We start from the raw sequence: 72,089 nt of genomic DNA, 5'->3' as shown, positions 1-72,089 counted from the left end.
TCATTGACCCATTCATTATTTAGTAGCAACTTATTTAGTCTCCATGGGTTTATTCTTTTCCTATTTTTCTTTTTGTAGTTGATTTCGAGTTTCATACTGCTTGTGGTCAGAAAAAAATCTTTAATGTAATTTCTATCTTGTTAAATTTATTGAGACTTGTTTGGCCTAGTATGTAATCTATACTGGAAAACATTCTATGTACTCTTGTAAAAAGTGTGTTTTCTGCTATTTATGGATTCAGTGTTCTGTAAGTAAGTAAGTAAAGCCCCTCAGTCGTGTCCGACTCTTTGTGACCCCGTGGACTGTAGCCTACCAGGCTTCTCATCCCTGGGATTCTCCAGGCAAGAATACTGGAGTGGGTTACCATTTCCTTCTCCAGGGGATCTTTCTGACCAAGGGATCGAACCTGGGTCTCCTGCACTGGAGGGAGACGCTTTAACCTCTGAGCCACCAGGGAAGATTCTATATATATCTATTATCTCCAACAAGTTTATTCTGTCATTTAATATCTCTGGTATTTTAATTTTCTGTCTAGATGTTCTGTGTATTGACGTAAGTGGGGTTTTAAAGTCTCATACCATTACTGTGCTGTTCTCAATTTCTCCCTTTATGACTGTTACTATTTGCTTCATGTATTTCCATGATTCTGTAGAGGGTACATTTATGTTAATAATACTCTGTTCATTAATATCTTTATTATTGTAATATGCCTTTGTCTTTTGTTATTAGTTTTGTTTCAAAATCTATTTTGTTTGATATGCATATCACTGTTCCCACTTTCTTATCATTTCCATTTTCATAAAATTTCTTTTCTCATCCCATCACTTTCACTCTGTGTATATATTTAGCCCTGAAGTGAATCTCTGGTAGGCAGCAAATTGGAGTGTCTCTCTCTTTCTTAAATATCCAATCAGCCATCCTACATCTTTTGATTAGTGTATTTAGTCCATTCACATATACAGTTATTATTGATATGTTTGTATTTATTACCATTTTATTACCTGTTTTCCAGTCTTTTTCAGCTCTTCCTTGTTTATTTAGTCTTTTTTTTCTATATAAGTACTTTTATTTATTTTTTAATATAAATTTATTTATTTCAATTGGAGGTTAATTACTTTACAATATTGTATTGGTTTTGTCATACTCAAGATGAATCCACCACAGGTATACACATATTCCCCATCCTGAACCCCCCTCCCTCCTCCCTCCCCGTACCATCCATCTGGGTAATCCCAGTGAACCAGCCCCAAGCATCCAGTATCATGCATCAGCCCTGGACTGGCGATTTGTTTCATATATGATATTATACATGTTTCAATGCCATTCTCCCAAATCATCCCACCCTTTCTCTCTCCCACAGAGTCCAAAAGACTGTTCTATACATCTGTGTGTCTTTTGCTGTCTTGTATACTGGGTTATCGTTACCATCTTTCTAAATTCCATATATATGTGTTAGTATACTCTATTGGTGTTTTTCTTTCTGGCTTACTTCACTCTGTAAAATCAGCTCCAGTTTCATCCACCTCATAGAACTGATTCAAATGTATTCTTTTTAATGGCTGAGTAATACTCCATTGTGTATATGTACCACAGCTTTCTTATGCTTTCATCTGCTGGTGGACATCTAGGTTGCTTCCATGTCCTGGCTATTATAAACAGAGCTGCGATGAACATTGGGGTACACGTGTCTCTTTCAATTCTGGTTTCCTTAGTGTATATGCCCAGCAGTAGGATTGCTGGGTCATAAGGCAGTTCTATTTCCAGTTTTTTTAAGGAATCTCCACACTGTTCTCCATAGTGGCTGAACTAGTTTGCATTCCCATCAACAGTGTAGGAGGGTTCCCTTTTCTCCACACCCTCTTCAGCATTTATTGCTTGTGGACTTTTGGATCACAGCCTTTCTGACTGGCATGAAATGGTACCTCATTGTGGTCTTGATTTGCATTTCTCTGATAATGAGTGATGTCGAGCATCTTTTCATGTGTTTGTTAGCCATCTGTATGTCTTCTTTGGAGAAATGTCTATTTAGTTCTTTGGCCCATTTTTTGATTGGGTCATTTATTCTTCTGGAATTGATCTGCATAAGTTGCTTGTATATTTTTGAGATTAGTTGTTTGTCAGTTGCTTCATTTGCTATTATTTTCTCCCATTCAGAAGGCTGTCTTTTCACCTTGCTTATAGTTTCCTTTATTGTGCAGAAGCTTTTAAGTTTAATTAGGTCTTGTTTGTTTATTTTTGCTTTTATTTCCAATTTTCTTGGAGGTGGGTCATAGAGGATACTGCTGTGATTTATGTCAGAAAGTGTTATTTAGTCTTATTTTTTGTTTTTTTTTTTTTTTTCCCTTGTGGTTTTGATGAATTTCTTTAGTATTATGCTTGTGCTCATTTCTTTCTGATTTTAGTGTGTCTATTGTAGATTTTGGATTCTTGGTTACCATTGGTTTGTATATGTTGATGTCTAACTATTTATACTTATTTTAAACTAGAATCATTTAGCTTCAATCACATTCTAAAAAAATCTACATTTTCTTACTAATATTCTTCAATTTTGTGTTTTGGATATCACATTTTACACTTTCATCATTACGTCTTATCTATTTGTTGCAGTTCTTTTGCAATTTTTTTCTTTTAATCTCCCACTGATATCTTTAAGCAATTGATCCTCAGTCCTTACTATATTTATGCAAATGAAATTTAGAAAAAAATATGTAACTTTTAAAAAACAATTTACCAAAACTGAAACTAAAGAAAGAGAAAACCTAAATAGGTCATATATGGTAATAAAAAAATCTTCTGCAATTAAATTCCATCCTATATTTATCCAATGACAATCAAGTCTACTAAGTATTTAAAGAAGAACAGCAGTATTTTACCGATTTTTCCTGGGAATAAAAAAACAGAAACATTTCCAATAAAAGAAAAGAGGCTATATAGTCCAGCAGGACTACCTGTGAAACACAAGCCTGACAAAGACATTATAAGAAACAAATACTAGAGGTTTATCTCGTTTATAAACATAGATGCAAAAGTATTTTAGTTAACAGAACAAGTCCAGTACTATATGAAAAGAATACCATATTAGAAACAAATTCATTTTAGTAAGTAATGCCTTGGTTCTTGCCTGGAGAATCCCAGGGACCGGGGAGCCTGGTGGGCTCTATGGGGTCATCTATGGGGTCGCACAGAATCAGACATGACTGAAGCAACTTAGTAGCAGCAGCAGCAGCAGCAGCCCTGGTGGCTCAGTGGTAAAGAATCTGCATGCATGCATCAGGAGACACGTGAGTTGCAGGTTTGATCCCTCAGTTGGGAAGATCCCTTGGGGGAGGAAATAGCAACCCACTTCAGTATTCTTGCCTGGAAAATTCCATGGACAGAGGAGCCTGTCAGGCTACTATCCATGGGGTTGCAAAAATCAGACGTGACTTAGCAACTAAACAATGGCATTTTAGTAAAGGGAATTTTTGTGTTTGTATTTTACTTTTATTAACATAATTCAAGACATTAAAATAAGATAATGTTAAAGATATCTCAGTGGCTATGGAAATGACACACAAATTAATTTTACCTTCAGACCAAAAGCCCAACATTGTGCTACTAAGATACTTTACAAGATATGGAAACATGGAAGCATTTCTGGGAACCTTAAAAGGTGCCTCTAATCATTCACACTGTATGGCCAAGAAATTTACCCCTAGTCATGAAACTAATAGAATGCATGCATGTACGTGGCTCAGGTGGTAAAGAATCTGCCTGAAATACAGGAGACCCAGGTTCGATGCCTGGGTCAGGAAGATCCCCTGAAGAAGGGAATGGCTATAAATACCAGTATTTTTAAAAAATATTTATTTATTTATTTGGCTGTACCAGATCTTATTTGCACCATGTGGGACCTAGCTTCTTGACCAGGGATCAAGCCCAGGCCCCCTGTATTGGGAGATTGGAGTCCTGGCCACTGGACCACCTGGAATTCCCATTCCAGTATTCTTGCCTAGAGAATTCCACGGACAGAGAAGCTAGGCAGGCTAAAGACCAAGGGGTCACAAAGAGTTGGACACGGCTGAATGAATAACATTTTCACTTTTTTTTCACAGGCACACAATTGTTCAGAAACAACTGAAGCAGCATTATATCTACTAGCTCCAAACTTGAAATGGCCCTAAGTTCCACTGATGTTCAAATGCAGAAATCATTTCTGAGCTAAAATTTAAAAGAGCTGAATAGGAAATAGAGTAATTATCTCCCCTTTAGGTTAACCTAGACCAGTAGAATACAGGGCAGATAATTTTTTTTTTAAATTTTATGTCCTAGAATGTTTTAGAAATTATTCCCTCATGCAAATAATATTTTGGAGCTTATTCCTCCATGCAAACTTTTCAATGCAACTTGCATTAATTATGAAACAATGGCCAGTGAAATAATATATCACATAACATTGCTTTGTGTCTGTTCTTTCCTTGTTTCCTATGTGCCATGAACTTTCATCTTTCTTATAAAAGGGTGGCCTCTTAATCCTTAGTTAAGATTCTGCAACTATAAGACCTAGGCCAAGACAGTGTATTTTTTAATTTTGCAAGATTCTGCCAAGTAGTTTTTTATGTGGTTGAATAGTTTTCCCTTTCATAGTAGTGAAGTTGAGCTCTGATTACTACACATCCTTGCTATTGTCAGCCTTTTTTACTTTATCGATCTTATAATCCTATTATGGTGGTTAATTATAGTTTTTATTTGTATTTCCATGGCAACTAATGATGTTGAACCTCTGGTCATAAAAGTTGAATACAATTATTGGTCACTTAAAGAACCTCATTTCGAATAGCTTATTCAAGAGTTTTGTCCATTTTTAAAATTCTTGGCCTATCTTTCTGTTATTGAGTTTTGTTAATCCTTGAGGTATTTAAGGTATGAGCCCTTGATCAGATACGTATGCTATAGCCAACTTTTCCTATTTTATGGTTTGCCTTTTTACTGTCTAAATGGTGTCAGTTGATAGAAGTTCCAAACATTATTAAAATTTAGCCTAACTTTATTTTGACTAGTGCTTGCTAAGTTTTATTTAAGAAAATTTTTGTCCAACTCAAAGTCATGAAGATATCCTTCTGTTTCTTCTAAATGTCTCAAAATTTTACCATTCTCAATCCAGAATATACTGAGAATTTCTTTTGTGTGTGATGAGATGATACAGATTCATTTTTTTTTTACCAGCATATATTTCCAATGGAGCCACAGTTTATTAAAAAGACCATTTTTCACCATTGCCCTGTAAGTACCATCTTTATCAGAATTTCGAGAATACCAACTGGGCTAAATCAAAGTAAGACATGTCTAGGTATTTCATAATAAAACTACTGAAAGTCAAACATGAATAGAAAATCTTTAAATCATCCAGTGGATAAACACCACCACAAACATATGTGGGGGAAGTAATGCATTTTTGGAATTCCCTACCTTTCTCTATGATACAACAGATGCTGGCAATTTGATCTCTGGTTCTGCTGCCCTTTCTAAATCCAGATTGAATATCTGGAATTTCTTGATTCACATACTGTTGAAGCCTACCTTTTAGAATTTTGACCCTGATGGTCAGAAGATAGAAGACGGGAGGAGATGGGGACAACAGACTCAATGGACAAGAGTTTGAGCAAACTCTGGGAAATGTTGAAGAATAGGGAAACCTGGTGTGCTACAGTCCATAGGATCACAAAGAGTCAGACACGACAGAGCGACTGAACAACAACAACAGTACAAATCAGCAGTGAATTGTCCTCCTAAATAATGAAGACCAGAAGACATGAAACCATCTTAAAATGATGACAAACAGAATTGCCAATCTGGAACTCTGTAGCCAGTGAAAATATCCTTTAACAATGAAGGTTAAATAGAAACATTTTCCAACAGCTGCATAATTATCAATTGACCTGAACTACAAGACATTTTGAAGGTGATTGGGGTTGAAATGAAATGATAACAATAATCACTCATATCATCAGAAAGGAAGGGAGAATATCATAAATTGTAAATATGTTCAGTGCAGTTCAGGGCATTTCAGTTGCTCAGTATAGTCCGACTCTCTGTGACGCCATGCACTGCAGCACTCAAAGCCTCCCTGTCCTTCATCATTTCCTGGAGCTTGCTCAAACTCGTGTCCATTAAACTGGTGATGCCATCCAACCATCTCATCCTCTGCTGTCCCTTTCTCCTCCTGCCTTCAATCTTTCCTAGCTTCAGGGGCTTTCCCAATGAGTGAGCTCTTTGCATCAGGTGGCCAAAGTATTGGAGCTTCAGCTTCAGCATCAGTCCTTCCAGTGAATATTCAGGGTTGATTTCCTTCAGGATTGTCTGGTTTCATCTCCTTGTAGTCCAAGGGACTCTCAAGAGTCTTCTCTAACACCACAGTTCAAAAGCATCAATTCTTCGGTGCTCAACTTTCTTTATGGTCCACCTCTCACACCCACAAAAGACTACTGGAAAAACCATACCTTTGACTAAACGGACATTTGTTTCTGCTTTTTAATATGCTGTGAATTTTTGCCATAGCTTTCCTTCCAAGAAACAAGCATCCTTTAATACTGTGGCTGCAGTCACTGTTCACAGTGATCTTGGAGCCCAAGAATATAGTCTGTTGCTGTTTCCACTGTTTCCCCATCCATTTGCCATGAAGCGAGGGGATTGGATGCCATGATCTTCATTTTTCGAATACTGACGTTTAAGCCAGCTTTTTTCACTCTCTTCTTTCATTTTCATCAAGAGGCTCTTTAGTTCCTCTTCACTTTCTGCCATAAGGGTGGTGCCAGCTGCATATCTAAGTTTAATGATATTTCTCCAAGTAATCTTGATTCCAGCTTGTGCTTCATCTAACCTGGCATTTCAAATGATGTAATCTGTATAGAATTTAAAAAAGTAGGGAGACAATATATAGCCTTGATGTACTCCTTTCCCAATTTAGAACCAGTCCCTTGTTCCATGTCCAGTTTTAACTGTTGCATCTTGACATACATACAGGTTTCTCAGGAGGCAGCTAAGGTTGTCTGGTATTCCTATTTCTTGCTGAATTTTCCACAGTTCATTGTGTCCACACAGTCAAAGGCTTTTGCATAGTCAGTGAAGCAGACGTAGATGTTTTCTGGAATTCTCTTGCTTTTTCTATGATCCAATGGATGTTGGCAATTTGATCTCTGGTTCCTCTATCTATTCTAAATCCAGCTTTTACATCTGGGAGTTCTTGATTCATGTTATACTGAGGCCTAACTTGGAGGATTTTGAACATTACCTTGATGGCATGTGAAATGAGTGCAGTTTTGCAGTATTTTGAACATTTTTTGGCATTTTCCTTCTTTGGGATTAGAATGAAGACTGATTTTCCAGTCATGTAGCCACTGCTGAGTTGTGCAAATTTGCTGGTATATAGAATGCAGCACATTAACAGCATAATCTTTTAGGATTTGAAGGAGTTCAGCTGGAATTCCATCACCTCAACTAACTTTTTTCATAGTAATGCTTCCTAAGGCCCATTTAGCTTCACACTCCAGGATGTGTGGCTCTAGGTGAGTGATCATCATCATAATAGGATTACATCATCTATAATAAGATTACATCATCATAGCTATCCAGGTCATTTTGATCCTTTTTGTATAGTTCTTCTGTGTAGTCTTACCACCTCTTCTTAATATCTTCTGCTTTTGGTAGGTTCATATCATTTATGTCCCCTATCATGCCCATCTTTGCATGAAATATTCCCTTGCTGTCTCTAACTTTTTGAAGAGATCTCTAGTCTTTCCTGTTTTATTGCTTTCCACTATTTCTTTTCATTGTTCACTTAGGAAGGCTTTCTTGTCTCTCCCTGCTATTCTTTGGAAATCAGCATTCAGATGGGTATAGTTTTTGTTTTCTCATTTGCCTTTCCCTTCTCTTTTTTTCTCAGCTGCTTGTAAGGCCTCCTTAGATAACCAATTGCCTTTTTGCATTTCTTTTTCTTGTTATGGTTTTGATCACTGTGTCCTGTACAATAGTATGAACCTCCATCCACAGTTCTCAGGCGCTCTATTATACCTAATACCTTAAATCTATTTGTCACTTCCACTGTGTAATTATAAAGGATTTTATTTAAGTCCTACCTGAATGGTCTAGTGGTTTCCCCTGCTTTCTTCAATTTAAGCCTGATTTTTTTAATAAGGAGATCATGATCTGAGCCACAGTCAGCTCCCGGCCTTGTGGTGCCAACTGTGTGGATCTTCTCCATCTTCGGCTGCAAAAATATAATCAAACTCATTTTGGTATTGGCCATCTGGTGATATCCATGTGTAGAGTTGTTTCTTGTGTTGTTGGAAGAGAGTGTTTGCTATGACCAGTGTATTCTCTTCGCAAAACTGTATTAGACTTTGCCCTGCTTCATTCTGTACTCCAAGGCCTAATTTGCTTGTTATTCCAGATATCTCTTGACTTCTTACTTTTGCATTCCAGTCCCCTATGATGGAAAGGACATCTTTTGGCGTGTTAGTTCTAGAAGGTCTTGTATATCTTCATAGACATGTTCAACTTCAGTTTCTTTGGCATTAGTGGTTGGGGCATAAACTTGGATTACTGTGATATTGAATGGTGTCTTGGAAATGAATTGAGATCATTCTGTCATTTTTGAGATTGCACCCAAGTTCTGTGTTTCATACTCTCTTGTTGACTTTGGAGGTTACTCCATTTCTTCCAAGGGATTATTGCCCACAGTAGTAGATATTAATGGTCATCTGAATTAAATTTGCCCATTCCAGTCCATTTTATTTCATAGATTAGTAAATTGTCAATGTTCACTCTTGCCATCTCCTATTTGACCAGTTCCAATTTACTTTGATTCATCAACCTAACATTCCAGGTTCCTGTGCAATATTGTTCCTTTTAACGTCAGACTTTACTTTCATCACCAGAAACATCCATAACTTTGTGTTGTTTCCGCTTTGACTCAGCCTTTTATTCCTTCTGGAGTTATTTCCCCACTCTTTTCCAGTAGCATATTGGGGACCTATTGACCTGGGGAGTTCATCTTTCAGTGCCATATCTTTTTGCCTTCTCAGTGAGGAAGCGTAAAAGACTCCCTATCTTAAATTCTTCAGAATATATACAACTAGTATATATGATTACCATTGAATAATAAATGAAAGTCATAACAAATGGGCCCATACAATTACACGGTTTTTACATTTAATGGGAAATGGTACAACATTAACTCTAAGTAAATATAAAGAAACGTATACTCTAATATCTGAAATGACCATTACAAAGAAATATATAGGATGGTAGTTTAAAGGCCAGAGATAAATTAAATGAAATTTGTGATTACCTAAAACTGTATGTTATAAAATCTTTGTAAAACTTTATAGGAGAATTATGTTGGAAAAATTAAAGATGTTTATATAATGAGAAATGTGATTGGTTTCACAGATTGTGAAGTTAAATGTATCAAACACAAATTGTTTGAAAAATTGAATTGATTTATCTGAATTACAATCAAATTCCTCAAAAGTATTTCATGAAAATTAACAAGCTTATTCCAAAAATTATATGGTGAGGAAATCAAGAGCCCCTTAGACACACTTGATGAAAGAGAATAAAGCTAAGGTCTTGCTCAATCAGCTACTACAACTAAACATAGAGATGACATAAATAACACAGCATTACTTAAATGCAGAGAGACAGAGAAACTAATGAGACAACACAAAGTCTATAATATGCCCCCCCTCCCGCCCTGACCTGGTGTATGCCCGATGTGCCCCAACGGAGCAGTAGAAGAAGAATCAGTTCAGTGAGTGTTGGTTGGGAATGAGGCTTACCAGGTGCAAAAAGAGAGAGAAAGAAGGAAAGAGATAAAGGAATGTTGCAACTTCAGCTTCAGCTTCAGGTAGATTGCAAACAACTATTTAGACCAACATTACAATTATTGTAGAAGATAATGTATTCCAGAATCATTAAGATCTCAGAATATGTAAAGTTTCCTGTATAAGAAATACTTTTGAATCAAGAAAATTACCATTTAAAACCACACGATGTATAATTAGAAATGATCTGATAGCCCAAACTTTCAGTGTCAGGATATAACAATTAATCAGACTGGAACAACAGGAACTTCCATATGCTAAAAAAGAATATTAATTGGCATCTGTCATTTGGTATATAGTTTGACAATACCTATGAAAGTTGAATAAAAGACTTTGTGATCCAGAAATTTCACTCTTGAATAGATGTCTTAAGAGCATCCAATTTTGTGTACTTCAGATTTGTATATGGAATGGCATGACAGCTAAAGAAAAGGAAACAAATGAAACAAACATCCATCAAAAGTAGAATTGTTGAATACACTGCCAATTCATATAATAGAGTACTATGCAGAAATGACAATGAACAAACTACAGCTATCAAATATGGACTGATCCATAATTTTGTGTGAATAAAGGAAAGGAATAAAACTCAGTTTACTATAGAAGGCAGGAACAGAAAAAAATGCACATATACTTTGTAAAGAAAAGCAAGTTAAGGAGTATCAGAAAGTTGAGGACAGTGGTTATTTATGAGCAGTAACCTGTGATTGGGAAGTGACAGTAGTGTGTTTCTAGGGTGTTGGGGTGATGTGATAGGCACTCGCTTATTCCTAAGTCAGTGTAATGGTATTTTACTCATGCATCATGTGTTACCTTAGAGTATATCAGAAAACACGACAATGACAATCAGTCACCTGATTTTCCAATAGGTATCACCCACCTTCCACTCTGCACAGGAACGTCATCTCCTGTCATCATGACATAGCTCACTCCAGCTCTGGCCATGGATCCAGAAAAGCCTGGTTATCAATACTTCAGCACTAAACCAGACCAATCTCCCTCATGTGCACAGGAGTCCTTTAGGGCATGTAAACCAAATGAAGACTAAAAACATCATATGATTTTTAATTGGAAAAATATTACAAAAATAAACTTTTCACACGGTTTGCAATTCTTAAACTATATTCTTTCCACTTTGATCTAAAGACCATAAATATGTTTCCTACTATGATTGTGGAAATGGCAGGGGAGAGAAGAGAAAACTGTGCATCTCTGTCCTCCAGGGGTCATTTCTGGGGTGATAAATGTGGCAGAAAGTGTTTTTCAGACTGTCTTGTATGAAAGTGTATTTCCTTATTAATTATAATGATGATAATAACCACCCAACAATATAATGATAATAACGATGATGAGATCTGGCATTTACTGAAATCTTATGACTTACCTCTTGACCTATCCAAACCAAATCCTTCATGATGAGTCTATTATTTCTTATCTGCCTGTGAAGAGGAGGATAAGATTGCCAATTTTGTTTCTCCCCAATTGTATATTACACAGAAGCCCAGTGAATGCGATACATAAAAAGTAAATGTGCTGCTCTGTTGAACCAGTTGAAAGCCTCAGTCCTCTCACTGTTCTCCACAGATGAACTACATGCCAAGGTCCTCTCAGCTCAGCCATAGAAGCAAGTGATTGTATGTATGTGTGTGTGTGTGTGTGTGTGTGTGTGCGCACATGCATGCATGCGCACATGCATGCATGCGCACGTGCCAGTGCATAAATTACCAAAGGATTCAAAGATGCATAGAAAGTATATGGCACATCGTTTTAAAGTTCTAAAGAAATATATCTTCAATTTAGCTAAGTATTAATATAAAGAATAATTTATTTACTTCAAGTTTTGTAACAACTATGCTTTGGTCATTGATGGATTTGATAATTTGAGAAAATTATGTTTTTTTTTTTTTCACTTTATGAATGGCTCTATTCCAATATAGTCATTTGTATTTTTTATTTACTAAATTTATTTCTAGTATTTTTTGAGATAATTTATCTCATGGACACACAGCTAAACAATTTCTAGTGTAGAGATTTTAGCAACCTAAGAGCAATTTAGTAAGTACTTTCCTCTTTTCCCTATTTCTCTCCTCATGAACCAAAGTGATGGTTGTGTGAGTAAATAAATAAAATGTGCAATTAATTCTTATGCATTTTTACTGGAGCATAGATTTCAGGCTGACTCGAGGGCAATTAAGGAAGAGAGCATGACCAACAGTCTCTTTGTCAGTGCAGTAACCGCATTTGACTGCCCACATTTAGAGCAATATAGTCTCCTGTAGTGACTAAATGCTTCTAAATATCACACTATTTACACAAAATATTAATATAATTTTAATTATAAAAAGTTTATGTTATTACTGAGTATATTTCTTCATACTTTATCAGCTATTTATCTCATAAGTAGTTTATTTTAAAATCTTTTGTTGTTGTTCAGTCTCTAGGCCAAGTCTGATTCTTTGCAACCCCATGAACTATGCACACCAGGCTTCCCTGTCCTTCACTATCTCCCAGAGTTTGCTCAAACTCAAGTACACTGAGTCAGTGATGCTATCTAACCATCTCATATTCTGTTGTTCCCTTTTCCTCTTGCTCTCAGTCTTTCCCCACATTACATAGAGTCCTTTATATAAAATATATAAATATAAAGTATATTTTTCTAGTATATCAAATCTAATTTTATATTGCTATACTGTGTGCTAGTTAAATGCTTAAATGAACATTTTCTAAGATATTAAGATTATTTGCTATTTAGTTCATATTTCGTTTTGGCTTCTATAGTTTTATTTGTCTTCATATGAAAACAAAATATCTTGAAAACATATTTAAACATTGTTTGTCACAATTTTGGGGGCAATTTCACTATACTTTAATACTGGAACACACACACACATTCAGGCCTCTTTATATCCCACAGGGGAAGATCCATGACATGATAACCACTGGAAAACTGTGGGATTGCAACTTGATAATAGCAGGAAGATGCCCATACAAACGACACGTGGGATCATATTCACATTCTGATGCACATTATCTTCAGAAATGATACACACAGGTATACTTCATTGCCTCTAAGTCTCACCTATTTAAAGCTTAATCACACTGGCAAATACAATCCAAATAACTTTCTTGCATAGGATTGTTATTCCTCTCAGGAAAAAAAAAAAAAAAATTATTGTTACGAATAAAAGGCTGAAAGGTGCTGTCATCAGTAAGAAGAAGAACCCTCCCTTCCTCCCCCCTTCCTTTCTCCCATCCCTCCTTCCTATCTTTGTTCATTTAATTATCTGTGCCCTGAAAACACAGTGTTTTTTTACAGATAGCTCACTGAGTATTTCCTTAAACTGTGACTATATATTAGAAATTTAAAGGAAAAAAATTCCTTAATGGCACATTTGCTATTTGCTCATGGTTATTTCAAAGGAAATATAATATTTTAAAATATAGAAATTTCAGCTAGACAATTTTACTGGATTAGTGGAGTTAGGCCATTAAGCTTTAGATTAGAGTATAAAGGTGAATCCAACAGATTTGAATTTGACTACTGGTTATGTCACTTCATAGGTGAGTGAAACTATAATGAGATAATACTACAAACACCCCAGAATAATGGAAATTATAAGGCTACAGATACTCATGTTAGTGAAGATATGTAACCATTGTCATTCCCATGTATTTAATGGGATGACATATTGATATAGTCATTTTGGAAAATAGTCTATCTTTACTTATTACTTATGAAAATGAAACGTATGTATACCCTGTAACTTTTATATCCAAAATAAATCAATATACATGTGTATATATATATATATATATGTATATATATATATATGTATATATCCACCAAGATATGTGCAAAATATTTCATAATAGCTTTACCTGTAATAATGCAAAGCAAGAAGCAGTCTAACTACTCACCAAAGGTATTTACAACAGTAAATATTGTGCTTGCCAAGCACCTGGTCCCCTGAGCTGTTCAGACCTGGGAAGTGCACAAAACGCATGCTCAACCCACAGAAATTGAGCCAGAACTGTGTCTGAGTGTCTCCTGTGAAGGTATGGGTCAGAAATGGCCTGCTGCTGGGGTTCTGGGTGTAGCAGACCTGGGTATGGTTTAAGCCCTCTGGGAGGAGATTGCCATTAACCTCACCACAGAACCACCAGAACTTACACAGGACTGGGGAAACAGACTTTTGGAGGGCACAAAGAAAACCTTGTGTGCACAAGGACCCAGGGGAAAGGAGCAGTGAAACCATAAGAAATTGACCCAGACATGCCCATGAGTGTCCTGGAGTCTCCAGCAGAGGCGTGGGTAGGCGGTGGGCTGCTTCAGGGTCCGAGGCACTGAGTGCAGCAGTGCATGCATGGGACCTTTTGAAAGAGGTCCCCATTATCTTCATTACCTCCGTGGTAGCTTGGCCTCATGTCAAGCAACAAGGAAGGAACACAGCCCCACATCAACAGAAAATTCGATTAAGGATTTACTGAACATGACCCTGCCCATCAGAACAAGACCCAGTTTCCCCCTCAGTCAGTCTCTCCCATCAGGAAGCGCCCATAAGCCTCTTATCCTTATCCATCAGAAAGCAGTCAGAATGAAAACCACAATCACAGAAAACTAACCAAACTCATCATATGGACCACAGCATTGTCTAAATCAATGAAACTATGAGCCATGCCCTGTAGGGCCACCCAAGACAGATGGGTCATGGCAGAGAGGTCTGACTAAATGTGGTCCACTGCAGAAGGGGATGTTAAACCAGTTCCATATTCTTGCCTTGAAAATCCCATGGACAGCATGAAAAGGCAAAAAAGAATGACACTAAAAGATGAAATTGCCAGGTTGGTAGGTGTCGAATATGCTACTGGAGAAGAGTGGAGAAATAACTCCAAAAAGAATGATGGGATGGAGCCAAAGCAAAAACAACACCCAGTTGTGGATGTGATTGGTATTGGACGTAAAGAACAGTGCTGTAAGAGCAATATTGTATAGGAACGTGGAATGTTAGGTCCATGAATCAAGGCAAATTGGAAGTGGTCAAACAAGATGGCAAGAGTGAACGTCGACATTCTAGGAATCAGCAGACTAAGATGGACTGGAATGGGTGAATTTAGGCCAGCCAATCATTATATCTACTACTGTGGTCAGAAATCCCTTAGAAGAAATGGAGTAGTCATCATGGTCAACGAAAGAGTCCAAAATGCAGTACTTGAATGCAATCTCAAACGACAGAATGATCTCTGTTCATTTCCAAGGCAAACCATTCAATATCACGGTAATCCAAGCCTATGCCCCAACCAGTAATGCTGAAGAAGCTGAAGTTGAACAGTTCTATGAAGACCTACAAGACCTTCTAGAACTAACATCCCCAAAAGATGTCTTCTTCACTATAAGGGACTGGAATGCAAAAGTAGGAAGTCAAGAGATACCTGGAGTAACAGGCAAATTTGGCCTTGGAGTACAAAATGAAGCAGGTCAAAGGCTAATAGGCTTTTGCAAAGGGAAAACACTAGTTATAGCAAATACCCTCTTCCAACAACACAAGAGAAGACTCTATGCAAGGGCATCACCAGATGGTCAATACTGAAATCAGGTTGATTATATTTGCAGCCAAAGATGGAGAAGCTCTATATAGTCAGCAAAAACAAGACTGGGAGCTGACTGTGGCTCAGATCATAAACTCCTTATTGCCACGTTCAGACTTAAATTGAAGAAAGTACGGAAGATCACTAGACCATTCAGGCATGATCTAAATCAAATCCCTTATGATTATGGAGAAGGAAATGGCAACCCACTCCAGTATTCTTGCCTGGAGAATCCCATGGATTGAGGAGCCTGGTGGGCTGCAGTCCATGGGGTCACAAAGAGTCGGACACGACTGAGTGACTTTACTTACTTACTTACTTATGATTATACAGTAGAAGTGAAAAACAGATTCAAGGGATTAGATCTGATAGACAGAGTGCCTGAAGAACTATGGACGGAGGTTCATGACATTGTAGAGGAGACAGGGATTAAGACCATCGCCAAAAAAATAAATGCAAAAATGCAAAATGGTTGTCTGATAAAGCCTTACAAATAGCTGAGAAAAGAAGAGAAGTGAAAGGCAAAGGAGAAAAGGAAACATATACCCATTTGAATGTACAGTTCCAAAATATAGCAAGGAGTGATGAGAAAACCTTCCTCAGTGATCAGTGTTAAGAAATAGAGGAAAACAATAGAATGGGAAAGACTAGAGATCCCTCTAAGAAAATTAGTGATACCAAAGGAACATTTCATTCAAAGAGGAGCACAATAAAGGACAAATGGTATGGACCTAACAGAAGCAGAAGATATTAAGAAGAGGTGGCAAGGATTCAAAGAAGATCTTCATGACTCAGATAACCACCATGGTGTGATCACTCACCTAGAGCCAGACATCCTAGAATGTGAAGTCAAGTGGGCCTTAGGAAGCATCACTACGAAAAAAGCTAGTGGAGGTGATGTAATTCCAGTTGAACTATTTCAAAATTCTAAAAGATGATGCTCTGAAAGTGCTGAACTCCATATATCAGCAAATCTGGAAAACTCAGCAGTGGCCACAGGACTGGAAAAGGTCAGTTTTCATTCCAATCCCAAAGGAAGGCAATGCCAAAGAATATTCAAAGTACTACACAATTGCACTCATCTCACAAATTAGCGAAGTAATGCTCAAAATTCTCTAAGTCAGGCTTCAACAGTATGTGAATTGTGAACTTCCAAATGTTCAAGATGAATTTAGAAAAGGCAGAGGAATGAGATCAAATTGCCAACATCTGCTAGATCATCAAAACAGCAAGAGAGTTCCAGAAAAAATTTCTTTCTGCTTTATTGATTATACCAAATCCTTTGACTGTGTGGATCACAACAAACTGTGGAATATTATTAGAGATGGGAATACCAGACCACCTGACCTGCCTCCTGAGAAATTTACACGCAGGTCAAGAAGCAACAGTTAGAACTGGACATGGAACACAGACTGGTTCCAAAAAGGGAAAGGGGTACTTCAAGGCTGCATATTGTCACCATGCTTATTTAACTTATATGTAGAGTATATCGTGAGAAATGCTGGGCTGGATGAAGTACACACAAGAATCAAGATTGCTGGGAGAAATATCAATAACCTCAGATATGCAGATGACACCACCCTTATGGCAGAAAGTGAAAAACTATAGAGCCTCTTGAGAAAGTGAAAGAGGAGAATGACAAAAATTGGTCTAAAACTCAACATTCAGAAAACTAAGATCATGGCATCTGGTCCCATCCCTTCATGGAAAATAGATGGTAAACAATGGAAACAGTGAGAGACTATCTTTTGGGGCTTCAAAATCACTGCAGGTGGTGACTGTAGCTATGAAATTAAAATACACCTGCTCCTTGCAAGAAAAGCTGTAACCAAACTATACAGCACATTAAAAAGCAGAGACATTACTTTACCAACAAAGGTCCATGTAGTCAAAGGTACAGTTTTTCCAGTAGTCATCTACGGATGTGAGAGTTGAATTTCAAAGAAAACTGAGCGCTGAAGAATGGGTGCTTTTGAACTGTGGTGTTGGAGAAGACTCTTGAGAATCCCTTGGACTACAAGGAGACCCAAGCAGTCCATCCTAAATGAAATCAGTCCTGAATATTCATTGGAAGGACAGACCCTGAAGCTGAAACTTTAATACTTCGGCCACCTGATGTGAATAACTGACTCATTGGAAAAGACCCTGATGCTGGGAATGTTTAAAGGTGGGAGGAGAATGGGATGCCAGAGGATCACCAACTCGATGGACATGAGTTTGAGTAAGCTCCAGGTGTTGGTGATGGACCAACATTTTTATTCTCTTTCATTTTCATCATGAGGCTCTTTAGTTCTTCTTCACTCTCTTCCATAAGGTTAGTGCCATCAGCATATCTGAGGTTATTGATATTTCTCCAAGAAATCATGCTTCCATCTTGTACTGCATCCAGCTTGGCATTTCACATGATGTACTCTGCATAGAAGTTAAATAAGCAGGGTGACATTATACAGCCTTGACATACTCCTTTCCCTATTTGGAACCAGTCTGTTCCATATCCAGTTCTAACTGTTGTTTCTTGACCTGCATACATATTTCTTAGGAGGTAGGTTAGGTGGTCTTGTATGCCCATCTCTTTCAGAATTTTGCACAGTTTTTTGTGATCCACACAGTCAAAGGCTTTGGCATAGTAAATAAAGCAAAAGTTGATGTTTTTCTGGAACTCTCATCCTTTTTCAATGATCCAATGGATGTTGGCAATTTGATCTCTGGTTCCTCTGTCTTTTTAAAATCCAGCTTGAACATCCGGAAGTTCACAGTTCATGTGCTGTTAAAGTCTGGCTTGCACAATTTTGAGCATTACTTTGCTAGTGTGTGAGATAAGTGCAATTGTGTGGTAGTTTGAACATTCTTTGGCATTGCCTTTCTTTAGTATTGGAATGAAAACTGACCTTTTTGAATCTTGTGGGCACTGCTGAGTTGTCCAAATTTGCTGGCATATTGGGTGCAGCACTTTCACAGCATCATATTTTAGGATTGGAAATAGTTCAACTGGAATTCCATCTCCTCCACTAGCTTTGTTCATAGTGATGCTTCCTAAGGCCCACTTGACTTCACATTCCAGGATGTCTGGCTCTAGGAATGTGATCCCACCATCGTGGTTATCTGGGTCATGAAGATCTTTTTTGTATAGTTCTGTGAATTCTGGCCACCTCTTCTTAATATCTTCTGCTTCTGTTACGTCCATACCGTTTCTTGTCCTTTATTTTGCTTATTGTTGCATAAAATGTTCCTTGGTATCTCTAATTTTCTTGAATAAATCTTTAGTCTTTCCCATTCTATTATTTTCCTCTATTTCTTTGCAATGATGACTCAGGAAGACTTTCTTATCTCTTTTGCTATTCTTTGGAATTCTACATTCAAATGGGTATATCTTTCTTTTTCTCCTTTGTCTTTTGCTTCTCTTCTTTTCTCAGCTATTTGTAAGGTCTTCCCAGATAACCATTTTTCCTTCTTACATTTCTTTTTCTTGGGGAAAGTCTTGATCACTGCCTCTTGTAGAATGTCATGAACCTCCACCCACTGTTCTTAAGGCACTCTATCAGATCTAATCCCTTGAATCTATTTTTCACTTCTACTGTATAATCATAAGGGATTTGATTTAGGTCATACCTGAATGGTCTAGTGGTTTTCCCTACTTTCTTCAATTTAAGTCAGAATTTGGCAATAAGGAGGTCATGATCTGAGCCACAGTCTACTCCCAGTCTTATTTTTGCTCACTGTATAGAGCTTCTCCCTCTTTGGCTGCAAAGAGTATAATCAATATGATTTCAGTATTGACAATTTGGTGATAATCATGTGCAGAGTCTTCTGTTGTGTTGTTGGAAGAGGGTATTTGCAATGACCAGTGTGTTCCATGAAATATTCTGTTAGCCTTTGACTTGCTTTGTTTTGTACTCCAAGGACAAATTTTCCCGGTTTTCCCAATATCTCTTGACTTCCTACTTTTGCATTCCAGTCCTGTTTAATGAAAATGACAACTTATCTTCAATTATCTTGGTTCAAATGGTAAACAATCTTCCTGCCACTCAGGAGACCTGGGTTCAGTCCCTGGGTTAGGAAGGGTGCCTGGAGAAGGGAATGCCTATCCACTCCCATATTCTTACTTGTGAAATTCCATGGGCAGAGGAGCTTGGTGGACTACAGTTCATGAGGTAGCAAGGAGTCAGATACCACTGAGTGACTTGTTTATACCCATGATTTTTAGAAATATTGTAACAACCCACTAGCATGTTGTTTGTCTCTTTTTTGGGAACTGGGATTTCCATACATCTGTGCAGGTCACACCACCCTCACTGCCAGATCATGTTACTTCCACAGAGACTGAGGACCTAGTTCTGCTGCAAAATTTCCACCACTCTTTTCCCTCCCAGAACCTCAAAGGACAGGAAAATGTCAAGGACACTGCACAGCCTTCATCAAATTATTTTGCCTCAGTGAAGAAAACGTCTTTGGAGCTCTCCTGGGGAGTATGATTGGAGGCTGAGTGACTTGCTTACACACAGTCCCTTCAAACCACACCACCCCCTTGAGACTTTGTCTCCCTCTGATAGTGTAACGAAGATGTCTCAAATTGTGAAGCTTACTTAACTCATGAAAGCATCGCATCAGGCTCCAATTACACTAATAGCAGAAAGTAAGTGCCAGAATCAGGTTCATGAGTCAACCCATTAAATCCTAGGTGAGAAAGCTCATTTTAATTAACCCAGTCCCATCTGGACCTACAGTGACCTTGAACTGTCATATGTACTTTACAGATTGCTGCCTACAAAAAATTATGAATGCATGTTTTTCAGTGTGAGGGTGAGTTCTTCACAAGTGGCTCTTGTAATTGTATCTCTCTCCCTTATCCTGGGACTTAAATCTCACAGTGGCCTCACCATGATGGAAGATGGCAAGTCTGTGTCTTCAGGAGCTTTCTATTAGCAAGTACTTCGGAAGGTATAATTGGAAATCATTTAAGAAGAATGTTGTCTCCCTTAAGAGTCTGGGGCTTAGGACTCTCTGACTTTTCTGTGTCTATTTAAGTGTTCCCATTCCTGATCTCGTGGATTATTCAGTGCCCATTATTCTAGTGTGAAAGATGCTCAGTCATGTCTCTTTGTGACCCCACAGACTAAACAGTCCATGGAATTCTCTAGGCCAGAATACTGGAGTGGGTGGCCTTTCTCTTCTCCAGGGGATCTTCCCAACTCAGGGGGATCAAACCCAGGTCTCCCTCATTGCAGGTGGATTCTTTACTACCTGAGCCACAAGGGAGGCCCAAAACACTGGAGTGGGTAGCCTATCCCTTCTCCAGTGGATCTTCCCAGCCCAGGAATTGAACTGGGGTCTCCTGTATTGCAGGCAGATTCTTCATCAACTGAGCTATCAGGGAAATCTTATTCTAGTGTAAAAGATTCTTCCCACCAGGCTTTGAGTTCTGCCATACTTGTCCTGGGATTGCAAGGGTAGAGCCCTCCTCAGACCTGTCTTGGAATGTTTCTGATGTTTCCTGTGAATTAGTATTAATTGAATGTCCAACAATTAATTTTTTCTGTTCCTTGGGTACTTGGACCATCAAGAAGTCAGCTGAGGCTTCATCTTTCAAACCACTTGGAAGCCTAGAGTGACCCATTGCCTCAGGTGCATGAGTGTCCAAGGCCATGAGATGCACCTGTAGGCACAATTCTACTGTAGCCACGGTCATCTGAGTTGTATTCTCACCCAACTGGGCAGTCACTCTGCACTTCTCCAAATGGAGCAATCTGACTACAGCGTGTCCTAGAGGTCTATGTCCTCAGACTCCTGGTGCTGATTACTGGATCAGTCAGAGTCCAGGTGGTGTAACAGATGGCACGCTCAGTTTGGATGATTTGTGGGTTATATAGAAACTACTTATAAAGTGGTAATCAGGGTATAGGGAAACCTAAAAGATTCCAGTATCCAGGACTAATTAAAGTGGAGGCATCATCACCACCACAAGCCTGGAAGGATAACAGATGGAGTGGTTATCATGAGACAGAAATGAGACGAGGGAGAAAGGGCAGAGGAGGGAGGGAGAAGAAGGTGTTAAAGAAACTTTTGATAGAAACTGGGACTTCTGGTCAAAGGACCCTGCCGAAGTTCGGCATCATTGATGGAGATAAAAGTAGAAACCTATATCTCACTCTTCTTTCTTTCTTAAACTTGTGGTCCCCTTGGCTGAACTAAACCAGAAGTCAGGGGGAAAGGGTTATGTTGACACTATGCATGAGTCCGGATTGGGGTACAGAGCTGAGTAGTTAAAGGAGAGTGTATCAGAAAGAGAAACCAGGGAGGATCCTGGTAAATAGTAGGCGCATTACCGATTGCCATCTTCTTTTTGATTCCTTTGTACTTTGCATATTTTATCCTATCAAAATAAAATAAAGAATATGTGTAGTTGATATCATTGATGCAGTTATTGAAGATTTTCTTTCCAAGGAGCTTGGATATAGAGGGGTGGAAAAAATAAGTCACTAATTGAAGGACATAAAGTTCAGGGTGTGTCTTTTTAGCTATGCCTCTGCTTGTTGGGAATATCCCATGGGAAAAGGATGCTGTTGCTAAAATTCAGGACCCCACACCTACTTCCTGAATCAGCTCTTATGGTTCCCAAGTCTTACCTCCATTGCTGCTTGCACTGAGTCTGGCCTCTTTTTCTATTTTTCCAAGTTTCTGATAATACTGATTCCATCTGTGTTCTTTGTTCATGCGCTTTGACTTCTGACACAGATTCAGTTTAGCCCAACTTTTCTTTCTTCTGAGTGTTATTTTTATTTTTGCCTTCATAAATTAACATTTGCCTTTCCCACTGTCTACAGCCTTTATCGGAGAAGGCAATGGCACCCCACTCCAGTACTCTTGCCTGGAAAATCCCATGGATGGAGGAGCTTGGTAGGCTGCAGTCCATGGGGTCTTGAAGAGTAGGACACGACTGAACGAATTCACTTTCACTTTTCACTTTCATGCATTGGAGAAGGAAATGGCAATCCACTCCAGTGTTCTTGCCTGGAGAATCCCAGGGACGGGGGAGCCTGGTGGGCTTCCGTCTATGGGGTCGCACACAGTCAGATACGACTGAAGCGACTTAGCAGCAGCAGCATAACCTTTATCAGTAACCACTTCTTCCACTTAATTCCTGACTATCTTTAACACTCAGCTCCTCTGTGACTTAATCCTTCATCACCTCCAACTGAGCTAAGTGGTGCCTATGTTGCATCGGATTAGTCCTGTGTGTACCCTACAGGTAAGTGGTGCAAACACCAGGCTATACTGTTTATTGTTGCATTACATCTTACCATTACATAACTTTTACCTTGCCTTCCTGATCAGTCCCTTAACTCTAGGAAGGTCAAGGCTCCTTTTGTCACAAACTAACAGAGTAGACTTTTAGTAAATTTTACAGGTTAATTTTTGTGTGTGTGTGTGTGTGTGTGTTTTCCTGCATGAGAGTGCATGTGTCTTCAGTCATATCTGACTTTGCAACCCCCATGGACTATAGTCTACAAATTTCTCTGTCCATGGAATTTTCCAGGCAAGAATACTGGAGTGGATTGCCATTTCCTACTCCACTTGTGTTTATTCTACATCATTTGAAATACTGTTTGTGGTTTTGGCCTCTATTACCTGACCTGTGGGTCCAAAAACTGGGGGAGAAAATGGAGCATGAAACTCTGATGGAGCAAAGGTGGGCAGACAGATGAGAAGTTGTCAGGATTCAGGTCATTGTATTTAATCCTGCTCTGGCTCGTTTTGCCCCAGGGATGCTTTAAATGCCTGGATAAATATGTATTTTATGGCATCTTAAAAAAATAGTTAAACTCATGCCTGGGAAATCTGTACTGTTTTACATTAATACATGATTCTACTGTTATGACAAGAAACACAGAGTGTGAATTATTTAACTGAATATACAAAAAAGAATCAGAACTTAGATACATAAATTACATTTTGGGGCCACCTGTGCTTGTGGCTTGAGTAGGAATAGCTATGGGTCAGTCTCTATCAAATTCCTGGTGTGAGAGAGATTTATAAAGACTCTTTCATCACTCACTAGGCTGGGGAGTCCACCTGGTCTCTACCCAATTGCAAACTTGGCTTTTTACCTGAATGCATAGATGCTTGGTTATTTCACCTATCCTGGCAGGTTTTATTGTAAATATAAAATGGGAATTTTAGTGAAACCCAAAACACTGAAAATATCTTTGTATTCCCCAAAGAACTGATAACTGTGGATACTAAGTAATGTCTGCTGACAGTTATAAACAGGGATTGTATTTCAGGTGAAAGAAGAGGAAAGCATACTTAACCAGCCTTTGGACTTGGATTACATTTGAAATTTTCAAATAAGCATACATATTTTTAAAAACTGTTTTCACTATATTGTTTTAGTTTGGAAAATGGTATCCTGATGATAAGAGAACCGATAAAAAGTAATTAGCTCCCAATTAAAATAAATAAATTTAAATTAAAAAAGGAATCCAAAACCTATTTACATACAGAGTTGTGATAATTGCTGTGTGCTATCGATAATGATACAAATTTAGGACAAACTGCAGAGTTAAAACGAAGAAAACAATGGCACCCCACTCCAGTACTCTTGCCTGGAAAATCCCATGGATGGAGGAGCTTGGTAGGCTGCAGTCCATGGGGTCGCTAGGAATCGGACACGACTGAGCGACTTCACTTTCACTTTTCACTTTCATGCATTGGAGAAGGAAATGGCAACCCACTCCAGTGTTCTTGCCTGGAGGATCCCAGGGATGGGGGAGCCTGGTGGGCTGTCGTCTATGGGGTTTCACAGAGTTGGACACAACTGAAGTGACTTAGCAGCAGCAGCAGAGTTAAAAATATTTTTCCTTTTAATTCCACATATAAATTATTAATTCAGATCTTATTTTGTCAGAGAGCCATAGTGTAGTGTGCTCAGAGGGTGGGATAGCAGAGAGAGGGAATTTGGGTTATAGTTTAGTGTTTTGTTGTTGCTGTTTTCTGCAAAGGAAAGCCATTAGAAATGAAAAGTAAAAATTTAACCACCAATAATTACGGTTTAGGAATTTTAAAGAAAATGCATTGTTCAGAATTTGCTTAAACTGATGTACATAAATTATAGCATGCATTTTCTTGTTCAAACTACAGAACCTGCAGAATTCCTAGACATCATTGAGTTCTGACAGAGTGTGCTACATATCTCTTGCTTTTCTCTCCAAAATCATTTCCCCTTGTTCTAGAAAGTACAAATCTTCCTACTTTTGCCTCCACCACTCAACATATCCTTGGTAAAATTTTCCATCTAGGGTTCTGGCCAACAGGGAGGACCTGACCCGTTATTGGTGAGTGAAGAGCCCTCTTTCACAGGTCTGTAGCTTGGGCTGAGTGACACTAGGACCAAGAGAGTCACAGATGACCACAGCCATTTCTCTTAACTCTAGCCTTCCTCTGGCCTTCCAGTTTCCTCACTCTGCTCACTTTGAGGCATCACTCTTCAGATTATACTTGATTATGAATAAACCCTTATGTTTCCAGTAAGCAACCAAATTGCTTAAATTTTCTAAAGTTCACTTATGTTCATTGTTAACAAAGACTCCTCTCAATACAGCTGACATCCTGTCAGCTGATTAAATGAGTTTATAATTTTACCTTTTTGACAAAAACAGTTTGATTCAGATTTCCTTCCTTGGCAAGCAAAATGATCTTGACTAGACATGATGATATTGGTAGCAGCATCCAAATCTGTATAAGATCTGTAAGTACCTCTCTAGGCTCAAGGTATTAAAAGTTTGAACATTTTTTATTAATACATACATATGCTATTGATACTATATACCAGGGACTTTAAATTCTTTACCTAGGTAAACTCATTTTATTTCTCACATCCTGGGGGTTAAATCTAAATCTAAGAATGTATTTTTAAAATACAATGTGTACTATGCCCTCCATGAGGGAAAGAACTCAATCTTATCTCATATAGTATTGCATTATCTGCCATTGTGTATGACTTATACAAATTTACTAATCAAACAGCACCTGCAAATCATTATATGCCCATGATTGTGATGGCTATTATTTATCAGTATGCATTCTTCTCTTAAAGTATGCATTCTTCTCTTAAAATAAATTGCTATTCCTCTCTCTCAGTCCTTTTGTAGGCACATATTGTTATCAGACAGAGAAGGCAATGGCACCCCACTCCAGTACCCTTGCCTGGAGACTTCCATGAATGGAGGAGCCTGGTAGGCTGCAGTCCATGTGGTCACATGACTGAAGCAACTTAGCAGCAGCAGCAGCGTTATTATCAGAACATCTGTGTCAGGCTAGTAACATATGACTCTGTATACCCATTTTTTTCTTTGGGAGATGGAGTAAATTTGTTCTAAATTCAATGATTGAAACCATAAAATAAAATAAAGGGAAAGTTGGTTGCCGTGTTCTGCACCATGTGGGTAAAGCAATCTTCTTTCTTAAGAAACCAGATTAAAAGCAGCATATTGAACAAAAGCAGAAATGAGAATGAGAAGTCAGGATTTTACTTCTTTCTGAGATCCAAATGAATCCTTGCTTTAGATCAACTTCAGAGCCCATGATACATCTCTTTTTCTTCCAATAAAAATGTCATTTGTCTATATAGATTGCAGCATGAATTGTTATCCCTTTGAGTTTTGCAATATGATAGACTTACACTAAAGTATCCCTTTTCAAATGCATGATTTATAGAGTTATTTATTAGTGTCTTATTCTTCACTATCTTTATAAGCTGTAAAAACATAGCTTTAATTTTAATTTGCCAACTAAATTAAAACAAAGTGAAACATTTACCTCTTCAGTCTTGCTTATTACATCAACCTATTATTATATAGTGATATCTCTAATGCTCAAAAATAAGTTATAGTCACCATAACCTGGAATTTAAGATTTCCAAATATATCTTCAAATTGCCTTTTCATGTTCAGATTCTGCTCCTTCCAATAGGCTCTCTAAACCTCTGTCAGGTGATATTTCTTATAGTTCACCCAAATGTACACAGACTTTTTTGAACTTCACACTTCTGCAAATTCTATTTTCCTATGGAATTGACACCTTGTAGGAAACAAAACAAAACAAAACTGAATCCTAAGTCACTAAATCCTAGACTTTCATGATCCATTTCTCCTGCTCCAGATGGAGGAATAATTTAAATTCACCAAAGTGATGCAGGATATCATTCCATATTACACAGATGACTTCTATAAAGGGTGTTTAACAGCAGTCTTTAGTGGCCAAACACTAAGTCTTCAGCACTTTGATTAACTGTGTTGACCAAAGGGAATTGATACATTCTCTTACTGCTGTATGTAGCAGTGTGAAAGATGAGAAGTGGTTGAAAAGTACAATAACGGAGAGCAAAATTAAAAGCAAAGTTTATCTCTTTCAGTTCAGTTCAGTTCAGTCGCTCAGTCATGTCTGACTCTTTGTGCCCCATGAATCACAGCACGCCAGGCCTCCCTGTCCATCACCATCTCCTGGAGTTCACTCAGACTCACATCCTTTGAGTCAGTGATGTCAACCAGCCATCTCATCCTCTGTCATCCCCTTCTCCTCCTGCCCCCAATCCCTCCCAGCATCAGAGTCTTTTCCAATGAGTCAACACTTCACATGAGGTGGCCAAAGTACTGGAGTTTCAGCTTTAGCATCATTCCTTCCAAAGAACACCCAGGGCTGATCTCGTTTAGAATGGACTGGTTGGATCTCCTTGCAGTCCAACGGACTCTCAAGAGTCTTCTCCAACACCAAAGTTCAAAAGCGTCAATTCTTCGGTTCTCAGCTTTCTTCACAGTCCAACTTTCACATTCACACATGACCACTGGAAAAACCATAGCCTTGACTAGACAGCCCTTTGTTGACAAAGTAATGTCTCTCCTTTTCAACATGCTGTCTAGGTTGGTCATAACTTTCCTTCCAAGGAGTAAGCGTTTTTTTAATTTAATGGCTACAGTCACCATCTGCACTGATTTTGGAGCCTCAAAAAATAAAGTCTGACACTGTTTCCACTGTTTCCCCATCTATTTCCCATGAAGTGATGGGACCAGATGCCATGATCTTCGTTTTTTGAATGTTGAGCTTAAAGCCAACTTTTTCGCTCTCCTCTTTCACTTTCATCAGGAGGCTTTTTAGCTCCTCTTCACTTTTTGCCATAAGGGTGGTGTCATCTGCATATCTGAGGTTATTGATATTTCTCCCGGCAATCTTGATTCCAGCTTGTGCTTCTTCCAGCCCAGCATTTCTCATGATGTACTCTGCATATAAATAGGGCTTCACTTTATGCCAGACCCTATAGCAACTGGTTTAAAAGACAGGTTTTTATTAATTGGTTTAGTGCTAAAATTTTTATTTTATGTTGGAGTATAGTTGATTAACAATTTGTGTTAGTTTCAGGTGTACAGCAAAGTGAGTGATTCATTTATACCTATAGCTATTTTTTTTTGAGGGGTTGAATTTTTTAAATTTATTTTTTAATTAAACAAAAATTGCTTTACAAAGTTGCGTTGGTTTCTGCCGTAAAACAGTGCAAATCAGCCATAATTATATGTATACTCTCCTGCCTGAGCCTCCCTACCCCTCACTCAACCCACCCCTCCGGGTCATCACAGAGCATGATGCTGGGCTCCCTGTGTTGAATAGCAACTTCTCACCAGCTTCTTTTTTGCATATGATAATGTATATACATTGATACTACTTTCTGCATCCAATCCATGCTCTCTTCTCTCACTGTGTCCACAAGTCCATTCTCTACATCTGTGTCTCCAATTGTTCCCTGCAAATAGGTTTATCAATACCATTTTTCTAGATTCCAAATATATGTGTTAAAATGTGATATATATATATATATATATATATATATATATATATATATATATAAATTCTGACTTACTTTATTCTGTATAACAGGCTCTAGGTTCATCCTCTTCATCAGAACTGAATCCAATGCATTCTTTTTTATGGTTGAGTAATATTCCATTCTGTATATGTACCATGCCATCTTTATCCATTTTTCTGACAATGGACATTGGCTGCTTCTATGTCCTGGCTATTGTAACGGTGATGAAATGAGCACTGTGGTACATGTATCTTTTAGAATTGTAGCTTTCTTAGGGCATATGCCCATTAGTGAGATTATTGGGTCATTTGGTGGATTTATTCCTAGATTTTTAAGAAAATTCCATACTCTTCTCCATAATGGCTTTATCAGTTTACATTCCCACCAATAATGTAGAAGGGCTCCTTTTTTTCCAAATCCTCTCCAGCATTTATTGTTTGTAGTGTTTTTTATGCTGGCCATTCTGACTGGTATGAGTTGATACTTCATTGTAGTTTTGATTAGCATTTCTGGCATCTGGTCCCATCACTTCATGGGAAATAGATAGGGAAACAGTGGAAACAGTGTCAGACTTTTTGTGTGTGTGTGTGTGGGGGGGTGGGCCCTCCAAAATCACTGCAGATGGTGATTGCAGCCATGAAATTAAAAATGCTTACTCCGTGGAAGAAAAGTTATGACCAACCTAGATAGTATATTCAAAAACAGACACATTACTTTGCCGACTAAGGTCCGTCTAGTCAAGGCTATGGTTTTTCCTGTGGTCATGTATGGATGTGAGAGTTGAACTGTGAAGAAAGCTGAGCGCTGAAGACTTGATGCTTTTGAACTGTGGTGTTGGACAAGACTCTTGAGAGTCCGTTGGACTGCAAGGAGATCCAACCAGTCCATTCTGAAGGAGATCAGCTCTGGAATTTCCTTGGAAGGAATGATGCTAAAGCTGAAACCCCAGTACTTTAGCCACCTCATGCGAAGAGTTGACTCATTGGAAAAGACTCTGATGCTGGGAGGGATTGGGGGCAGGAGGAGAAGGGGACGACCGAGGATGAGATGGCTGGATGGCATCACTGATTCGATGGATGTGAGTCTGAGTGAACTCCGGGAGTTGGTGATGGACAGGGAGGCCTGGCGTGCTGCGATTGATGGGGTCGCAAAGAGTCGGGCACGACTGAGTGACTGAACTGAACTTAACTGAATAATAAGAGATGTTGAGCTTCTTTTCATGAGTTTGTTTAGATCTTTTGCATTTCTACTTGGCAGAAATGTCTGTTTAGATCTTCTACCTATTTTTTGATTGGACTTTTTTTTTTCTTTTCTGCTATTGATGAGCTGCTTATATATTTTGGAAATTAATCCTTTGTCAGTTGTTTCATTTGCCATTATTTTCTGCCATTCTGAGGGTTGTATTTTAGTCTTGTTTATTATTTCCTTTGCTGTGCAAAAGGTTTTAAGTTTAATTAGTTCCTCTATTTTTGCTTTTACTTCCATTACATTAGGAGGTCAAAGAGGATTTTGCTGTGATTTATGTCAAAGAGTGTACTGCCCATGTTTTCCTCTAAGAGCTTTATATTTTCTGGCCTTACATTTAAGTTTTTAATCCATTTTGAGTTTATTTTTTGGCATGGTGTTAGGACATGTTCTAATTTCATTGTTTTACACATAGCTGTTCAGTTTTCCTTGCACCTCTTATTGAAGACGCTGTCTTTCCTCCATGATATATTCTGGCCCCCTTTGTGACTGGCTTCCTTTGTGAGATATAAGGTGGCCATAGGTGCATGAGTTTATCTCTGGGCTTTCTATCTTATTCCATTGATCTCTATTTCTGCTTTTTGTGTGTGTGCGCTAGTATCATACTATTTTGATGACTCTAGCTTTGCAGCACGGTCTGAAATCAAAAAGATTGAGTCCTCCAGCTCTGTTTTTTTTTTTTCCTCAAGATGATTTGTCTATTTAAGGTTTGTGTGTGTGTTTCCATACAAACTGCGAAATTTTTGTTCTAGTTCTGTGATAAATATTATTGGTAGTTTGATAGGCATTGCATTGAATCTGTAGATTGCTTTGAGTAGAATATTCATTTTCACTACATTGATTCTTCCAGTTCAAGAGCATGGTATATTTCTCCATCTATTTGTATCACCTTTGATTTCTTTAATCAGTTTCTTACAGTTTTCTGCATACAGGTTTTGTGCCTATTTAGATAGATTTACTACTAGGTATTTTATCATTTTGTTGCAGTAGTGAATGCGATTGCTTCCTTAATTTCTCTTTCTGTTTTTTCATTGATAGTGTATAGGAATGCAAGCGATTTCTGTGTATTTATTTTATATCTTGCAACTTTACAGTCTTCATTGATTAGTTCTAGTAATTTTCTGGTGGCACCTCTAGGGTGTTATCTGTATAGTATCATGTCATCTATAAGCAGTGAGAGTTTTACTTCTTTTCCAATCTGGATTCCTTTAATTTCTTTTTCTTCTCTAATGGCTATGGCTAGGACTTCTGAGATTATGTTGAATAATAGTGGCAAGAGTGGGTACCCTTGTCTTGTTCCTAATTTAGAGAAATGCTTTCAGTTTTTCACCATTGAGAATAATGTTTGTTGTGGATTTGTCATGTAAGACCTTTACTATGTTGAGTTAGGTTTCTTCTGTGCTTACTTTCTGGATAATTTTTGTCATAAACGGGTATTGAATTTTGTCAAAGCTTTCTCTGCATCTATTGAAATTATCATATGATTTTAATCTTTGAATTTGTTAATATGGCTTCTCACATTGATTTATTTGAGTATATTTAAGTATCCTTAGATCCCTGGGATAAAGCCCACTTGATCACAATGTATGAGCCTTTTAATGTGCTGTTGGATTTTGCTTGCCAGAATCTTGTTCTGGATTTTTGAATCTACTTTCCTCAGTGATATTGGATGCTGAGATCTTTATTATGGCTTTGTTCCTGACTCTTTCCATGTGGCAGTGACCTAGGCAATTCTTTTCATCTGAATACTAATAGATTCTCATCTATTTAACTTTGTGACTCTGGGGTAGGGATATGTCATTATGCATGGCTGCTTAAAATACTATAATTTAAACTTGAAAACATAATGCTAATATGTTGAAACTAGGATAATTTCTAATAAGAGTATCACTAAAAATAATTGTTTTTTTCCAAATATAGTAGAAGGAAATGGATATGATTGTGCTATTGTAGAAAATGTTCTTCAGTTAAAATTATATTGCCTGAGAAATTGATATTTTCATATAATTCTCAATATAGAAAAAATTTTAAAATGTAGTATCTAAGAAAAGAAGACATCAACAGGTAAAGAAGTGGTACAGGGTCCACCATCTACTGACATCTTTACAGCTGGCATTTCAGGTCAGATATAGGTGGTCTGCTGCCCCCTAGCCAACATTCCCTTGAAAAGGCCCACCCGTTCATGCTCTCCATAATTATAGGATGAAGAGCAGGGGAGTTAAGTGACTGTGTAATCAGGAAAGTGTCCAGAACCAGGAAGGGGCATCACTGGAAAGGAGGCTCTAAGACTAGTGACTGGTGCCTGCCCTTTTGATCTGACCTCAGATTTGCTGGGCCAGCTGTCATTATGTTACCATAATCTGAGAAAAGGGGAGCCTCCAAGACTATACAAATTTTTCTTCTCAGCTCATAGAAGGAGAACTGAGAGTGTCTTCTATCAAACAGATGAACCCTTCTCACCTGGAAGTGGTCTCATCCCCTAGGCCATCATGGAGGATGGTGGATAAGCACCCTCTGGGAGCAGAAGCCCCTAACACTTTTCTAGAAATAAGCAGAGATGGTGTTTTTCAGAGCATGAAATAGCAGCCTGAGGTTCCTGCATGCCCTGCTGCAGCTCAGGGAGTCTGCTTTCTCATCCACTGTGGTGCTGAGAACAATTTGTCACACTCATTACAGCAGCTACAGTGCTTTACAAATACCCTTTAGGATTTTGTTCTTTTCAATGTCTTGCCTTAGGAAAAGCAATGTTCTTGCTCTTGTTTTATAAAACATTTAAAAATGTTGCAGAGGACTATTCTCCTGGCAGTGATATCATGACTTTATGTTTTAAAAACAAAATGCATATTAGAAATAGGAAGTAGAGGCAAGCGGTAAAATTGTCTTTTCCTAATTTGAAAGATTCCTAGTCGCTCAGTCGCATGGGACTCTTTGCAACCCCATGGACTATAGCATACCAGCCTTCTCAGACCATGGGATTTTCCAGGCAAGAGTACTGGAGTGGGTTGCCATTTCCTTCTCCAGGGGATTTTTCCGACCCAGAGATCGAACCCGGGTCTCCCGCATTGTAGGCAGACACTTTACTTTCTGAGCCACCGGGGAAGCCCAATTTGAAAGAGTCCTGCTGCTAAGTCACTTCAGTCGTGTCCGACTCAGTGAGACCCAATAGACAGCAGCCCACCAGGCTCCGCCATCCCTGGGATTCTCCAGGCAAGAACACTGGAGTGGGTTGCTATTTCCTTCTCCAATGCATACAAGTGAAAAGTGAAAGTGAAGTCGCTCAGTCGTGTCTGACTCTTAGCGACCCCATGGACTGCAGCCTACCAGGCTCCTCCACCCAGGGGATTTTCCAGGCAAGAGTAATGGAGTGGGGTGCCATTGCCTTCTCCGTATGTATGGTTTAGTACCTGAAATTAAATATTCTTTATTCAAGCTTAGTATTTTACTCTAATAATGTGTTATTTGTTGTTCATAGTCATAGATTTTAATAATGCATTTTAATAATAATTATAATGCACTATTTATAATTATGCCACCTATTCTAATTTTTTTTCAGCTACTATGTTATTGAATTTAAGAGAAAATAAGATTTTTGGTATTGACTGTTTTTGAGGCTATTCAAAGTTTTATTATTATGCAAGCCATTATCTTCACATCATATTCAAGGGCCTGACAGCACACAATAAACAGAAATGACTTTCAATACTGCATTCAATATGCTAGCATATATTTTCAGTTATAGGTATGTATTTTATCAGAGAAAAAAGAATGCAGTCAAGAAAACTCCTATTTCATATTTCCCATCCTTTGAATTTTATAACAGGGACAAGCCATTTCCAATCTTGCTCCTGGGCTGATGCTGCTTTGGAAATTGGAGTCCGTCTTGAACTCTCAGAGCTATGCTATAAAGTCATGTAAATTGGAATTTATAATGGAAACAGCACCATACTTTACTATAACTGCAAAAGTTAGGCTCCCCTTGGATAAAATAAAACAAAGGGCATGGTAGACTATCCTCCACTGTGCTTTTATTAACTTTATAGTTCCAACATAGAAGTGATCACATCAGTAGCGAAAGCATTTCAGTTGACTTCCCAGAAAGCATTTTGCTTTAGATGCACAAGTCACTGAAGTGGCATTTTACTTCATCAACCACTGTGCTTCTGAGAGCCACTCAAATGTGAGAAACCCAAGTCTAAGGTTTTGGCTCTCCGTAAATATGCAGAGAGATATAACTCTTCTGCATTGAATTGGAAAGCTAAATTTGACAGATCTTGGGAATAAAATAAAAGTAATTTCTTTTATGTTCAAGAGGTATAAAGCTTCACTTTTCTGTATTAGTTAGAAAATGAAAAGTTATTAGGTAAGTATAAGGATGACTTTCAACTTCTGCAACAAGGAATTACCAGGAAGACTGGCTCTTTAGACTGAGATTAAGGAATTCAGACCTTCTGTCTCATTTATATTGATACATTATTTGGCAGGTCAGTTAGATACTCTCAGAAATAAAACACTTATGTTTCAGGGCTGCAGTTAGACATGTTCAAGACACTGAAGGTTCTCTGTTCAGGCTGTTGAGTAGGTAGTCAAGGATGTCTGTATGGGATACAGGAGGTACTTATACATAAGAAAAGCATTTTATTTAAGTGCACATAAACCCATGTTAAAATTCAGACTTTCAGGTTCAGCTCAGAAATACAGAGGGCTGAAAAGAGTGCTACTCCTGTAAAGATCAACAAAGCCTGAGGCAGGGAAAGTCATTATGGCAGATCTTAATGGGCAGTAACTCCTGCAATAGGGAGAGGTTCAATGAACTGAAATCAACTGTGATCTGTGGACAGGTGACAGGCATCTTAAGGCAGAGAAAGGAGGGGGAAATGAGGTGATGAGGGGCTCCAAAGAATCAAGGAAATGAAAAGTTACAGAAAGTGGGAAGGGGTGTTGGATCCGTGACACACAAGGGTTTCCACCTGGCACTTCTGGAGGCAGGGGCAGGGGACAGAAGCCCCATCTCAGGTGTTGGCTGGGACAAACAGTCAATTCTCTGTTAGCCTTGAGCTTTCTCAAGCAGGCATATAAAGGAGGGCAGCCTTGAGCTGTTAGAAACTATGTCAGTGTTTGTCCAAGTCTTCAGGGGTTGAGGGAGGAGGGCTAGATGAGAAGAGGACTCAGAAGGCGCTACCTGGAGTCTGGTCAAGGAGAGAATCTTCGCTACTTCCATCTGAACAAGTGAAAAGCTGGACAAACAGCAAATTATAAAGGTTTCTTGGAAATATTTGAAAACTGATATTACAGAGCAAACAGCTAACCTGAAATCTAGAAAGAGAAAAGAGAAGCAGGACCTAGGGATTTTCTTACTGGAAAGACATTATCAAGGCCATATTAGCCCAGGGGAAGTTTCAACCCGACATTTCTAATCAACTGCTGATGGATTACTATGGGCCAGCCTGGGTGTGCAGCCTTATTAGCTACAGATGTGGAGGGATTTGGACCCTCTTGCAAGTTTTTCCTCATTGTGGGTTTGCACACACCTGGTACTCACAAGGAATACTGCGGAGAGTCCTTGGAAAGTTTCCCATGTAGAACTAGGAGAGTGTAATTGCAGTCTCTGAGACAATTCTGCCCAGAAACATCCCTCCATATTTCTTTATATGGAGCCAAAGCCTTAATCTGAAGGAGGAAAGGCAATAAAACTATTGAGAACACTGCTGAGCACATAGTGAAAAATCACTGTAATTAAGAGAGGGAAAGAAAGGAAAGAAAAAAACCTCTACCCCAGCTTAGGTGCAGGAGTAGGTATTAGGTTCAACATTAAATCCAGAAAAGTAGCAGAAGAAATTCTGGGTGACAGTGCCCCTTCCTAGTTCTGAGGCTTCATCAGAACATCACATAATGTGCCTTTCCCTGCCCCGCAACCACACTGACAAGCTTTAAGTAGAATACATCAGGGGAGCTGCAAGAGATGGATTTTCTCTGGGGAGGACCTAAGGTCAAACCCAGACTAGACAGTGTGGAAACCCCTCTGTAGTTGCTCCTGTCCATAGGGATTCATTGCTAGAGGGACTGGAAGCCTCCATCGCACCAAGGGTAATCACAGCAACAGAACACTTACAACCCAGCCCGACTCCTAAGCAGATAAACACAAATCCACACAGCAAAGTCCCAGCAGAAGGAAGTGTGTGCTTATCCTGGAGCACAATTATTTATCTGAGTACTATACAATGCTTCTGGCTGTCAATGGAACATTACAAAGTGTACAAACAGGGAAGAAATAGCACCATCTGAAGAGACACAGTAGTCATCAGGATCAGACTGCAATGGGGATTATTGAAACTATTAGAATTTAGATGACTATGATTAACATGTTAAAGGCTCTTATGGAAAAAGTCAGCAACATGCGAGATCAAATAAGTTGTTTCAGCAGAAAAATGAAGAGTATAAAAAAGGCTCAAATAGCAATTTGAGACATAGAGATACAGGGATGCTGAATTCTGATGTCAGGCTACATTCAGCGTTTAAAGATATGTTAAAAGTATACCTCAGACAGAGAAGGAGAAAGATTTTATAACATACCTTATATGCGGAGTGCAAAAGGAAATATACAAACAACCTTATTTATAAAATAGAAACAGACTCACAGGCTTTGAGAATGAACATATGGTAACCAGGGTGGAAGGATAAGGATAAGGGATAGTTAGGGAGTTTGGGATGGACATGTAAACAATTCTGCATTTAAAATGGATAACCAGCAAGGGCCTACTGGATAGAACAGGGAACTTGATCTATGTTATGTGGTAGCATGGATGGGAGTGGAGTTTGGGAAAGAATTGAATACATGTGTATGTATAGCTAAGGCCCTTTGTTATCCACCTGAAACTATCACAAAATTGCTAATCAACTCTACTGCAATATAAAATTAAAAGTTAAAAAAATGGAAGATTAGAAATAATGTAATATTTAGTATAACTATTGAAATATTAATATTTAGAGAGTAGAGACTAGAATTACAATTAAAAGATGCTTGGTCCTTGGAAGAAAAGCTATCACCAACTTAGTTCAGTTCAGTTCACCACTGGAAAAACCACTGGAAACACCCTGGAAAAACCTAGAGCATATTTAAAAGGAGAGACATTACCAACAAAGGTCCATCTAGTCAAAGCTATGGCTTTTACAGTAGTCATGTATGGATGTGAGAGGTGGACTATAAAGAAAGCTGAGCGCTGAAGAATTGATGCTTTTGAACTGTGGTGCTGGACTCTTGAGAGTCCCTTGGACTGCAAGAAGATTCAACCAGTCCATTCTAAAGGAAATCAGTCCTGAATATTCATTAGAAGGGCTGATGTTGAAGCTGAAACTCCAATAATTTGGCAACCTGATGCAAAGAAATGACTCGTTGGAAAAGATCCTGATGCTGGGAAAGATTGAAGGCAGGAAAAGAAGGGGACAACAGAGGATGAGATGGTTGGATGGCATCACTGACTTGATGGACTTGAGTATGAGCAAACTCCGGATGTTGGTGAGGGACATGGAAGGTTGATGTGCTGCAGTCTATGGGGTCGTGAAGAGTCAGACATGACTGAGTGAATGAACTGACTGATGTTACTGGTTACACTGAATTTAAGTGTATTAAAAATATCACATAAAAAGTAACATGCATCATTCTGAAAAAAAAAAAAAGTGCTATTTTCAAGAAATTTATTTCAGCAAGAAGAATGGAACTGGAGGAATCAACCTGCCTAACTTCAGGCTCTACTACAAAGCCACAGTCATCAAGACAGTATGTTACTGGCACAAAGACAGAAATATAGATCAATGGAACAAAATAGAAAGCCCAGATGTAAATCCACACACCTATGGAAGCCTTATCTTTGACAAAGGAGGCAAGAATATACAATGGATTAAAGACAATCTCTTTAACAAGTGGTGCTGGGAAAACTGGTCAACCACTTATAAAAGAATGAAGCTAGAACACTTTCTAACACCATACACAAAAATAAACTCAAAATGGATTAAAGATCTAAACGTAAGACCAGAAACTATAAAACTCCTAGAGGAGAACATAGGCAAAACACTCTCTGACATAAATCACAGCAGGATCCTCTATGATCCACCTCCCAGAATACTGGAAATAAAAGGAAAAATAAATAAATGGGATCTAATTAAAATTAAAAGCTTCTGCACAACAAAGGAAAATATAAGCAAGGTGAAAAGACAGCCTTCAGAATGGGAGAAAATAATAACAAATGAAGCAACAGTCAAACAACAAATCTCAAAAATATACAAGCAACTTATGCAGCTTAATTCCAGAAAAATAAATGACCCAATCAAAAAATGAGCCAAAGAACTAAATAGACATTTCTCCAAAGAAGACATATGGATGGCTAACAAACACATGAAAAGATGCTCAACATCACTCATTATCAGAGAAATGCAAATCAAAACCACAATGAGGTACCATTTCACACCAGTCAGAATGGCTGTGATCCAAAAGTCTACAAGCAATAAATGCTGGAGAGGGTGTGGAGAAAAGGGAACCCTCCTACACTGTTGGTGGGAATGCAAACTAGGTCAGCCACTATGGAGAACAGTGTGGAGATTCCTTAAAAAACTGGAAATAGAACTGCCTTATGACCCAGCAATCCCACTGCTGGGCATATACATCAAGGAAACCAGAATTGAAAGAGACACATGTACCCCAATGTTCATCGCAGCACTGTTTATAATAGCCAGGACATGAAGCAACCTAGATGTCCATCAGCAGATGAAAGCATAAGAAAGCTGTGGTACATATACACAATGGAGTATTACTCAGCCATTAAAAAGAATAAATTTGAATTAGTTCTAATGAGGTGGATGAAACTGGAGCCAATTATACAGAGTGAAGTAAGCCAGAAAGAAAAACACCAATACAGTATACTAACACAGATATATGGAATTTAGAAAGATGGTAACCATAACCCTGTATGCAAGACAACAAAAGAGACACAGATTTATAGAAAAGACTTTTGGATTCTGTGGGAGAGGGAGAGGGTGGGATGATTTGGGAGAATGGCATTGAAACATGTATACTATCATGTAAGAAACGAGTCGCCAGTCTAGGTTCGATACAGGATACAGGATGCTTGGGGCTGGTGCACTGGGATGACCCAGAGAGATGATATGAGGAGGGTAGTGTGAGGGGCGTTCATGATTGGGAACTCATGTACACCCGTGGTGGATTCATGTCAATGTATGGCAAAATGAATACAGTATTGTAAAGTAAAAAATAAAATAAAATAAAATAAATTTCAAAAAAAGACATGGAAAGGCTGAAAATGAAAGAAAGGAAAAAAGTTACATCAAGCAAAAAGAAATATACATTGAAATAGTCATACTAGTAATAGTAAGAAAAAAACATAGTTAAGAGAAGAATAAATAAGCATTTTGGGAATTAATTGAGATATTTGATAGGAATTTCTTTTCAAATGCAAAATCTAACAATTTTTATTTTGAATATGCCTAATAATTTAGTTTCAATTTATATGTACTATCAAGTCCATTAATTTCAATGATGAATAATGGAATTCAAACTCGTGGTAGAAAATATTTCAAATATTTCAATAATTTATAAAGCAAATTGACTCTAAATAGAAGATTTGACCAACATTATCTGCAAATTTGAGCTTGTCATCCACTAAAGTTAGAAATCAGTGAATTAAACATTCATATAAACAGTTTTAATCAGAATAATGAAAAAATGATGTAAAAATGATAGAAGAAATTAATAAAATAGAAACATAAGAAATGACAAAAAAAAAATTGTTCTTAACATTTCATATAAAATTTTCTCTAGGCAAGATTTCGGGAGTGGATTGTCATTTCCTTCTCCAGGGGATCTTCCTGACCCAGGGATCGAACATGCATCTCTTAAGTCTCTGGCATTGCAGACGGGTTCTTTTCCACAAGTGCCACCTGGGAAGCCCCGATTTCAAAATACAAGGTTTTATATGTAAAGTTTCTGAGTCTCATCAGATGCTCATTAAAACAAATTTTGTTATTACTCTCAATCCTGTGTATTACTCTGTATCTACTTTTTAAAACCTTCTTCTCCCCGGGGATTCTTCTTTGTTTTACCTGGGGAGGCTATATGGCTGAAACAAAATAGACTGCAAGTACAGCGGCTCCAATGAAATACACGCTTATTTATCAATTAGGTAACTGTCCAGCTAGGCTGGGGGAAGAGCAGGAGGTGTGAGCGTGCTTCTAAAAACATGAAGAGCTATTTAGAAATTCAAAGCCAAAGCATCCAAAATCTTTACCAAATGTATACTAGAAGGGTCAAGGGAAGACAGCAAAGGAAGAGAAGATGTCCACATGGAAGGGGGATTTATCTTTGTTCCCCAAAATGCACCTACTCCCATCAGGGGAGGCTTGGAAATGTCCTGATGTGTTTCTGTGTTAAGATAAACAGAGAATTGTTCCTAAAGGAGGGAGATATCACCTCTTAGGGAATCCACACCGCGCTTCCGCCCCATAGAACACCACAGCACGTTTCTCTATGGATCTACTATGGCCAGACTCTCAGTGTTTCGACTCTGAAAGAATGTCAGAAAAATGTTCCTATAATACATTTTACATCTTTATGTCTCATCTGGAAGATTCAGGATAATTTCAGTTTATTTACATATGAAAGCCCAGAGATTGGGGGACTGTCTTAAGCTAACATTTCATTCCATCTTCCTGCAGGTGCTTTTTGAATCTGGAGCCAAGTTCACACTCATTCTTACATGATGCCTGGTTGAATTGACCCTGGGTTGAAATGAGGGAGGGAAGAGCTAAATTTCTAGCCAACATATATTTTTCCTCCTGTGTGTCTAGCTCTTCAGTTATGTTGTTCTTAACTACACCATCATTTTCTCTTTCTTTCAGGGGAAGTCAATAGAGGATAAGCCCCTGTAAGTCATACTGTGGCACTGATTATAAACCTTATATCCCTTATATCTTATAGTAACATGAATGCATAACAGAGGAGCATAAAAAAATCAGGTACATTTTAAGGAATGTACAAGACATTTAAGGGGACATTTGCCATTTCTAGGTAGCTGGTTTTGATCCAGTCTCATGATATTTACTGTCTGGCAGTGAAGTTTCTGGGGAGAAAGGAGAAATGGTGAGAAATGGAAATATGGTGGATTCTGAAAACAGGCAATCATAGGGTTGGAAATGGAATCCATATGGTTGGGCTGGAATTCTGCCCCCTCCTTCACTTATGGTCAATTAAACTCTCCATCTCCCTAAAGTTTAGTTCCTGCTAAATTCAATTAAACTGAAGTGTGCTACAAGGGAATAATATGATGTATTGTACTTGGAAATGGGCTTCCAAAGTGGCTCAGTAGTAAAGAATCTACCTGCCAATGCAAGAGACACAAGATGCAAGTTCAGTCCCTGGATCAAGAAGATCTCCTTGAGGAGGAAGTGGCAACTCACTCCAGTATTCTTGCCTGGAGAATACCATGGACAGAGGAGCCTGGTGGGCTAGAGTCCATAGGGTCGCAAAGAGCAGGAAATGACTGAAGTGACTTAGTATGGTACTTGGAAACAATTCAATAGATATGAATACTTTTTGGTACTTTCAGGTAAGCATGCCTAAATATACTCAACCTATGAAGTTTGTCAACTCTCAGAAATAGCCTAAACTTCCTTCAGTTCAGTTCAGTTCAGTCGCTCAGTTATCTCTGACTCTGCGATCCCATGAATTGCAGCAAACCTGTCCATCACCAACTCCTGGACTTCACTCAAACTTACATCCATCGAGTCGGTGATGCCATCCAGCCATCTCATCTTCTGTCCTCTGCTTCTCCTGCCTCCAATCCCTCCAAGCATCAGTCTTTTCCAATGAGTCAACTCTTCGCATGAGGTGGCCAAAGTATTGGAGTTTCACCTTTAGCATCATTCCTTCCAAAGAACACCTAGGACTGATATCCTTTAGAATGGACATGTTAGATTTTCTTGTAGTCCAAGGGACTCTCAAGAGTCTTCTCCAACACCACAGTTCAAAAGTATCAATTCTTCGACTCTCAGCTTTCTAAACAGTCCAGCTCTCACATCCATAAATGACTACTGGAAAAACCATAGCCTTGACTAGATGGACCTTTGTTGGCAATGTAATGTCTCTGCTTTTGAATATGCTATCCTGGTTGGTCATAACTTTCCTTCCCAGGAATAAGTGTCTTTTGATTTCATGGCTGCAATCACCATCTGCAGTAACTTTGCAGCCCCCAAAATAAAGTCTGACACTATTTCCACTGTTTCCCTATCTATTTCCTGTGAAGTAATGGGACTAGATGCCATGATCTTCGTTTTCTGAATATTGAGCTTTAAGCCAACGTTTTCACTCTCCTCTTTCACTTTCATCAAGAGGCTTTTGAGCTCCTCTTCACTTTCTGCATATCTGAGGTTACTGATATTTCTCCCAGCAATCTTGATTCCAATTGTGCTTCTACCAGCCCAGCATTTCTCGTGATGTACTCTGAATAGCAGTTAAATAAGCAGGGTGACAATATACAGCCTTGATGTACTCCTTTTCCTATTTGGAACCAGTCTGTTGTTCCGTGTCCAGTTCTAACTGTTGCCTCCTGACCTGCATATAGGTTTCTCAAGAGGCAGGTCAGGTGGTCTGGTATTCCCATCTCTTTCAGAATTTTCCACAATTTATTGTGATCCACACAGTCAAAGGTTTGGTATAGTCAGTAAAGCAGAAATATTTTTCTGGAATTGTCTTTCTTTTTCAATGATCCAACAGATGTTGGTATTTGATCTCTGGTTCCACTGCCTTTTCTAAAACAAGCTTGAATATCTGGAAGTTCACCATTCACATATTACTGAAGCCTGCCTTGGAGAATTTTGAGCATTACTTTACTAGCATGTGAGATGAGTGCAATTGTGAGGTAGTTTGAGGATTCTTTGACATTGCCTTTCTTTGGGATTGGAATGAAAACTGACCTGTTCCAGTCCTGTGGCCACTGCTGAGTTTTCCAAATTTGCTGGCATATTGACTGCAGCACTTTCTCAGCATCATCTTTTAGGATTTGAAATAGCTCAGCGGGAATTCCATCACCTCCACTGGCTTTGTTTGTAGTGATACTTTCTAAGGCTCATTTGACTTCACATTTCAGGATGTCTGGCTCTAGGCGAGTGATCACACTATCATGATTATCTGGGTCGTGAAGATCGTTTTTGTACAGTTCTTCTGTGTATTCTTACCACCTCTTCTTAATATCTTATTCTTCTGTTAGGTCCATACCATTGCTGTCCTTTATTGAACCCATCTTTGCATGAAATGTTCCCTTGGTATCTCTAATTTTCTTGAAGAGATCTCTAGTCTTTCCCATTCTATTGTTTTCCTCTATTTCTTTGTATTGATCACTGAGGAAGGCTTTCTTATCTCTTCTTGCTATTCTTTAGTACTCTGTATTCATATGCTTATATCTTTCCTTTTCTCCTTTGCTTTTCACTTCTCTTCTTTTCAGAGCTGTTTGTAAGGCCTCCTCAGACAGCCGTTTTGCTTTTTTGCATATCTTTTCCATGGGGATGGTCTTGATCCCTGTCTTCTGTGCAATGTCACGAACCTCAGTCCATAATTCATCAGGCACTCTATCTATCAGATCTAGTCCCATAAATCTATTTCTTACATCCACTGTATAACCATAAGGGGTTTGATTTAGGTCATACCTGAATGTTCTAGTGGTTTTCCCTACTTTCTTCAATTTAAGTCTGAATTTGGCAAAAAGAGTTCATGATCTGAGGTGCAGTCATCTCCCAGTCTTGTTTTTGCTAACTATATAGAATTTCTCCGTCTTTGGCTGCAAAGAATATACTCAATGTGATTTCGATGTTGACCATCTGGTGATGTCCGTGTGTAGAGTCTTCTATTGTGTTGTTGGAAGAGGGTGTTTGCTATGACCAGTGCATTCTCTTGGCAAAACTCTATTAGCCTTTGCCCTGCTTCATTTCATATTCCAAGGGCAAATTTGCCTGTTACTCCAGGTGTTTCTTGACTTCATACTTTTGCATTCCAGTCCCCTATAATGAAAATGACATCTTTTTAAGATGTCATTTAGACCTTTTAGTTCTAAAAGGTCTTGTAGTTCTTCATAGAACCGTTCAACTTCAGCTTCTTCAGCGTTACTGGTTGGGGCCTAGACTTGGATTACTGTGATATTGAGTGGTTTGCCTTGGAAATTAACAGAGATCACTCTATCATTTTTGAGATTACATCCAAGTACTGCATTTTAGACTCTTTTGCTCACCATGATGGCTACTCCATTTTTTCTAAGTGATTCTTGCCTGCAGTGGTAGATATAATGGTCATCTGAGTTCAATTCACCCATTCCACCCATTAAATTCACCCATTCACCCTTTCTTTTTCACACACACACATAAACTTCCTTAACTATTCCTAAACTATAATAGTTGCCAGCCCTCAGAAATGTTCCCATGTTAATGTATTTAATTTTTTATACCACACCTTTACATGTATGTTGCTTTAATTTCATGTGCATATCTCATTTCATTTGTCCTTTTAAATATGTATGTTGTATATGTACATTTTTACCATATTATATTTTTATATAGATGTTGTTTTGGCTTTTTTCATGTGTATAGCCCCCTTACTTACAGTGGGATAAGAACTACTATGTTCTATTATAAAGATTTTATTACTGATTATAAGACATTAAAAGAGTATTGGAATGCTAATATTTAACATTAACTTGTTAAAATATTCTAGAGAAATTGATGCTGATGAACTTGGATATATATGAATGCACAAAATTTTGATTAGGAAAGAGGGATGGAACTGATTAAAGCAGTGAACTATATATCAGTAACAACTAAATAAAAACTGTCACAAATATTAAGTAATTGATGCATAAAGACCAGTTGATCAAATTTTAACTCAAGTTCTTAAATATAGCCTATATCCACACCCTCTCTTTTTCACACACACACACACACACATACACACATAAACACACACACACCTCTGAATACATAAGGAATGATGTCAGATTACCCACCAGGTGTGTGGTAAGAGGCACCCAGATGAAATCACCAGACATCACCTCCTGGCAACATGGGAGATCAGAGAAAACAGCTAGTCCTCAACAGAGAGATAGCCTCCATCATGCTTCATAATCTGAGTCTGATAACTTTGGTTACTCATCAGAGAACAATGCAGTGAAAATCGGGACCTTGAATTTAAATGAATAACCTTTCTGTGAAGTATTATGTAGATGTAATTGAAGATTATAGTCCACAATCAATTGACAGTAAGGGAAGTTACCGTAGATAATTGGAGTGAGCCTGATTTAATCAGTTGAAAGGCTTTAAAAGCAGGGCTAATGCTTCTCTGAGAGAAGAAACACTGCCTCAGAACAGCATTATTAGCCTGTGTGTTCCAGCTTCTTCTTCCTGACAGCCTGTCTTACAGATTTTACACTTGCTGAGCCAATTCTTTGTGATAAATCTTTGAGTGGACATTTCTTCCTGCTTCTGCTTCTCTTATTGGACTCTACCTGATAAAAATCTCATAGGAAGTGCAGAGGGGCATCACTCCTGAAGTTCTGACCTGAATAGAATTGTTAAATCTGTAACAAAAGAACAAACTCAGAAAGTTATTTTAAGATATAACAGACAGATATGACACATTGGCCACTATACTACACAATAGATGGGTTTGGAGATTTTTTAGGATATAATTTAGGCAGTGGTTCTCAATTTTTAGATATGTACATTCACCTAGAGTCTTTAAAGTTTAGGTTCTGATTCAGTAGCTCATAATGGAGTTTTTCGATTCTGCATTTCTCACTAATGTACCTCTGATGCAGGGGCTCTTGTCCATAGGAGGAACACACTTGGAGTAGCAAGGACTTGAGGGGATGATGTGGTCAAGTTAAAGTGTCTTGAATTCCTTTCTTTGGCCAAAGTGTTGTACTGGGCAATGTGTTAACCAGGCTACAGGAGAAGACCAATAGAGGTTTTGCCCAGCTCCCAATCTGAAACCCTGGAAGACATAGGTGTTGTTAAGGTGCTGTTATCTCAGAGCTAGGTAGGGAAAACCAACACTGTAAAAGAGAGGCAGTTGACAGCTGAGCTAGATAGTTGAGCCTTGGATTTAAAATGCCTTTGTGTTTCTCACCAATAAATCTAGGAGTCTTGGGTTCTCTTTTGAGAACCTCTCTGAAAAGCCACAGAGGTGCTGTAAGCACAGATAGAATGAGTGATATCTGGAAGCAGGAAACAAGCTTTGGAACTAGGGAAGATGACAGAAATCTTAGATCCTGTAATGGATGAAAACACATTACCTTGAATGGAGAGACAAAGTGACTTGTCAGTGATCACCCAGGAAGATGATATTCTGCAGCCAAAACCAAGAATGACACAAAAGCATTGTGGAATACTTGGTAGTGTAGACCTTAGGGCTACAAACCAACAAACCATCTTAGGAATACACTAGGGAAGAGAAAGGAAACAAGACTCTACAGACAATTCCAAAGTGACTAAAAGCCTTAATTATCATAAATATGCATGCTGTATTCCGCAGAACAAAAAAGAGGTGGATTTAAATGATTAATGGGAGCATTACTGATAGTATGGTTCAAGAGTGTTGTAAATTAAAAATATTTTATGGCTTGGCATGTAACTAATCAATATCTATTACTTTATTTCTTAAAGAAAAACAAACCAATTGTGAAAAGTGAAATTTTGGAACTTAGCCCAATAATAAACTAGACATTGAATGAACAGCATTGCTCAACATGTGTCTCAAAGTTTAAAGTTGATTCAGATCAGAGTTCTGCTTCTGGCAATAGCAAAATGCATTCTTCTGTAAAATCCTTCCTCCTGAGGAGATTAGCCCTGGGATTTCTTTGGAAGGAATGATGCTAAAGCTGAAGCTCCAGTATTTTGGCCACCTGATGTGAAGAGCTGACTCACTGGAAAAGACTCTGATGCTGGGAAGGATTGGGAGCAGGAGGAGAAGGGGACGACCAAGGATGAGATGGCTGGATGGCATCACGGACTCGATGGACGTGAGTCTGAGTGAACTCCAGGAGATAGTGATGGACAGGGAGGCCTGGCGTGCTGCGATTCATGGGGTCACAAAGAGTCGGACACGACTGAGTGACTGAACTGAACTGAACTGAACTGAACTGCAAATGGGTAGAAAGTTGGATAAAATGATTTCCAAGAACACATTTGTTTGGAGTTCCTTAGACAAGTGAAGAATTAAAGGCTCAAAATCTGGAAGAGACTAGAAGACACAGTTGATAGCACCATTTGGTCTCTTTCTCTTTGAAGCAACTGAGTACATGAATATATTGTCTGAAGTTCAGAAATTTCATAGAGTTTTATAAGAGTTGCTTAACAGGGATCACAAAAACTGGGATTCCGATCCTGTCATGGAACAAAACCACAGTAAATAATCAGATATATTCTAAGTAGAAACATGAATGGGAAGCAGACTGACATTTATGGGGACTGACTGCCAATTTCAAATTTTCTTTACCTATAATTTAATGAAGGTGATTGTGCTTATTAGTATAGCTAACTTAGCCTATTCAATAACTGCCTCCCCCAATTAAAAGGAATAGAAAAGGATTAAAAAGTTTGTATATTTATGTTCACCTGTAATCGTATTAAATATTCATGGATATAATATCCTAGTTAAAAGGAAGGTTGTTTCACTGCATCATGAAAATCTGTGCTTCTAATATGAGACTCATCTGGAATATAAGAAAACAGATGGCTTATAATTTAAAATTTGAGAAATGAAAACATGCAAACACACAACAGAAGAAACTTGTAGAGCCATACCCAAGTCAACCTTAAAGCAAAGGACATTTCTAGATTTAGACAGGAATTTTCCAAATGACTACATGATCAAAACAACCAGAAATTGGTTAAAATTATAAATCTAAAGGTATATAAAATATGACCATATATTATGCAAGAAGTAACAGAATAGGATAAAGGCATACTCCCAATCACTGTAGGATATTTTAATACCTTTATCTGTAATTGAAAGAATGACTAAAAAACAATCAATGCCAATATAGAAAATTTGAGCAAAATGAATAAATGACATAACTGATCTTAGAATTTCCAAAACTTCAGAATATAGTTTTCAATTACACTTGTAATGATTACTAAAACTGACCACATTCTGTGCCTTAAATCAGGTAAAAAGGTAAAAAGATTAATCTCTTACAGCCCTTCTGAAAAGCAATCTGTACAAATGTTTCAAGAACTTTAATATATTTTTACCCTTTTACTTTGTTCTTTTTTTATTAAGAATATACTGAGATGAAGACAAATGTTAATAAAGAAAAACCTTTTAGAACATGACAACTTATATTTTCATTAGGGTGAACGGTCCAATTGGGTGTAAAATCACATTTTAGATGTATCTATAGTACTTTGGCCACCTCATGCGAAGAGTTAACTCGTTGGAAAAGACTCTGATGCTGGGAGGCATTGGGGGCAGGAGGAGAAGGGGACGACCGAGGATGAGATGGCTGGAAGGCATCACTGGCTCGATGGACATGAGTCTGAGTGAACTCCGGGAGTTGGTGATGGACAGGGAGGCCTGGCGTGCTGCGATTCATGGGGTCGCAGAGTTGGACATGACTGAGCAACTGAAATGAACTGAACTGAACTGATAAATTGATATTATGCAATGATTAAAGTAATATTTTAAAATAAATGTAAGTTTTCGAAATATGTTCAGAATCAAGTCTTAGAATATAAAATATAAGCATTGCAAATATGTAATGAAAATGCTATCACTCAGCTTCTATCCACTGACTCTCATATACTAGTTATTCAATTTTCTGAAGGTGTTCCCAGAAAAAGAGTAGTTGTTTTCTGTAATGTTCTTTCTATTCTATCTTCTGAATTAGTCATTTGTGAAGATGAGATCATCAATATTGATATATTGAGAAGCCCAGTACTAAATTTAAGTATATTATCAAATCTTACTATGTTTATTCCTACTCTAGATGTGAGAACACCACTTTTTTAATTTATTTTGATTTAAAAGAAGAACAATATTATAATCCATACTTTAATGTGTGCACAAATTTCAATGCTGTTATTGAGTAGCTGAATTTGTTATACACTAGCTTAGAAGTACATACATGGAAGTAATGCATTCTGAATATATTGTATTTCTGGCACAGTAGTCATCTCTTGATTTGTTCAACTTAAAAAAAAATTATGCATGTTGCATTAGTCAGTGTTTCTGGGAGCAGATCAGGTTACTGATTTTTTTCTATCCACTATTTTATTTTATGACCTTACTTTGCCCTGGGTCACATATTAACTCAGAAAGGAAACCACACCATTACTCCAAAGTCTAGAATAACTCTCTACTGAGGCGTTACCTGTCATGCATTCTGACTTGGAAACTGTGAGAGTGCATCACATTTCTTAGATATCTCTTTTGTGATGAAGACTTCCTCCAATTGAAGAGATTTATCATCATGAAACACTATTTCCTAGCTTTATATTAAACCATCTATGGGGAAAATTACATATTTGTGACACAAAAAATCTCTCAAGCAAATAAAGAAGAGTACCTTGTCACTTAAGAAATACACCCAGAGGAGAGCGCCTTGACTGATGAACACAAAGTATGAATGGAAACTAACAAGTAAAAGCTTCTTGAAACTGGTGGTTCTCCTATTGTTGCCAGGTTGTTTCAATATGCAGCTTTTCAAATTTCTTAATAGAAGAAAACAAACACAAATGTTTTACATTAATATTTCTATTCCTTCATTTTGATGATACTCAGTGGTTCTATGAAGACCTACAAGACCTTCTAGAACTAACACCCCCAAAAGATGTCATTTTCATTACAGGCGTCTGGAATCCAAAAATAGTGACTCAAAAGATTCCTGGAGTAACAGGCAAATTTGGCCTTGGAGTATAAATTGAAACAGGGCAAAGGCTAACAGAGTTCTGCCAAGAGAACACACTAGTCATAGCAAATATCCTCTTCCAACAAAAGAAGAGAAGACTCTACACACAGACATCACCAGATGGTCAACACCGAAATCAGATTGATTATATTCTTTGCAGCCAAAGATGGAGAAGCTCTATACAGTCAGCAAAAACAAAACTGGGAGCTGACTGTGGCTCAGGCTCAGATTATGAACTCCTTATTGCCAAATTCAGACTTAAATTGAAGAAAGCAGGGAAAACCACTAGACCATTCAGGTATGACCTAAATCAAATTCCTTACAATTATACAATGGAAATGACAAATAGATTTAAGGGATTAGATCTGAGAGACAGTGCCTGAAGAACAATGGACAGAATTTCATGACACTGTATAGAAAGAAGGCAGTGATAAAGACCATCCTAAAGAAAAAGAAATGCAAAAAAGCAAAATGGTTGTCTGAGGAGGCCTTGCAAATAGCTGAGAAAAGAGAAGTGAAAGACAAAGGAGAAAAAAAAAAAAAGAAAGACAAAGGAGAAAAGGAAAGATATACCTATTTGAATGTAGAGTCCCAAAGAATAGCAAGGTGAGATGAGAAAACCTTCCTCAATAATCAACACAAAGAAATAGAGGAAAATAATATAGTGGGAAAGACTAAAGATCTCTTCAAGAAAATTAGAGATACCGAGGGAACATTTCATGCAAGGATGGGCTCAATAAAGGACATAAATAGTATGGACCTAACAGAAACAGAAGATATTAAGAAGAGGTGGTAAGAATACACAGAAAAACTATATAAAAAAAGATCTTCATGATCCACATAACCACAATGGTGTGATCACTCACCTACTGCCAGACATCCTGGAATGTGAAGTCAAGTGGGCCTTAGGAAGCAGCACTACAAACAAAGCTATTGGAGGTGATGGAATTCCAGTGGAGCTATTTCAAATCCTAAAAGATGATGCTGAGAAAGTGCTGCACTCAATATGCCAGCGAATTTGGAAAACTCAGCAGTGACCACAGGACTGGAAAAGATCAATTTTCATTCCAATCCCAAAGAAAAGCAGTGCAAAAGAATGTTCAAATGACCACACAATTGCATTCATCTCACACACTAGCAAAGTAATGCTCAAAATTTTCCAAGCCAGGCTTCAATGGTACATGAACTGTAAAGTTGCAGATGTTCAAGCTGGATTTAGAAAAGGCAGAGGAAGTAGAGATCAAATTGCCAACATCCATTGGATCATTGAAAAAGGAATAGAGTTCCAGGAAAACATCTACTTCTGCTTTATTGATTATTTCAAAGCCTTTGATTGTGTGGATCATAACAAACTTTGGAAAATTCTGAAAGAGGTGGATATTCCACAGTACCTGACCTACCTCCTGAGAAATCTGTATGCAGGTTGAGAAACAACAGTTAGAACTGGACAAGGAACAATAGACTGGTGCCATAATTGTAAAGGAGTATGTCAAGGCTTTACATTGTCACCTTGCTTACTTAAATTATATGCACAGTAAATCATGCAAACTACTATACTAGATGAAGCACAGCTGGAATCAAGATTGTTGGGAGAAACATCAATAACCTTAGAAATGCAGATGGTATCACCCTTATGGCAGAAAGTGAAGAACTAAAGAGCCTCTTGATGTAAGTGAAGGGGGAGAGTAAAAGTGTTGGCTTAAAACTCAACATTCAGAAAACTAAGGTCCTGGCATCCGGTCCTGTCACTTCATGACAAATAGATGGGGAAACAATGGAAACAGTGAGAGACTTTATTTTTTGGGGCTCCAAAATCACTGCAGATGGTGCCTGCAGCCATGAAATTAAGACACTTGCTCCTTGGAAGAAAAGCTATGACCAACCTAGACAGCACGTTAAAAAGCAGACACATTACTTTGTACTTTGCTAAAAAATGTCCATCTAGTCAAAGCTATGGCTTTTCCATTAGTCATGTGTGGATGTGAGAATTGGATTATAAAGAAAGCTGAATTTTGAAGAATTGATGCTTTTGAACTGTGGTGTTGGAGAAGACTCTTGAGAGTCCCTTGGATTGCAAGGAGATCCAACCAGTCCATTGTAAAGGATATCAACTCTGAATATTCATTGGAAGGACTGATGCTGAAGCTGAAACTCCATACTTTGGCCACCTGATACAAAAATCTGACTCACTGGAAAAGACACTCACGCTGGGAAAGATTGAAGTCAGGAAGAGAAGAAGACTACAAAGGATGAGATGGTTGGATGGCATCTCTCACTCAATGGACAGAGTTTGAGCAAGCTTCGGTATTTGATGAAGGACAGGGAAGCCTGGTGTGCTGCAGTCTATGGTGCTGCATGAGTCAGACATGACTAAGTAACTGAACTGAACTGATTCTTATGATATATATATGATCAATCAGTTCAGTTCAGTTCAGTCGCTCAGTCATGTCTGAATCTTTGTGACTCTGTCAACTGCAGCACGCCAGGCCTCCCTGTCCATCACCCACTCCCGGAGTCCACCCACACATTTTTTGCTTAATTTATATTCGAATCATCACATAGAGGAAAAATCAAGAAGAAAGACAGAAAAACACCTAGGTATTGTACTGAAGGGCACATGTGGTGAAGGACCTCTGTGAATTCAGTGCAAGAGTTCTTACTTACCTCTTTATAAATATAGTAAAGAGAACTTGCCTTTTTCAATGGCTGCAAATATGTTCAGAAACCAGAGTTGATATAAATTATAGTTATGGTCCAGTTACCACAGATCCCCTCCCTCTACTCTCATTTGGGGCCAGAAAATGATCAAAATCCCTTTAAGGTGAATGGTATCTTATGGCAAAAAAGAAAAAAAAAATTGAAAACAACCCTTCAATTTTTCTGGTCTCCAAATATCTATTATTTCTGTTGTATTGGTTAAGGTTCCTGTGATAGTTGTTTTGGGGACACACAATTGTAATTTAACTGAGACAACTTTGAGGGCTACATACTGACACTTTCATTTTCTTCAATTCTGAAATCAAACAATACAAAGAATCATTTTGTTTAAAATTGAAATGTTGAGACTTTTCTGACAGTCCAGTGGTTGGATTCTGTGCGTGAACTACAGAGGGTGTGGGTTTGATCCCTAATTGGAGAACTAATATCCACATTCTGCTCAACAGGGCCAGAAAATTAAAAAAAAAAAAAAAAAAAGTAAAATTGCAATGTTATCCCACCTAATAGTCCAACATTGAAGTTGTGTGATTCTGAATCATGTTAAAGAGGAGTTAAGAGAAACTGAGCAACAAAAATAGAAAACATTTGCCAAATTTAAGTTGTACTCCACATACAACTTAAGTTGCACATATCCACACAATGTTTAATATATCATGGTGAAATACTGTTTCTATATCCATTAAATTAACATACATAGGTAATATTAGTGACTAAATACTATTTGGTGTGACATAGATCTTAATAAATAATGAAATTGCTAATAAATAAAGGCCAAGGAGATCAAACCAGTCAATCCTAAAGGAAATCAACCCTGTATATTCATTGGAAGGACTGATGCTGAAGACCCTGATGCTGGGAAAGATTGAAGGCAAAATAAGAAGAGGGTGGCAGAGGATGAGATGGTTGCATATATTCACTGGCTCAATGGACAGGAACTTGGGTAAACTCTGGGAGATAGTGAGTTACAGGAAATCCTGGTGTGCTGCTGTCAATGGGGTGGCAGAGTTGGACATGACTTAGTAACTGAACCACAACAACAAGAGGCCATGTTATGGAATTTCTGGCTACATCTTCACAAGCCTGTCCCTCTCTCCTCTTATGTCCTAAGCACATTGCTGGTGGTTCCCTATGGTGTATGCTCTTCTCTGTGTTTGCAGGTCACCCTTGCTTTAATTGTCTACTCTTTGTCGATATGCTCCAAACCCACTTCACCAGCACAGGTGGTTTCCTGAACTCAGGCTCATGACAAAATATGTCCACAGAACCCTTCCCCTCCTCTAAAATCTGCTTTTCTTCATTGGTTACTGACATTAGGTAAGAATGTGCCCATTAGCACATCTGTCTCCACTGCAAAGTTGGTGGCAAGGTCCCTTCCTCAACTTCAGTGAATCATACACTTCTCTGTCTCAGGTCATTTTAACAATTTAAAAATTATTGTGAACCCAGAGTGTTTTTGTGGGTGTGAGTTGTATCTTTTCATACTTATCAAATTAGAAGTCAGTTGGGAGATATTTTTTTAATGTCTCACTCATCAGTTTCCATATAAAAAACAGCAATCCATTTCATGTTAACAAAAATAACATTATCTTTGTGAAGACATAACTACAGTCTCCAAAACATAGAAATTAGGAGAAAAAAAAAAAAACAGTGTTGCTTAACATTTTGGTGAATCTCTTTAGTGTCCAGCTTATATTTAATTAGCTGGAGTTTCAGATCTGCCTCTAAATTCAATCTGCCTTGGGAGATGCCTACTGTACTCTCATGAAACAATGGGAGTAAAAATGTAAATTATTTCATTATTATTATGGAAATAATTCTGAGAGATAAGAAAGCCTTCCTAAGTGATCAGTGCAGAGAAACAGAGGAAAACGATAGAATGAAAAAGACTAGAGATCTCTTCAAGAAAATTAGTGATACCAAGGGAACATTTCATGCAAAGATGGGCTCAGTAAAGGACAGAAATGGTATGGACTTAACAGAAGCAGAAGATATTTAGAAGAGGTGGCAAGAATACACAGAAGAACTATATGAAAAAAGAACTACACATAATCACGATGGCATGATCACTCACCCAGAGCCAGACATCCTGGAGTGGGAAGTCTAGGGGCCTTAGGAAGCATCACTATGAACAGAGCTAGTGGAGGTGACGGAATTCCAGTTGAGTTATTTCAAATCCTAAAAGATGATGCTGTTAAAGTGCTGCACTCAATATGCCAGCAAATTTTAAAAACTCAGCATTTCCACAGGACTAGAAAAGGTCAGTTTTCATTCCAATCCCAAAGAAAGGCAATGCCAAAGAATGCTCAAACTACTGCACAATTGTACTCATTTCAACCACTAGCAAGGTAATGTTCAAAATCCTTCAAGCTAGGCCTCAACAGGACATGAATGAGGACTTCAAGATGTTCAAGTTGGATTTAGAAAAGGCAGAGGAACCAGAGATCAAATTGCCAACATCTGCTGGATCATTGAAAAAGCAAGAGAGTTCCAGAAAAGCATCTACTTTTGTTTTATTTACTATGCCAAAATCTTTGACTGTGTGGATCACAACAAACTGTGGAAAATTCTTCAAAAGATGGGAATATCAGACAACCTGACCTGCCTCTTGAGAAATTTACATGCAGGTCAAGAAGCAACAGTTAGAACTGAATATGGAACAGCAGGCTGGTTCCAAATAAGGAAAGGAGTATGCCAAGGCTGTATATTGTTACCCTGCTTATTTAAATTATATGCAGATTATATCATGAGAAATGCTAGACTGGATGAAATACAATTTGGAATCAAGATTGCCAGGAGAAATATCAATAACTTCAGATATGCAGATTACAACACTCTTATGGCAGAAAACAAAGAGAGACTAAAGAGCCTCTTGATGAAAGTGACAAAGGAGAGTGAAAAAGCTGGCTTACAACTCAACCTTCAAAACATGAAGAAAATGGCATCTGCTCCTATCACTTCATGGGAAATAGATGGGGGAATAAGGGAAACAGTGAGAGACTTTATTTTGGGGGGCTCCAAAATAACTGCAGATGGTGATTGCAGCCATGAAATTAAAAGATGCTTGCTCCATGGAAGAAAAGCAATGACCAACATAAACAGTATATTAAAAAGCAGAGACATTACCATGCCAACAAAGGTCTGTCTAGTCAAAGCTAAGACTTTTCCAGCAGTCATGTCTGTATGTGAGAATTAAACTATAAAGAAAGCTGAGTGCTGAAGAATTGATGCCTTTGAACTGTAGTGTTGGAGAAGACTCTTGAGAGTCTCTTGGATTGGAAAGAGATCAAACCAGCCCATCCTAAAGGATATCAGTCCTGAATATTCATTAGAAGGACTGGTGCTGAAGCTGAAGCTCTAATACCTTGGTTACCTGTTGCAAAGAACTGACTCATTGCAAAAGACCCCGATTCTGGGAAAGATTGAATGTGGCAGGAAAAGGACACAAGAGAGGATGAGATGTTTGGATAACATCACTGTCTCAGTGGATATGAGGCAGCTCTGTGTGTTGGTGATGGACAGGGAAGCCTGGTGTACTGCAGTCCATGGCGTTGCGAAGGGTCAGACACGACGGAACAACTGAACTGAACTGAACTTGAGAATGGCACAGAAGGGTCTCAGGACTCACAAGGGTCTTCCTGGCCATAGAGCAGCCTCTGTCTTTACCCTGTGCTGTGTCAAGTAGGACAAATTCTCTATCACACTATCTACAGAAACCTACCCATAGAAAATGTCATGGGAATCTGAGGTGAGGTTTTACATGGGACACTTCATGTAATTTTTTAAAACAAGGAAGAAAAAAGAACATAGAGGAAAAAAAAATCCCCATTGGATTCTCACCATGTTCTCGCTTCTCTGTGATGTTCACGAAAGTCTTCTCTAATACTACCCCACCCTACCTTGGTCTGTAATTGTCTTCTGGCTCTAGGCTTTACTATTTTTCCCTTCCACTCTTGATTTTGTTTCCCAGTGGAAAAGACAAAGATTGTCCTTATGTAAAGTTAGTAGGCATTCAATGGTTCTATTGCAAGCAGTGAAACATTTTATAGCCTTACCATATACATAGTGAGATCTATTCTAACATGTTGCACTGCCTAGCTGACATACCTGAAAAGAAAGTCGAACTAAATCTCTTCTTTTGCATTATAGTTTCGCTGTCTTTGCTAGATATTGGGATAGTGGAGCATATATCTGGCACTCAGTTAACCCATTTGGGGCCTCTTGGTCTTGTTCTGCCCAGTTTTCATGGTAAATGTACAAGCGCAACAGCTCAACTTGAAAAGACTGTGCTGTCCCAGCTTCAGACCCACAACTACTGAGATGGATGTTAGAAATTTTGCTATTGACCCACAAGACTTTGAGGTGCTATTCATTTTTTTAAAAGTTTTCTTTTTTCTCTATGTTGCTCACATTGGGTCATTTCTATTGATCTATCTTCAGCTTCACTGACTATTCCCTATTTCATTCTGCTGACAGACCCATTCAGTCAGTAAGTGAGCAGTTTCTTCTTCTTCAACACTCCTTCTCCTTCCTCATTTCTTTATTTTCAGTCCTAAATTTTCTACTTAAGCTTATCTCTGTTGCTTCTATTTCTTTTGTGGGAACTATTCTTTTTTTTTAATCTCAAAATGGTTTCCAATTAATTGTTTGAACATTTGTATAATAGCTTCTCTTAGTCTTTGTCAAACAATTGATCTCTTATTTTGTCATTGATATCTCTTTCATGTGTTTTCCTCTGTTAAGTTGAGATAATCTTTTTTATTCATATACACAATCATTGTGGATTGCATCTTTGATATTTCGGTACTATATTGTAGATCTTATATAAATTATCTGGAGAATTTTTTTTTTTCCAAGCAAATGGTCTACTTACTTAGGTTCAGGTTGCAAGTTTCGATCTTCATTTTGTGGTTTCTGGTCCCAATGTCATATCAGTTTTCAAATTCTTTTCAAGTGTTATTTTGATCTATCCCATCTGCATGCCATTCTGTGTCCAGTCTGGACCTTGGGTGCTGTGTTTGATTTCAGGTCTCAAATTCTTCTGAATAGGATCATACGTAAAGGTGGCACTAGTGATAAAGGATCAGCCTGCTGGCGCAGGAGATGTAAGAGGTGTAGTGTCAGTCCCTGGCTCAGGAAGAGTCTCTGGAGGAGGGCATGGCAACTCACTCCTGTATTCTTGCATGGAGGATCCCGTGGAGGACACTGGCAGGCTACAGTCCACAGGGTCACAATGAGTCGGACATGACTGAAGTGGCTTAGCACACATGTACACATGAATAGAATGGCTGGGTTGCAGGTCAGCCCCAGAGTCCATAAGTGACTCTTTGTTGCTATTTTCCTGAGTTCTTTTCTGTGTCATCTCACCAGAATTTTATAGCTTTCAGTGCTTCCCTTTTCAAGTCTCTGTCCAGACAGCTCGTGCTTTAATTATCCTCTGCTGAGCATTATTGTCACTGCTTCTGTAACTAGAAAACAGGTAGATGAAGGACAGAGAGAGGAAAAATATAGCTATGGGCTTTTCTCATCATTGCAGGACCATAACTTTTCTGATTTGAGAGGAGAGCTCAGAATTCTTTCCTTAGAATTCTCAGAATTCTCTCCTCAGTTCCATCAGAATTCTGAAATCTTTGTGTTCCCATCACTGCTGCTGCCACAGAAATATTCAGGGAGAGAGGCTGAAAAGGAAAGAGTAAAAGACAAAACAGGGCATTTCCCTCTGTCTCTGGATGTTAGAACTTTCCTTCTCTCTGAGACATAACTACAGGCTTCTCTAGAAGCTTCACTTCTAATATTAGCTATTTAAGGTTAGTTCAAGGGCTTCTAGAAAATAAAAACAATGATAAACTCACTGTCATTTAGATGATAGTTCAAATCCTTATCTTTTTCCTTAATCAACTTGTTATTTTCTTTGGGATCCTGAAATAGTAGACCCTTGCATTCTGTTCAGGTTTCATAGCTGCATGGGCTGATTATTTGTTCATAACTTGAATTGAAACTCTAGTATTTTATCCCAACATATTAACCATGCAGAATGGTTATGGTGTTATTGCCATTGTTTGAAAACTGGTTATATTATTTCATGCATCTTGATGTTTCAATAAGATGTTTGTTCAAAGCTGGGTCTCCATGGAGAGTGTTAAAAACCTCATGGCAACCCTGGTCTGACAGAGACCTGCCACTGAGCATCTATCTGAGAATCAGAGAAAACACTTCTAGGAGTAAATTCTCTATCAGAAAAATAAAAGGTATTCTCTCAGATTCAAACATTTCACCATCATATATTAGCAGTTATGTAATATCTGTGTTGTTGTTGTTGGTCAGTCACTAAGTCGTGTCTGACTCTTTGTGATCCCATGGACTACAGCACACCAGGCTTCCCTGTGCTCCAGTATCTCCTGGAGATTGTTCACGTTCATACCCATTGAGTCAGTGATGCTATCTAACCATCTCATTCTCTGCTGTGCTCTTATCCTTTGCCTTCAGTCTTTCCCAGCATATTTATGTACGCTCCTTCAAAAATTTCCATTTTAAATTTTTGTTGATGGACTCTTTGAGTAAAATTGAACCTTTAGTTAAATTTTGACACCTATCCCTCTCCCCAGCACCCCTAACTCTGATTCTTAGCACAGCCATGGGTCTCCCTTGAAATAAATACGCTCCAAAAAGAAATGAACCATTTATTGTTCCTCCTGATTGAAACATTGTCTTTTTATTTTCTAACTCTTAAGTCACCATCCATCAATATTTGGAATAGTTTAATTTCCTCTCTCATTTTTTTTTCATTTACAATTTTAAAAAACCACTTAATTAAGGTATAATTTACATATAAGTATCTATACATATTTAATACATATAATTTGATGAGTTTGAAGATAGTTATACACTGGAGAAACAATTACCAAAATCTATGCTATAAGCATATCCATCACTTCCAAATGTTTTCTCTTAACCTCTTTGTTATTATTATTATTTGATAAGAACATTTAACATACAATCTATAGTCTCAGTGAATTTTAAAGTACACAGAATACTACTGTTAGTTACAGACTCCATGTAATACAATTCATGTCTACAGCTTATCAAGCAAGGCTTACAATGTTTGAATTATTTAAGATGTCCACTTCTTAAGACTGGGAACAATATATTTGGAAAGAACAGGAAGAATCATTATGACAAATAATAATTTCTCCCAAAAAATATTACTCAAAAGATTAAATTTCAAATATGATGATCAGTTTAATTTTAAGAAGAACAGTCATAATTAAAAACAGCTTGTGAAGTATGCTACTACTTTTATTTTAAGCATTAATACCAAATATTTGTGGCTTTCAAACGTTCATCATCTTTTTTTTTTTCTTACTGTTTCTTTAAATTTAGAGGGTATATGGTTTGCATGAAAATATCTTACTGTGTATTTCTGTTCTGCATAAATAGAAAGCATTTTAAAACTTAGCAAGAGATTCCCATTGTTAATGCTTAAAGTTAAAAGCATGCTGGGATAAAATAAAACCATCTTACATTGAAGCAGAAGTTCTGGTCCTGTGACTTGACATCACATGTCCGTGTGAACAAGGCCTTGGAGGGCTCACAGTGCAGGAGTCCCAGAGTGGTATCATTGGGCTTGTTTTCTTTTTAAATAAATATTCATATAAGCTTCTATCTTCCTGAATCTAGGGGAAACACATAACAGAAACATTAGTACATTCTTTCTCTTTAAGTGAATGCTTTCTTGCCTCAGTTTGTAATGGTAAGAATGCCTGTGAGTTTACTACTAGTGTTACTCGCATGTTATCAGTAATGATATGTTGCTCAGAGATGGCAAAAAATATGTCTACTTGTAATTATTGGAAAAAAGTCATAAGATAGGTCACCTTTCTCTGTTATCAATTTGTTTGTGTAGTATTTATTATAACAGGATTGGAATTAAAATTAAATCAATGGGTATGTGATCGATAATAATGCTTCACTTTGGAGAATGTTGTAAAAGCCTACTAATTTAACAATGAAATAGAAACATAAACCTTTCCAATAGTAATTTAGAAAACATATTTTATGTGAAGTCAGTTTTGGTAGACCAAAATTGTGGACTTCATTTAAAAGCTGTCAGGTAAAACAGCTGAAAACTACCATCACTGAAGATACTTGTGGAGAAGTGATAGAAGGTAGGTCTTTAAGATGCAAATGAGATACAAGTGAAAGAACACTATATTTAACAGATGAAACCAATCCTGAAGTCTCCATAGCAACTACCAAAACGTTAAGCATAAATTACGCCATTAAAGTGATCAAAGATAACTTTCTTTCAGCCTAAGCAATTTCAAGCCAGATGATGAGCCTGGTTCCTTTTCAGAAAGTCCTACTAAGTACCCTTCTAAAAGATAAATAGAACATCTTTTTATCTGTGAGGTATAATTCAGGCTAATAACCTTGGAAATAAATGTATTTCTTTAATGAAAGCGAAATCTAGGACTATTCTCTCTAATAAAGAAGACACACTTGTGTGAGTTTTGGCAATCATGCCACATGATGACTCTGTTCTAAAGGAAATGAGGGAAAAAACCCTTTACTACATGCCATCTCAATGATGATAAACACAGTAAATGCAGCTCCATTAATTTTAATTTTTATGCTGCTCTGTGTAATATTAGTGTGTGTGTGTGTGTGTGTGTGTGTGTGTTAAGTACATCTGTCTTGAACAACTACATAGCAATGTTTTGGTTTCAGTGTTAACTACATTCAGTTCAGATGGTAAATAATCCACCTGCAATGCAGGAGACCTGGGTTCAATCCCTGGATTATTTTTAGGTTGGGAAGATCCCCTAGAGAAAGGAATGGCAATCCATTCTAGTATTCTTGTTGGGAAATCCCATGGATAGAGGAGCCTAAAAGACTAAAGTCCATGGAGACACAGAGTCCAACAGACTGAGTGACTAAAACTTCAGTGTTAACTATGTTCTAAATAATGAAATCACAGGTTCCTTGTGGATTTCTGAAACATTGTTTTTTGTGTTTTGTACAACATCTTTGCCTTGATCCTTGACATATATACTAGACAACTGTGAAATATTTAATACACTCTTCCACAAAATTCTCTTTATTCACATATAAAGTCACCATAATTATGTCAGGTGTCCTTTTTGCATTCCTGTAATTTTGGTAAATTTTACTGAGTTTTGTGGCTTCTAGATGAATCAAATAAGTTGACTAGGGAAGTTTATAAATTATGTCAAAGTAAATACTATTGGATGGAAAGAATATTGCATTTGGGTCTAAGGATCAGCTATATAAAAATGAGGCAGACAAGTTGGAAACAAATATTTCATGTGCATGTGTAAACAGACCCTCACAGAAAATAATTTGAACCAAGACAGAATGAAACACAGATGTAATGCCTTGTGGTTAAAGAAAGAAAGAATCGTGGGTATGTCTAGCTGGTAAGAATTTCCTTTCACAGAAAGAGAAGTTTTTCCACTTTGGGAGGAAGATTAACTGTTGGTTTATTTTTGTTTGGGCTTCCCTAATAGCTCAGCTGGTAACGAATCCACCTGCAATGGAGGAGACCTCCTTTCAATTCCTGGGTTGGGAAGATCCTCTGGAGAAGGGATAGGCTACCCATTCCAGTATTCTTGGGCTTCCCTTGTGGCTCAGCTGGTAAAGAATCCGCCTACAATGCTGGAGACCTGGGTTTGATCCCTGGGTTGGGAAGATCCCCTGGAGAAGGGAAAGGCCACCCACTTCAGTATTCTGGCCTGGAAAATTCCATGGACATATAGTCCATGGGGTCACAAAGAGTTGGATAAGACTGAGCGACTATCACTTCACTTATTTTTGTCTATGAGCTGTTTTACTTTCACACCCATACTAAATTACCATATTAATATTTAAATCATTTCCAGTAAGCTAGCTTAATTAGCCTTCTGAAGTTTAGGCAAGAGAGTTTATTTTTAATCTCCAGAAGTAAGTACCTCCTTTCAAGTTCTATTCTTCCAACATCCCTTGAGGTGTTGTTGTTTTTATCTATTATTTGTTCTCACTATAATCTGTAGTTCTCTTTTCAGAACCTTTCATCATCTATTTTATTCTTAATAAGTGGAAAAGTGAAAGTGTCAGTTGCTCAGTGGTGTTCAACTCTTTGCGACCCCATGGACTATAGCCCACAGGATTCCTCTGTCCATGGAATTCTCCAGGCATAACATTCAAGTGGGTAGCCATTCCCTTTTCCAAAGGATTTTCTTGACCCAGGCATTGAACCTGGGTTTCCCGCATTGCAGACAGATTCCTTACCTCTGTGTCTCCAAGAAAGCTCCATTGTCCTAATAGCTTTGCTCTTCCTTTCACCTTCATTTTTAGAAGGTATCTTGACTTTGTCTTCCTTATTTCAGAAATGATGATTTTATTTTATGTCCACTACTGATTTTTAACTTCCTTTCATTCCTTTAACCTTGCAGTTCATCCATGTTTTCATTTTCAGTGCATTCCTCTCCTCTCTGCTCCTGCTTTTTTGTTTCTCCTGTATAAAGGTTCAGAGTATTTTCAGTCCTTATATCCCTTAACATTCTTGTGTGAGAAGCAGATGGCAGGAGTAGGCATCTATCTGCATCTACATGAAGGCTTCATACATCCTGAGTATTGTGATTTTGAGGCCAGTGTCTTGCATTCCTCACAGGCTATTCTAAACTCTTACTGGTGTGTATACCTATTTGAAAATATTTCTCTAAACTCTGATGTGGCCTGTTGTCCTCCTCCTTTCATGTCCAACACCACTGCCAATTTTCATTTCTGATAGGTGTTGGGAAGGTGTTTTTTTTTTTTTTTTTCATTCTGTATATCTGAGAATTTGTAACAATGTCTTTAGTTTTTCCTTCTTTTTTTGGTATGCAGTAGTCAATGTTAAAAACTATAACAATAAAAATTAGTACATTTAATTGAATCCTCACATGTGTCAAACTTCCTTTAAGAGCTTTATATAAATTCATTGTATCGATCCTGTAAAATATAATATATACTGCCATTCCTCAAATTTAAGGTAGGAGAAGACTGAGGCAGACAGAGATCAGACAACTCATTCAAAGTGTGTTGTTGCAGGTTCTAGGACACAGGTACCAGCCAAAGAAGTGTGGCTCCAAAGTCCAGGCAAGCTCACTCTGCCAGGCTGCTTCTTCCATTTTTGCTGTATATTTGCTGTATTAGTCACTCAGTGGAGTCCAACTCTTTGAGACCCCATGAACTGACAGGCTCCTCTGTCCATGGAATTCCTTAGGCAAGAATACTGGAGTGGGTTGACGTTTCCTTCTCCAAGGGAATCAGCCCAACCCATGTCTCCTGCATGGCAGGGGAATTCTTTACCATCTGAGCCACCTGGTGGCTGTATAGCCTCATAAATTTCTGTGGCATAAACCTCAAGTGTGGCTTGGTGTTCTGGTCCCCTACTTCTTGTTCTCTCCTGTGTAACCGTTTTCTATAATAGTCCACTATGTATTCTAATTCTATTTATTTAATATGCTCTCTATCCCTATAAAATCAGAGTTGCAGTCAATTTCTCTATCACTGTTGCCCACATGGTCTTCATCTCCCTCCCCAAATGTTAAGTCCCAAAAGGTCCCAGAAGGTTCTACACCTGAGCATGACACTGTAATTCATTTAATAAAATTTAAATGGACAATTCTGCAAGCCTAAGCCATTCAGGAATCATGGATATGATAACAGCACCAATCTGTGATGGTCCATAACCTTTTCTATGTACAAATCCCCAGTTACTTATGGCATATTTATTGAAGCTCTAGACCTAAAACAAGCAGTTATATTTAACTGGTAGCTGTGAAAATGTTTGCTTGTATATAGCTCACATAAGAAATAGTAAGCCTTGTTCAGAGAAAAAAGCATCATCATAAATGGTTTTTCAAAAAAAATAATAAAAATATATCTTATATACAAAAGCAATATATTAATTGGAAGAAATTGTGAACCTATATCATGAGCTTTGGAAGGTTATATGGAAACTGATAAATACAGAGTAAGTAAACTAGGCCCTAACAAGTTACCATTTAACAAGGAGTCATAGTCTGTTTGAGGGGAGGACAGCTTTCATGATTTAGGGGGAATTTTTTTTTTTTTTTAATATGAAGGTAATGCAAAACAAAGAAAAAGGCATTTGAATAATGAAGATGCACTGTTTCCCACAAAAGCACTGGGGACCTTTGGTTCATTTGGAAGGTGATTGATAGGTCTTCATTGCATATACTAGAATAAGGATGCAAAGCTATATATCCTGTTCCTCTGATTTCCTTAACATCTGACTATTTATTTTGAATGGCTGGGCCCACTCCAGGTTTTAAAACCAACCATACTAAAGTTAGAGAATTTCAGATCATGTGATGTTGGACTTTTACTCTGTAGGCACAGGATATTAAATTAATTGATTTTGAGTTTTAAAATGAAGTTGGGTTATTTGGGAAAAATCCCACTTGACCATGGCCTGTAATCGTTTTTATATATTATAGCATTTGGTTGGTTATAATTTGTTGAGGATTTTTTATATTCATAAGAGATATTGGTGTGTAGGGTTCTTTTCTTGTGATGTCTTTGTTTGATTTTAGTCAATGGCAACCCATTCCAGTACTCTTGCCTGGAAAATCCCATAGACGGAGGAGCCTGGTAGGCTGCAGTCCATGGGATCACTGAGTCGGACACGACTGAGCGACTTCATTTTCACTTTTCACTTTCATGCATTGGAGAAGGAAATGGCAACCCACTCCAGTGTTCTTGCCTGGAGAATCCCAGGGATGAGGGAGCCTGGTGGGCTGCCGTCTAGGGGGTCGCACAGAGTTGGACACGACTGAAGCGACTTAGCAGTAGCAGTAGCAATATCAATTTTATAAAGTGAATTGGGAGTTTCCTTTTCTTTTATATTTTGGAAGTGCCTGTGAAGAGTTAATATTTATTCTTCATAAGATGTGCGTTAGGATTTACTAGTGAAGCCATTTGAGCTAGATTTTTCTATTTTATTTTTTCTTGTTTTTGACATTAAAGTTTTTTTTTAGTTTCTAAATTAGATATTCACATTTGCTATTGGTTTTAAATTGTTCTTATCAAATACATAAATCGTAAAAAAATCAGTATTCTACTTTCAAAATTAAAATATTATCTTACATGATAACAGTAAAAACAATTTTCTTTGTAGCTTTTTGATTACTAATTTAATTACTTTATATATTCTAGGTCTGCTCACATTTTCTATTTATTTTTGAGTTAGTTTTGTAGTTTGTCCCTTTCTAGGAATTTGCTCATGTCATCTAAGTCATATAACAGATTAGCCTATAATTATTCATAGTATTCCTTCGTAATCATTTTTTATTTCTATAAGGTCAGCAATTATATGCTTACATCCATTTCCAGTGCTACCAAATTAAGTCTTCTTGTTCTCTCTCTCTCTTTCTGTTTTTCTTACAATTTTATCTTTAATCAAACTAAAAAGTTGTCACTTTGTTGATCATTTCAGAAAACCAGGTTTCATATCACTGAATTTCTCTAAAGTTTTTACTGTCTATTTCTATATTTCCTATTTCCTTTGCTATTTTCTCCTTCAGTATTCTGTATGTTTAGTTTGCTTATCTTTCTCCAGTGTCTTAAGGTAGAAGGTTAGGTTACTGGTTTAAAATCTTGTTTTTTCTTCACTGAAGTGTTTTTGCAGTTATGCATATCCCTCTAAGTACTACTTTAGCTACATCAATCCCACAGGATATGATGCATTGTATCTTCATTTACACGCATCTCCATGTTTGTAATTTCTCTATAATTTCTTCTTTGATCCATTGGCTATTTAAAACTATCCTATTGGACTCCTTGGTGGTCCAGTTGTTGAGAATCCATGGTCAGTGCAGGGTGGATCCCTGGTCTGAGAAGATTCTACAAGCCAAGAGGCAACTAAGCCTGTGCACCACAACCACTGAGCCACACTCTAGTGCCCGTGTGCCACAACCACTGAGCCACACTCTAGAGCCCGTGTGCGACAACCACTGAGCCACACTCTAGAACCCATGTGCCACAACCACTGAGCCACACACTATAGCCCACATGCCACAACTACTGAGCCACACTCTAGAGCCTGTGTGTCACAACCACTGAGCCACACGTAGAGCCCATGTGCCACAACTACTGAGCCACATTCAAGAAACCGTGTGCCCTAACGACTGAGCCACACCTAGAGCCCATGTGCCACAACGACTGAGCCACACACTATAGCCCGTGTGCCACAATGACTGAGCCACACACTATAGCCCATGCACCACAACTACTGAGCCACACTCTAGAGCCCGTGTGCCACAACCACTGAGCCACACACTATAGCCAATGTGCCACAACTACTGAGCCACACTCTAGAACCTGTGTGCCACAACCACTGAGCAACATGTAGAGCCCATGTGCCACAACCACTGAGCCACACACTACAGCCCATGTGCCACAACCACTTAGCAACACACTACAGCCCGTGTGCCACAACTGCTGAGCCACACTTGAACCCGTGTGCCACAATGACTGAGCCACACCTAGAGCCTGTGTGCCACAACTACTGAGCCTACATGCCACAACCACTGAAGCCTGTGTGTACTAGAGCCTGAGCTCTACAACAAGAGAGGCCACCACAATAAGAAGCCAGTGCACTGCAACAAAATGTAGTCTCTGTTTTCTACAACTAGAGAAAGCCAGTGCACAGCAATGAGGACCTAGGTCATCTAAAAATAAAATAAATAAATCTGTAGTCTTTATCTTCACTTTTTTGTGAGTTTCTCAAATTTCTTTCCATTATTGATTGCTAATTTTTTTTTGTTTGTGATCAGAGAACTTATTTGTATTATTATAATTAATTTAAATTACTTGACATGTTTAATTTCCTAGAAATGATCTACAACAAGGCTATATATTCTGCAATTGCTGGATACAGTGTTCAGTATACAGGTCAAGAATATTTGGTTTATAGTATAATTGTTGAAATTCTGCTTAGTTGTATCCACTACTGAGAGTGAAACTGAGGTCTAGAAATCAACTATTATTGTTGAGTTGTCAACTTCTCTCACTTCTTTTTCAATCATGTCCTGATATATTAGCCATTCCAGTATTCTTACAGTTGCTGTTTCCATTGTACATTTTTCCATCCTTTTATTTTTGGACATGGAACAATGGATTGGTTCCAAATAGGAAAAGGAGTACATCAAGGCTATATATTGTCACCCTGTTTATTTAACCTCTATGCAGAGTACATCATGAGAAACGCTGGGCTGGAAGAAACACAAGCTGGAATCAAGATTGCCAGGAGAAATATCAGTAACCTCAGATATGCAGATGATACCACCCTTATGGCAGAAAATGAAGAGGAACTAAAAAGCCTCTTGATGAAAGTGAAAGAGGAGAGTGAAAACGTTGGCTTAAAGCTCAACATTCAGTAAACAAAGATTATGGCATCTGGTCCCATCATTTCATGGAAAATAGATGGGAAAACAGTGGAAACAGTGGCTGACTTTACTTTTCTGGGCTCCAAAATCACTACAGATGGTGACTGAAGCCATGAAATTAAAAGACGCTTACTCCTTGGAAGGAAAGTTATGACCAACCTAGACAGCATATTGAAAAGCAGAGACATTACTTTGCCAACAAAGGTCCGTCTAGTCAAGGCTATAGTTTTTCCAGTGGTCATGTATTGATGTGAGAGTTGGACTGTGAAGAAAACTGAGTGCCGAAGAATTGATGCTTTTGAACTGTGGTGTTGGAGAAAACTCTTGAAAGTCCCTTGGACTGCAAGGAGATCCAACCAGTCCATGAAGGAGATCAGCCCTGGGATTTATTTGGAAGTAATGATGCTGAAGCTGAAACTCCAGTACTCTGGCCACCTCATGCAAAGAGTTGACTCATTGGAAAAGACTCTGATGCTGGGAGGAATTGGAGGAAGGAGAAGGGAACGACAGAGGATGAGATGGATAGATGGCATCACTGTCTCGATGGACGTGAGTCTGAGTGAACTCTGGGAATTGGTAATGGACAGGGAGGCCTGGCGTGCTGCAATTCATGGGGTCACAAAGAGTTGGACACGACTGAGCTACTGAACTTACTGACTGACTGACTGACTTTCAATATCTTTACATCTTTGAATCAAGAAGGAATCTCTACAAATAACATATATTTTGATTGTTTATTTCTATTTGTATCACGTCTGACAGACTGCCTTTTAGTTAGGTTAATTCATTCACACTTACTTGTCATGTTGTTATAATGAAGCAATTGGTTTTACATCTACCATTTTACGTTTTGTTTTCTGTATGTATCATGCAATTCTTTTTTTCTTTCTCTATTTTTAATGCACTGCATGTTCAGTTCAGTTCAGTTCAGTACAGTCGCTTGGTCGTGTCTGAATCTTTGCAACTCCATGAACCACAGCCTGCCAGGCCTCCCTGTCCAGCACCAACTCCTGGAGTCCACACAAACCCATGTCCATTGAATTGGTGATGCCATCCAACCATCTCATCCTCTGTCATCCCCTTCTCCTCCTGCCCTCAATCTTTCCCAGCATCAGGGTCTTTTCCAGTGAGTCAGCTCTTTGGATCATGTGGTCAAAATATTGGAGTTTCAGCCTCAACATCAGTCCTTCCAATGAACACCCAGGACTGATCTCCTTTAGGATGGACTGATTGGATCTCCTTGGAGTCCAAGGGACTCTCCAGAGTCTTCTCCAACACCACAGTTCAGAAGCATCAATTCTTTGGCACTCAGCTTTCTTTATAGTCCAACTTTCACATCCATACATGACTACAGGAAAAACCATAGCCTTGACTAGATGGACCTTTGTTGGCAAAGTAATGTCTCTGTGTTTCAATATGCTGTCTAGGTTGGTCATAACTTTTCTTCCAAGGAGTAAGCATCTTTTAATTTCATGGCTTCAGTCACCATCTGTAGTGATTTTGGAGCCCAGAAAAGTAAAGTCAGCCACTGTTTCCACTGTTTCCCCGTTTATTTCCCATGAAGTGATGGGACCAGGTGCCATGATCTTCGTTTTCTGAATGTTGAGCTTTAAGCCAACTTTTTCACTCTCCTCTTTCACTTTCATCAAGAGGCTCTTTAGTTCTTCTTCATTTTCTGCCATAAGGGTGGTGTCATCTGCATATCTGAGGTTATTGATATTTCTCCCAGCAATCTTGATTCCAGCTTGTGCTTCATCCAGTCCAGCGTTTCTCATGATGTACTCTGCATATAAGTTACATAAGCAGAGTGACAATATACAGCCTTGACATGCTCCTTTCCCAATTTGTAACCAGTCTTTTGTTGCAAGTCCACTTGTATGTCATGTTACTTCCTGACCTGCATACAGGTTTCTCAAAAGGAAGGTCAGGTGGTCTGATATTCCCATCTCTTGTAGAAATGTCCACAGTTTATTGTGATCCACACAGTCAAAGGCTTTGGCATAGTCAATAAAGCAGACTTTGCATTAAGTGAATATTTTCTCAGTTCATTTCAGTTCAGTCACTAAGTCGTGTCTGACTCTTTGTGACCCCATGAACTACAGCATGCCAGGCCTTCCTGTCCATTGCCAACTCCTTGAGATTACTCAAACTCATATACATTGAGTCAGTGATCTCATCCAACCATCTCGTCCTCTGTCATCCCCTTCTCCTCCTGCTTTCAATCTCTCCCAGCATCCAGGTCTTTTCCAATGAGTCAGTTCTTCACATCAGGTGGCTAAAGTATTGGGGTTTCAGCATCAATCCTTCCCATGAATATTCAGGACTGATTTCTTTTAGGATGGACTGGTTGGATCACCTTGCCATCAAAGGGACTCTCAAGAGTCTTCTCCAATGACACAGTTCAAAAGCATCCATTTTTCAGCACTCAATCTTCTTTATAGTTCAACTCTCATATCCATACATGACTACTGGAAAAACTATAACTTTGACTAGATTAGAATATTTTCTGCTGTAAAATTTCAATTTATTTATTAATATTTTACTTCATATACATTATATACTGACATTTTTTAAAGCTATTTACTTAGTGGTTCATTTAGGATTTACCATGTACAACTTAATGTATCCAAATCTTCTTCAGGCTTATATTGACATTGTTGTTTAGTTCCTATGCCATGCCTGACTCTTTGGTGACCCCATGGGCTGTAGCCCACCCGGCTTCTCTGCCCATGGCATTTCTTATGTAAGAATACTGAAGTGGGCTGCCAGTTCCTTCTCCAGGGAATCTTCTTGCCCAGGTATTGTATCAGCATCCCGTGCCTTAGCAGGTGGATTCTTTACCACTCAGCTACCTTTTATACTGACTTATTTCCAGTTAAATATAGGTATTATTATTATTGTTCTACTCACCTTTTCTCCTTTTTGGTTTTATCATTAAACAAGTTAAAACTGTATATGCTACTATCCCAAACATATTTATTACAATTATTACTTAATGTACAATGTCACAAACCTCTGTCCATAGTTCATCAGGCACTCTGTCTATGAGATCTAGTCCCTTAAATCTATTTCTCACTTCTACTGTATAATCTTAAGGGATTTGATTTAGGTTATACCTAAATGGTCTAGTGGTTTTCCCTAGTTTCTTCAATTTAAGTCTGAATTTGGATAAGTAGCTCATGATCTGAGCCACAGTGAGCTCCCAGTCTTCTTTTTGCTGACTGTATAGAGCTTCTCCATCTTTGGCTGCAAAGCATATAATCAGTCTGATTTCAGTGTTAACCATCTGGTGATGTCCCTGTGTAGAGTCTTCTCTTGTGTTGTTGGAAGAGGGTGTTTGCTACAACCAGTGCATTCTCTTGGCAAAACTCTATTAGCCTTTGCCCTGCTTCATTCTGTACTCCAATGCCAAATTTGCCTGTCACCCAGTTGTTTCTTGACTTCCTACGTTTTCATTCCAAAAAGGACATTTTTTTTGGTGTTAGTTCTAGAAGGTCTTGTAGGTCTTCATAGAACCGTTCAAATTCAGCTTCTTCAGCATTACTGGTCAGGGCATAGACTTGGATTACCAGGATATTGAATGGTTTGTCTTAGAAATGAACAGAGATCATTCTGTCTTTTATGAGATTGCATCCAAGTATTGCATTTCAAACTCTTTTGTTGACTATGATGGCTACCCCATTTCCTGTAAGGGATTCTTGCCCACAGTAGTAGATATAATGGTCATCTGAGTTAAATTCACCCATTCACGCCCATTTTAGTTTATTCTTTCCTAAAATGTTGATGTTCACTCTTGTAGCCTCCTGTTTGACCACTTCCAATTTGCTTTGATGGACCTAACAATCTAGGTTCTTTTGCAATATTGCCCTTTACAACATCGGACCTTGCCTCTATCACCAGTCACATCCACAACTGGGTGCTGTTTTTTTTTTTTTTTTCTTTTGTTTCATCTCTTCATTCCTTCTGGAGTTATTTCTCCACTGATCTCCAGTAGCATATGGGACACCTACCGACCTGGGAAGTTCCTATTTCTGTGTCCTATCATTTTGCCTTTTCATGTTGTTCATGGGGTTCTCAAGGCAAGAATACTGAAGTGGTTAGGCATTCCTTTCTCCAGGGGGCCACATTTTGTCAGAACTCTCCACCATGACCAATCTGTCTTGGGTGGCCCTACACTGCATGGCTTAATTTCATTGAGTTAGACAAGGCGGTGGTCCATGTGACCAGATTTGTTAGTTTTACATGATTATAGTTTCAGTCTGTCTGAACTCTGATGCCCTTTCTCAGCGCCTACCCTCTATTGGGGTTTCTGTGACCTTGGACGTGGGGTGTCTTCTCACGGCCACCGCTGCTGACCTTGGACATCGGATATCTCCTCTCGGGTGGCTTGCCACTCCGGCACAGGCCAGGTGCTGCTCCA

Source organism: Budorcas taxicolor, chromosome 4 (assembly GCF_023091745.1).
Source record: "Budorcas taxicolor isolate Tak-1 chromosome 4, Takin1.1, whole genome shotgun sequence".
NCBI lineage: Eukaryota > Metazoa > Chordata > Mammalia > Artiodactyla > Bovidae > Budorcas > Budorcas taxicolor.
The sequence above is the reverse complement of the archived record's forward strand: the minus strand, read 5'-3'. Positions refer to the sequence as shown.